The following is a 69,028-nucleotide window of genomic DNA, read 5'->3' as shown; positions in this document are numbered from 1 at the left end:
GCCGCTTTTATATTCCAAACCTGTCTTATATACCTGCGTTTTTGTCTTCAGTCTTAATCCATATAGTGTTCCAATGATTAAAATAATGAGTTCTCCAGCCGCCCTGAAGAGCCGGGCTGACTTGGGCCAGCCAGCAGTCATTCAAGAACGTTATTGAAAGATCCTGAGGAGTTTAAGCCGCCGGGGGATCCCGAGGGCACCGTAGCCGCGCTACCGTAGGTGACGCCCTAGTCAGGAGGGAACTGATGGTCGTTCCGCCGCTTCTTGGTACTCTCTCGACTGCCTTGAGTTGGTAGTGGAGCTCGGAGCTCACTGGTCGAATCACTGGTGAGAGGTCCCTAAGGTAACGCGGGACATTGCCAAGCATGTGCGAGAGAGAACAATAAAGTTCTGTGGAATCTGGACATTGTGAAGTGGTGTCTGAGTTGTAATGGCTGAGTCGGTCCCATGATGGTGTACGATCTCGTTTGTAGCATGCGAAAGGCCCCGCTTGCGCGGGTACGAGCTTTGTTTGTGGTAACGGGTATTGGCTTCTGTCGTTACGATAGGGAGATGTAATTTCGTGGAAGGTAAGTAATGGTCGTTAAACTGTATGTCTGGGCCCAGCTCGTCGGTGGCTGATTGATCGTCGCCGCGCGTGAATTCTCGCTCTGGCTCATGAGCCGTTTCCTTGAGGTTGTTCACACAACCCAATTGATACGGTGAAGCCGAATTCATTTCGGTTCAGCGAGATATGGTTGGCGTAACGCGCACCTAAACCTATGTGCACGAGTGTTCTTCGTTTTCGCACCTATCGAATCTACCAAGGGCCTGAATCGAACCCGTCTCCTAGAGCTCAGTAGCGCGATGATATGCTCCGTTTTGCGGTTACACGCGAGTGTTGTGTCCACTACATGCAACCTCCACAGCCCCAAAGAACCAGTATTAATATTTTTTTTTATTAACTCACCTTTATCAGTCGTAGGAGCATGACATGCTTTAGTGCCACAGCAGTTACACCGTTTTCGTTTTTAAGGAGCCAATTACAAATGCCTATAATATATCACTTACAGGATCACGTTTCCACTATTCCACTTAATAAATCCTGCCCGCATGCATCGACGAAGCGTTTTGGACAAGTGCACATGCGTCTGCATGATGAACGTTATCCTAGCGAAGTTCTGGTGTCTGTTGCAGACGAAATAATGAGGCGAGTTTTCAAACGTAGCCATCAGTGAACTGCGCAAGAAGGCAGTGACTGTGAGAGCAACACAGCAGCAGTGATAACATACGTCCCTGGTTATCGCGCGTGCTATGCAGAATTGTGTGGCGAGGTGACTCGTCTCTGTTTTGTGTTTGTCAGCCTCCAATAAACAAATCATTTTACGCGGAATAGCAAGGCTAGAACAGTTTGTTTTGAGATGCCAAGTGAAGCGCACAATAACTTCGCAGAGCCCCAGACTTCGCTCATTTCTCGCATACCCTTAACGCATGAAAAATGAAATGTTGAGCAGAGTAGCAATAGCAAAGTGCTTGAACACAAAGTTCAGGTCGGCGAAGTTGCATCCGATCGCTTTCTCGCCCTTCATTGTAAACAGCATCAGTGCTGCCCGTAAACGAGGTATCGAGTGAGCATTTTGCTATGCATTGCGGCCGCTTCCTTAACACCCCAAGAGCCCATGCCCGCCACTCACCTCGCCGCAAATTATATGAAAGAAAATCATACACGTTGACCTTTGTTTATGTCACTCCCCAACCTGGTGCCCTTGCAGCGTCTGCCGATAATAGATATGTACCGAACAGCGTAGATAACGGGACATGCGATGGGACCGGCAAGTGCCGATTAATCCGAATTTCTAAGGTACGAACGCAAAATTTATTTTACATTTGGAAATATTTTCATCTCGCAACAGAAACTATAATCAGTGCAGTATAGCTGTAATGAGGGCGGCTGTTGCTTGGATGGTTGCTGAAAATCATTTGTACCATGACCTTAGCTTTATTATCGCGTTACATACGATAAGTAGACACGACACAAAAGAGACAGGTAGGCGCATAACCTTTACAGGAGCTGCGGCGTAAAGCTCCAAAAATATTGGTATTAAACAACGTTCAGTGCCATAGTTGTCTAACTTACATTTAGATCACGCGGTACCTTCTGCACTCACATAAGAATATTTGAAGGCGAAACTAATCGATTGCTTCCTTCTTTTTCATCGTAGTCGATTGTTCTTAATCCGCCCCCCCTTCCCCTTCCCCGGAAAGCTTTCTGCACCTATGTAGTTTTGCATGCCTTCTGCGATCCTCCCTCTTTGACCAATCGACGATGGACTGTGGTGACGACATCATGTTATGCCTTTCATAAAGTCCCTACTTTGGCGCCAGTGACGCCGACACTCAGAGCAGGTCCCGTGGACTTTTGATCGGAGCCTTGTGAGACGTAGCTGTCTAGCAGAGTTTCATATTAGACTCGCAGACACGAAAGTCGACATGGCCACTGAAGGCTTTACCACTAGTTATAATGTAATAATGGTGTCTTACACGTGAGAACCACATGAGCTGCACCATAGTGTTGGACTCCCAATTAGGCTGAGAATAACATAGAGCCCAGCTACTTGGTAAGTATTCATTCTAAAATGTCAGGGCGCGCAAACACGGACACAACAAAGAGTCAGGATACCACAGACGCCGACTAGCTATGAAGAGACGCACAACGCGGAAAAGAAAGAAGGCACGTAAACGTATCTGCGCATGCCCATGCAATAGGATAACCTATCAATCCGGCACGCGTGGGGGGTCTACGTAGCCACTGTCGCTGAACGTTTAAAGAAGTCCATCATGTTAAGTCCGAGCATGGTTGCAGAAGGCGATAGGAAGAAACGTGCGTAGTAACCGTACATTTGTTGCGTATATCACAGGCTAAAAAAATAGGAAGTAGGTACGGCGTTAATGTGTTTTCACGGCTGCCAATGAGCTAGGTAATATTTGTGCCGCTGTGCTGGGAGAAGAATGAGCGAGTAAAAAGACAAAAATCACAGTTTCGTCGCAACGGCGAATTGGAATCTAACGCGAAGAACAAGCAGCTCGAATTGCCAGCGCGTCGCTCGAGCCGAAATGACGCACGAAAAGAATGCACACAGGACGAGCGCGAACTTGAAGCTCACAGCTCGATATCTGCTCGGTACTTGAAGCGCACTGCTAAACATCGCACTGCTAAAACGAACGAACAGCGCACTGCTAAACGAACGAACAGGTACACACAGGACGAGCGCGAACTAAATGTCGCAGTTGTTACTTTCTCTTTGAACAGCGCGCTCCTTTCGCAAACGCGGCCGCTGCAGCGAGCGAAAGACTTCGTTTTGCGCTCATCGCGCCATCTCGGTGGCATTGAAGAACGCTTAGAAGCGCCTGCCGTCTCTGAGTCCGGCCAGTGGTAAAGGGTCTTTATATAAAGCCCGCCGTAGCTTCCAAATGATCGGCGTTTCGTGGCGTAGTGGCTAGCTCCACGCTGCGGAGCGGGAGGTCCCTGGTTCGATTCCGCGCTTCGGAAGCATTTTTCTAGATTATTTTTCTGTGGCACTTTCATAATATATATATATATATATATATAAATACATACTTATACATATACGGTGAATGACGGCGACCGGGGACGGGCAAAACCAGCCGAGACTGTCCATATAATTGCTATCGCAATAAAAAGCGGACCGATATTGTATCGTAAAACACACCAACAAATTTACTGATTGCCGTACAAGTGTGGCGTATAAGTCCCTTTCAGCGCGGGTGCTTCTCTGTAGCACAGACGCGCCGCTGCATTAAACACAGATTATTGGGACTAATAAATCGCTGAGCGGAGTTTCACCTTCTAATCTATCCTTACATTTTCGAGAGTGTAGGTGCACCCCAAAATTCAGTGAGTGAGCAATGTTGTACCGCCACAGTAACGAAGAAACGCGCCTGATGATTGAAGCATGGCACATCGAGAATAGTGGTAGCGCATGCGTGAGCCAACCGTCCGTTTAAACTTCCATAAAGATAAAAGCAAATGTCTTAAACAGTGTCTTCCGCGTAGACCCCCACGCGTGCCGGATTGATAGTTTCGCCTATTGCATGGACATGCGCAGATAGTTTTGTGCCTTCTTTCTTTTCCGCCGTTGTGCGTCTCTTCAGTTGTTAGTCGGCGTTTGTGGTGTCCTGACTTCTTTCTTGTGTCTGTGTTTGGATGCCCTCTCTTTAAAGAATGACTACCAACTAAATTGGACGCCTAAGGGTTACTAAATGTGCACTTGAAGTACATGGGTGTTTTTGCATCCCGCGCCTATTGGAGCGCAGCCGCCGTGGTCTGTAAACGAACCCGTATCACCGAAATGGGCAACCTCGTAGCTTATCTGCTAGCTTACCAAGGCGGCCAGCAAAAAAAAAGGACTATATGTAAGAATTGCAAACACCTTAATCCTTATTGAGGAGCGGATGCACGTCTCTACCTTGCTTGACTGAGTACCGGTTGGCATAAAGGGGTGCTAAGCAGGAGAACACTGCGATTCCTGTTCTTATTGCAACCAAACACATAACCTATGTCTCTGCATTGTTTTTCACGCCTGTTTACTGCAACATGTATTTTCTAACGTGCAACAAAAATGAGTGGTGTGCTTATTCTAGTTTTTAACCATCCGCGTCATTTCTGATGTTGACATAGCTACATTCCAATTTAGTTTACAGTTATGTCAAGGCGATGTTCAGGATAAATTTAAACTCGTCTGGACATCCCTGATGTATACAGTAACAAACATTCCTTGCGGCTTTGTAAAATAGTGAAATTGAGGTTCCATTATAATAATAGAAATTATAAGGAAACGGCCCTAACGATGTTAGGACGGGGCTTCGAGAATCAGTATACTACCAAATACACTGTTTCTCTCACGAACGTCCTAACGAGCCGTTTTTGGTTATTTTTCCTGGGCACTGATTTTTTCACGGTGCTTGACTGGGGACTGGAAGGTCGCGGGATCAAATACGGGCTGCGGCGGCCGAATTTGGATGGACACAAAATGCTAGAGGCGGGTGTGCGTACATTTAGGAGCACGTTAAATAACCTCGGACGGTCGAAAAATTTCGGAGCCCTCCACTACGGCCTCTGTCCAGGCCCGTAGCCGCGGGGGGGGGGGGGGAGGGGGTGGCTCCGAAATTTGTATGATACATGTGTTTTACCGAAATAAATAATGACAACAGGCGTTTTTCTCAAGCAGTCAAGGCTTTCAGCAAGTGACCCCCCCCCCCCGAAAAAATTCCTGGCTTCGGGCCTGCCTCTGTCATAGTCATATCGTGGCTTTGGGACGTAAAACCCCCAACCTAATATGTATGTAGACACTGAACTTTCTATTGTCTTACTATAACATTCAACTTGACGATAGTTCATGCTTATTTGTAATAGCTACTAGGGGTGCTGCCTGTATTGTGCTTGAATCATTCTTATCAAGAATGAATCATAGTTATCACGAGTAACTAAACGAAATGTTGGTGCAACAAAAGAGAATATTGATTACTTCTGTTTTTACGGAATAAAACCAAACCAAAATATCCAAAAAGAATATTTATTAGATTATGTTGATAGAATGGGAAGCGAAACAAAAAAAGCAAAAGTAAGCCACGTAGCACATAGAATGTACCCGCAAATAATAATAGTATTAATCAATCAATCAATCAATCAATCAATCAATCAATCAATCAATCAATTGTTTAACGTGCCCAGGAACAACCGTAAGGTCTTTGTGCAGGCGCACGCAAAAAGAACAATAAAAATAAACAAGAATTGTTATAATAATAATATTATTATAATATTATAATAATAAAATTAAGAAATATAATGATAAGATTAATAATAATATTTATTAATATTATTGTTATTATTATTATTATTATTATTATTATTATTATTATTATTATTATTATTATTATTATTATTATTATTATTATTATTGTTGTTGTTGTTGTTGCTGTTGGAGTTCTACGTCCCAAAATCACGATATGTTTGTGAAACATGTCGTGCTGACTGATCCGGAAATTACGACCACTAGGGGTCTTTAACGTGCACCTAAATGTATGCACATGAGCCCCTAGCATGCTGCCACCATCGAAATTTGGCCTCAGCGGCCACGAGTTCGTCCCGCAACCTTCGGGTCAGCACTGAGAACCATATGCACTAAAAGAACGCATCGATATCCTTCGTGTACCTTTAGGAAAAATCTTTCACTTATCATTTTATACCACTACATACTCCGACCTTCTAAAGTTATTAAAGATTATCCCAATACACAAGGCTGATGATAAAAATATCCCAGAAAACTACAGTCCATCTTCATTTAAGTACCATAAATATTTTGTTCGAAAAAGTAATAGTCAATCGAATCATGTCTTTCCTAGTACACCGAAAGTATTCTTATCAACATGGGTTTAGAAAGGGTAGATCAAGCGAAGCGGCTATTTTGTCACTTCCAGAACTTATAAATTCCTACATAAATAACAACAGAACAGTTGTGGGTATATTTCTTGATATTGGCACGCCCACTTCTTGTTTAATTTGATGTATTCGGGTTTGACCAGCAAGGACGGTTGTCAAAGCTCGACGCTGTCCATGCCGCAGTGTTCGAGAAGCTTCGCGATTGTAGTAGACCGTTTTCTTAAGATTGCGCGCCAAGCCGCGAACAGCCTAGACTATTTCAGAGCTTCTGCAACCACCAGTGCTAAGACAGGAAAGTTCGATGCGTGATGTATAAAAGACGGCGTGTCCTAGCCATGAGCAGTTTATCGACGGGCGACGCCCTGTTCGCCGCTATCAGTGTACAGCGTGTATTGCTGTAGTTTGACTTTTCATTTCCCGGCCACAGTTCCGCCAAATAAACAGTTCCATCTTGAACACGCCGGCTGGTGTCTTCATCGACGTCACGACCACGTGAGAATATAAAGAAACCCTTCGATACTGTGAACCGCAGCACATAATTAAATAAACTAGAATGTTATGGCTTTCGTGGAATGTGCCTTGAGTTCTTTAAAAATTATCTAGAAAATCGAAGACAGGCAGTGCAGCTAGCTGATATCCAATCCGAGTTCCTTGAAATAACAATAGGTATACCTCAAAGTTCAGTGCTTGGAACAATATTTTGTCACTGTACATCAGCGACCTACCTGCGTTGTAAAACATTTCAATATTTATGTACGCTGACGATACAGCTCTCATATGCGCTCACGATTTCTTGGACCATACCTTTGTATGTGCAAACTCAGAGCTTGTCGATATATATAAGTGGTTCTGTTCTAATAAACTAACTTTAAGTACTCAGAAAACCAAGTAAATCATATTTACTTCACCGCGCAAAGAACTCGAGGGACAGCCATGCACACTTACACTAAACAATTCAGCGCTAGAACGAGTACACTCGATAAAATACCTAGGCGTTCTCTTTGATCAAAATTTTAACTGGAAACCTCACATCGACGCAGTTTGCAAAATATTCAGCAAAGCCTGTTTACTTCTGTACAAATGCCGAGACATATTTCACTTACCCACCTTAAAAATAATTTAGCGTATTTCATAGCCACTTAAAATAATATGTGGTTACCTGGGGTCACACATACAGCACACACAGCACATACCTAGAACCTGTGATAAAACTTCAGAAAAGAGCGATCCGCCTTATACCCAATTCAGACTATACGGCACATACGCTGCCACTCTTCCGAAGCCTAAATATCATGCCGTTCAGCACGCTAATTTATTATAAAACATCACTTATGGTCCATTCTAGTATTAACACCAACTATCCAGTTTGCTCAACACATTTTGTATGTTCTAGTTACGAAAGCCGCAGCGAAGTAAAAGGGAACTATCTCACGCAGCAAACAGCAAAACGTGTACGGTAAACTAACAGCTAATGGAGTCGCCGTGTGGAATAGGCTTCCACGAGAACTAAAACAGAATAAAAATTTCTCTTTTGCACAGAAAAAATATTTCTTAAGTAACATACAGACACCAAAAGTAGCCATGCTAGAAACAGCCATTTTGAATTCACTACCATGTATAATCATGTTGCATGCTGTTACATTTACTTATGTATACGCTCCCTTGCAATTAAATATATGTGTATGTATGAATATCAATGTAGTTTCTCTACTTTCCGTTCTTATGTGTTATTGTTATGCTCTCTAGATACATATGTCATAATTAGTTTTCAAAGTGGCCTAATATCAGCAAATTACTTTCGTACGTTCATTTATTGCTTTAATGTTTGATATGCTATTTATATACGCTATCCTACGTACTGTTCATTTCCTCCTTTTTTTTTCTGCCCATACGTATGATCAGTCGCTAACCTCTGTAAATGCATAATGTTATATTTACTTTTAGAAGTGCTATATTCTTAGTATAAATATTTTTGCTTGTACACTTCTTTATTGATATGTGACATGGCTTTTTTCATGGTTATTTTTTTAATGAATCTCAACTAGCCCTAGGCCAGGGATCCAGATGCGTTTCTTCCAATATTGTATTTTTGTAAATTGTTTTATGTCAATGTCTATAAATAAATTCAAAAATAAAATAAATAAACACTACAATACCGCGGCGAGTAATGTGTCTACTGGTAGAAATGATGGAAGGAAAGCCCCATGCTCGGGTCGCGTTCATTGGACTTTATCATACACGCCACAGCACGTCGTCGACACCGGTGACAAAGAGGCTAAATACGGCTCGCCAACGTAGCTGCAACGGATATTGCTCAGAGGGTGACGACTGCTCGTCGAAAACACGAGATAAGACGGCATAGTTCGCGCGAGTGAAACGTCCCCGGTTTGAGCCCATCCGTCAGAGACGACGGCTGCTTCGAATGATGGCGCTTGCGAACCAACAATACACGGTGGTAGGCTTCACGGAAGAATTAGACTGGAATCCTCTTCAGTTTATGAAGCCCCTTCCTAGAAATAAGCTGTGCAGTGTATGCGGACTCGTACGCAAGACAACCGCGAATCTCCCTTGCGGCCATGTAGCATGTTGTGTCTGCCTCGAACAGTGCAAAACGACCGACGGGTACGCCTGTCCGATTGACGGTGAAATCTGCCTGGAAGAGCACGTTGACTGGAGAGACCTCCCTGCTGAAAACCTGCTGAAAAGAGAGGTGAGCCAACGATGCAAGAAGACACAAATTTGGTTCTGCAGCGGGTGAAATATGGATGTTTATGCACACACAGAAATTTACGGTGCCTTACTGAAATCTCCCAACAAGGTACTGTTTCACGAACGTTTATGCAACTCCCTTTAGAGGTCTTCCTTAGCTTATCTATAGCTGGAGGAGAAGTCAAAAGCAGAAATAAATTAGGATACCGGAAGTTGAAACCAGAGTAACACCGATAGTGCACCGGCGGAAATAATTGGTATCATTAATATTCATCCCCCCTGGTAGGAGCAGGTTTTTAATTAATAAATAATAAGAATTGATGCATTATTGTCATTGATGATTTGCCGATCATTTTGCCGGCAGGCGGCTTTGCAGGAAATTCACGATATCGGGACGACAAACGCATTTGAGTAAGGTGAATAGATTAGCATCTGACCCGCGAGTGCCTTAGACTACGGGAGCTAGACCACGATGATGAAAATCGTGCGATACTGACATGGCAGGGATGTTAACCAGTCCAGAAAAACTGGTATGCTACCTTACATTGGGAAAAGGGGTGGTGTGTTTTAAAGCTGGGGAAAAGGAGACGGGGGAGCACACATGCACAAATTCACACACCTTACAGTAATAATATCGACATCCGCCTATGAACGCCGCTGCAAGTCTGATGTTTTCAAGAATTTGACCACTGCCTTCATCGCCTTCAACCCCGATGACCTTGCAGGACGACTTTCCAAAATAGTTTCTGCCGTCATCGGTCTGTGGTCTGTGCGAGCTAGACCGACAGCGAGTGATTTTCTGTGGACGTTGTAGCGAGGGGAGTCGTTGAAGATGTGCTGTAGTGTCTCCTCGCTAACAAAGTTGTCACAAAAAGGGTTGTCAGCCATTCCGATGCGGAAGGAGAATGACTTTGTGAAAGCCACTCATAACAATAAACGGCAAAGAAGAGGCATCTTTTCCGCGGAGTCCAGTAGGTGTCTGACGATGTAAAGCGTTCCGGCATGTGGTGGTGCTGGTTGCTCAGTCTGCTTGTTTTATGCCAAGTGAAGAGAGTGATTTCTTGTGTGGCCACTCGCAGTTGGCTAGCAGGATCAGTCCTTGATAGGGGTATTGTCTTGAGCGTGTCGCCTTGAAGAGCTGATCTAGCAGTAGTGTCGGCGTGTTCGTTGCCAATCACACCGCAGTGACTTGGTATCCCCTGAAATGTCACGTGGGGTCCTTTTTCGAATGAAGTATGGAGGGGACACCTCATCTCAAAGTCCAGTTGCTCGTATGCTCCGTGCCGCTGGGCTGATAGCAAAGATTGTAGGGATGCCTTCGAATCACTGAAGATTGACCGTTGTTGAGGCAGTTCGCGATTGACTACCCAAACTTCAGCGCGAAGAGCGGCAAGTTCCACAGCTGTCGATGTTATTGAGTGGTCTGTCTTGTCTCTGAGGGTAATATCTTTGGCTCAGACAACCACTGATGCGGACGAACACTGGAGAGCAGTTAATCTATCAGTATGAAATGTACGTGATCGGCGCCTCTCGTGCAAAAGAAGCAGAGAAAGCTGTTTCAGCACTCGTACGTGTCACTTCCAGCACTAGCTGCTGCCAGCTGTCTATCTGGAAATGATTCACAAGCTAGAGAATGCATTCATGACGTCATTGACGAGGTCAGAAGGTAGAGTGCAAAGCCCGCAGGAGGAGGGTTACTGTGGAAGCCCTCTTTCGCCACTTCGCTGAAAGGGAAGCGCACTTTTGTAAAGAGTGGAGACGCCCGTAAGGCCTTGCGGCAGAGCCACTGCACTGCTGCAACCGCGTCTGGTCGGACCGTAATGGCTTCCGAGATTTGGGATAATAACAGCCGTAAAGATGTAAATGAAATTAAACAGAAAGAATAATTTTTGCGGTGCTGGGGCTTGAATCCGGGACCTCACCCTCCGTAGGGGAGTCTCCTTACTACTGGGCCACAAACCCACGCTTGACGAATGTGAATGCGTGTATATCTGAACAATGCTGCTACGTGGTTTTGACGGTGAATAAGGCTTCAGCAAGACTGAGAAATACGAAACCCTTTATTTGGGCGAACTTGTGCCCGAAAAATGAGAACTCAAAATACAAGCGATGCACGCTGTGCACTGACAGCGGCGTGAAGAGTCATCGGCCACCGAGTTATCTGATGAGCGCTAAGACTACATTGGCCGTTATACACGTGGCATCGTAGATTCCATGCTTATCGATGGCGGCCACATTAGTTACAGAATAAACTCTACTGTCCCCGTTGCGCGCTCAAGATAATCAGAACAATCCAAGAAAATCGGGAATGTTCGACACTACGGTGCGGTGATCGCAAGACAGTGGCTACACTTGCAACGGGTCTGGTCCCATGAAAAACTGTCACATGCTGGGGTTTCGTTCCCATCCCACGCCTCACCGGGCGTGGCCTTGCCATGAGCGGGAAAAGGGGGTCTGGAGCCGACGCCTGGCGATTCGACCTTTAAGGTGTCCCGGCGGTCTCCCTCTGGCCCAGGGTTCACGTAGACGTCACCCCTGGGCTGCACCACCCAGGGCAAATCGGCAGTCAACTTTTCCTGTCTCTCTCTCTCTCTCTGCATATCTCCACCTTTCTCTCCCACTTTTAATATTTCCTGTCATCTCCCATTTGCGCCCGTTTTTTCGGGCGGTAAGATTTCACCTTCTGTTGCTTTCCAACATAGGGTAAACCATATTGGGTTATAGTAAAGGCCTACTACTGGCGCTGTGAATATTTTTGTACACGGTCTGCCACGTCCCCTTCTTGGGCTCCGTGGTAGGTGGTCGGCGCTGTTGCCGAAGAATTTATATTTTTTTACGTCGGATCCTCGAACGCTTTTGCAACTGATCGTGCCCCGAAAAGGGTACACGCTGAAGCAATCTCACTCATCGGGCCCTAAAACAAGGAAACTTTCCCGAAATTACATGTCCTTCATTGTGAGCAATCATCTTAGAAAGTAAGAGGAATTTACCTATACTTGTGGGGCAAGGGCCTAAAAGAGGCCATTGTAACCGGTTACGAGGCTACAAAGACGACAAGAGGGACTTTGCTTTTTGAACAAAAAGATACGCACGCCTCGTAGCCTTGGAAACATCCCAGTTTCTTTGAGCTCACACCGAAGCATTAACACCGTGAAGGGCGTAGTCTCTGGCGAAGACTTGATGGCATTAAATGAAGAACAAAGCCTTGATGGATAGAGGGACGAAGGTGTATTCCATGTGCAGCGCATCACAATGAGACGTAAAAACCATAAGTCGCAACAAAACACTTAATACTCATCTTCAGTTCAACCACGTTGCCCGAGACTCTTGAAGCCGGCTATGTGAAACTTCATGTTTGACTGCACATCCCGAACCCGAGACTTTGCTTGAAACACCACATGTTTGGTCATGCATCCCAGAGCAGTCGAGGGCAGCTTACTTCCGTGAAGTGTGGCACAACCGGTCACTGTGATGACGACTACAGTGATAATAGCGTTTTTAATCTGTCCGGTATTCCGGTAACGCGAAGGCGTAGCGTAATGCCGGATAGCGTGTGCCGTAGCTGCCGGCACGTCACGTGGTGCCACCTATAGAGAATAAAAACAACTAAAAAAGACGTATACCAATGTCCTCTGAGATTCCGGGATTGTCCCTCGCTAAGCCTACATCATTGATTATTTGAATATGGCTCTCGACAACGGTGCCGAATCGACACGAATATTGTGCTGTCGAAGCTTAAGGACATGAATCTAAAGCAAATAAAGCATAAGTTCAGGAGCTAACAAGCTTAAGAGCGCACGACGGCCACTTGATAAATTTCAGGGGGACGGCGATCGCTTTCGGCGCCGTGGCAATGTTTACCGGGCGCGCGCATGCGCAGTTTACACCGGGTATTCCGGTACTCGCAAAGCGTTTTGCGTATAGACATTTGCATCGGGCGAGGAGGATCGGACTGGCAACCACTGCTTTCCTCCTCTCTGGCTCGTGCGCGACGGCGCGGAGTGTGCGGGCTGGTGCTTGGATGAGTGGCATTGTCGAACACTTTTTGCGTGTTTTAGGTCGACCTGAGGATTTTCTTCTTTGTTATTGCGATGTCAGCCAGAGAAAGGTCAACAGGACACCACTCGGCCATTTTGGTTGTTCTAACAAATACAGGAAATTGGGAAACTGCTGTCTGAAGAAGTATGCGACGTGCATCTCCAAGCGCGAAGAGTTTGCGGTTGCGGACTCTTCAAGGTACACCGTTTGTGTTACGTTACAGGTTCTAAATCGGCATGGTGCCGCAATATATCCGATATACCGAGTGTCCCACAAAGTCAAATGATTATTGGATATGGCCAGATATAGACGAACAAACATAAGCGTTCAGTACGGCCCCGTCCGGTAAAGCGCGAAACATCTAAGCACCACTCGAGTAGCCACCTGGGTGGTTTTCGCTTCGTTTTATTATTACATTTTAATATGATGTGGTAGGTCTAACAATTAGCCTCGTGTCTCAGCTCAACACGGTGATCGCTGGAGTTTATGTAGCGTTATTAGAACGGACGAGAAATCCCTCACTTATCAGTAGGGTAACCGGCATCATACGTTTAGTTTGTGCTCCGCACCGGCCTTGTAAAGCCCGAACATTCACTGAACACTACAGATCCTTGTCGTGAGGTTATCATTTCCGTAAGAAAGCGGTGTGTATAGTATACAACGTGTGATATAAAACCAAACAGTAAAAAAATGAAAAAAAATAAAAATAAACAGAGATAGAAGAATAAGAAAGTTATGTGGCTTCGTGTGTAGAACTACCTCAGGAAGACAATTTTTTACGCGGTCAGGAACCGTGTCCGACAAGCCGCGCAGTGATATGCAACCTAGTTAATTCTCTTGTGAGCGCAAAACAAAAACGACGTTCTTATGCTTGTCTAGTGTTTCGATAACTGCGAATTTTGCTGCTTACATTTGCGAACCAAAGTAAGAATTTCGCAAGAAGAGTACATCTGGTCGACGAAGTTATAAAAAAAATCTAAACACGAATCACCTCGGATACACAGGCTCGAGCCCGGGCGCACTTGGTGCTTCACCAACAGAAGAAACTTTACAACCATCTTCACCTTATCGCTGCCGAAATTGTATCAAATGTCACGACTCTCAAAAGAAAAAAAAAGAAGAGCGCCGGCATGTAAACATCAGCATCTTTTTTAATGTATCAGCACCTCCCTGTAAACAGCTCTTATTTTGTTCGCACCGGTGGACACACGAGCGAGTAATAAACGGTCACTTAAAAGTTAAGAAACAAGATAGCCGACAGTTTGTGAGCAACAAACAGATGGTCTGCGCCATGAAACCGAGACTGTGCGCTTACGCACGACCGCATGTACGAGCGGTAGTCGGTGCGACAGCATAAAAGAACCGAAAATGAAAAAACACACTAAAAGATTAAAGTGCAAGAAAAAAATTTCGTTGTATACCCATAGAGCTCCAGCACTTGCTTGCCCAGCTAGAACGAGTCGAAATATTTGCGCGGTTTACCGACAGACAGTGCCGAAATTTTATATAACGACCACTTGCGACACGCTCGCGTCGCTGTATATTAACATCATTGACCCTCAATGGATGAAACCTTTTCAGGACGTCTCACAGACTCATTTCCTACTTAAACTGCACCACTTGATACGAGATTCCGCGCGCCAGAGCGAAAATAAACGACTGCAACTGCAACCGCATGCATGCCTTCCATACAAGCGCGGAGCTTCCCACGTGCCAGTCGGTTGCCAGACCAAAGACGGCGCCGCCCACTTGGCAATATGGCGGCGCCCACGAAAAAAGGTCAATAGCGGTATGCTGGACAGACTAAAATCCTCTAATGAGATCCAACGGCAAACTCCGACGGCAGTCACTCCACATACTCCAGAGCTCGCGCACCCTGGAAGTAAAAAAAAATAGTTACTGTAAAATTTAAGGAAAATATACGTTCCGTGACGAAAGACAACGGATCTGATTGTCATTTGCACTGAAAACACCTTTCGCTGAAGTGGCGCAACACAGGGCGGCACCACTACGGACTCTGGCGGATGCTGGGACCACGCCCAGTGTGCCGAAGCTAACGCCACCCGCCCCTACTGTGGGAGCAGCCAACCCTACTCATCCCTTTCTGAACATGTTCACATCAGCTGCATCTGAAAAGCCCGCAAGCAGCTATGGCAAAGAGGGGAAGAGGGTCCTGTCCACATCGGGCTCGGTGGGCACAAAGCCTTTGTCGATCGGGGCGATGTCCACCCGATGCACACATCGCATTCTGGGGCTGGGGTCCAGTGGCTCGCAAGAAGCTATAGATACCAATCTCCGTCAAGAGGCGCCGACAGCGCCTAAGGGGCGGCGAGGCTGTCTTAACCGCTCTAAAATGGACAAAATAATAAATACAGGGCCTGACAAAGGCTCCGTAAAGTCAGTCAATCTCCATCCTTTTGAGAAACACAGCACAATGTTTTTTTTCATCATGGTCAAAATTGTACAACACAACCTAAGAGGATTACTGAGAAATCTAGATGACGTCCATGAACTTCTGAGTAAGTTCAACCAAAAAGTGCTATGTATGCATGAAACACACCTAACTCCCGAACACAACAACTTCCTCAGGCAATACATTACTTTGCGAAAATGGAGCGAATATGCTGTCGTATCTTCTGGCGGTGTGGCCAAAATAGCTGATCGAAGCACATGATACCAGCATTTGAAACTCTTGCTGCCTTTGTGGCAGTGGCTGTTGGAGCTGCACTTTTAACTAAAATCATTACCATTTTCTCTCTCTATATAACTCCACATTATCAGCTTCACAGACCCGATTTAAAATCATAATAAATGAGCTCCTAGAGCCCTATTTGATTCTTGGTGGTTTTCAAGCACACATTAGCCTGTGGGGGGATTGTCGTAGTGTTGTGTGAGGTCGAATTATTTAACCGCTTCTCTTTTCTTCTGCGCCATGTCTCTTGAATACGAAGGAGCCCGCTTATTTTAATTTTGCAAATAAATCATGTTTTGCCATAGATCTGGGAATTTTATCGCCGACGCTTTTACCTTATTTTAAATGAAACGTTCTTACAAACCCGTATGGGAGTGACCACTTCTCAATGATCCCCAGTGCACCGAACGAAGATCAACTGCCCCCGCAGGTCCCTCGGTGGAATGTTTACTCAGCCGATTGAGAACGGTGCCGAACCCTTACTCACATGACGTGGGCTGAGATGTCCGCTACAGCTATAGATGATTCTGTTACGTATTTTACAGTTTTTATACTTGATAGCGCTTCTAAATGGACTACTCAAGTGAGCGGCATGGGTTTCGAGCGATGTGTTCCATGGAGGGAAGGGGCATGGAGAAAAGCGCGGAGGAACCAGAACAAAGCTCGAGATTCGCGATTGCCCAATAGCAGAAAACGTGGAAAACTTCAAGGAGGTCAAATCGCAGGCAAGGAGAGCGCGTCGATAAGTTAGGCGAGATAGTTGAGGAAAATTTATATCCAGCATCAACTCCTGCACAGATGAGGGAAAACTCTGGAAGAGAGTGAACAAAAAAGTGCCAACAAACGTATTCCCGGCATTAGGTTAATAACTACGAAGAGAGCTACGAAGGTCAAGGTTTGTTTTTAGACGCACATTTTGGGCACATATCAGCTTATCACACTACTCCCATACCTTCCAAATGTACAAAACGGTAATAGAATAACAAAAGTTACGAAGACAATAAGCTAAAATTGAAGCGTACAACGAATCATTTTGCTTAGCAGAGCTGCAGGCAGCCCTGAATTGCAATCGTACATTTACCCCAGGTTCACACCGCGCAATATACGATATGTTGAAGCAACTACGATCCCAAATACAAAAACGCTCTTTTGCTTTTACACCGTTATATGGCTTTCCGGCGAGACCCCCTTTGCTTAGAAGGAGGCTATTATAATTCCAATTCTGAAGCAAGGAAAGTGTCCATTGTAATAATACACGTTGGGCTAGGCTATGGGGTCAGCCATGTTCTTTATTTAGAACACCCTCATCTTCCTCGTCTTCCCTCAGTCCTTCTCTAACTTCTTCACCACGTCCACGTACACTCCCCCTCTTTGAAGACTCATCCCTCCTGGGATGATACATGAAGACGTTTCCAACAGTCGCAAACTCCAGCACAGTGTCACCGTTTACGTAACCAACCCTCTTGAGAACGCCTTGTTGCACTGCAGTCTGCACCTCTCGATAAGGTCCCAAATACACCTGCTTCGTGCCGGGAAGGCCGTTTCTGACGAGTATCAGATCGTTCAGCTGTATCTTAGGTATCCGCGTGTTGTGGCGGCGGTCGAAGTTTCTCTTCATATCTTCCCGATATCGCTGGTATGCTTCCGAAGTTTTTCGCTTTTCGCACAATTGCAGGCGGTCAGCAATGCGAAGCGGTTGATCAGCAGGAAGCACTGGTGCCTTTCCGAATGCCGCAAAATACGGGCTACAGCCGATGCTCGCAGTGTGCGATCGGTTGTGATGAGCAACAGCTGCCTCCAAGCAGCATTTCCATCCGCCTTGAAAGCTTGGGTACATTGAAATGAACTGCTTCAAATCTCGTATTATTCTTTCAGCCATGCCATTTCCTGCAGGATGGTACGGCGCGCAGCGTCGCAAAGTAACTCCACGTTGCTTTGCCCACTCTTGCAAACGCTGGCTTAGAAACGCTGGTCCATTGTCTGATATCACTACTTTTGTACTCTTAAACATCTCACGGCTCAAGAGAGCAATCACACTATTCGCGTCTTCTCTTCCCGGCCGTGCAGCCACTGTTCTTGTGCACTGGTCTATTGCCACTAGGAAAGACTGTGTTCTTCCTACTCCAGCAGCCTTTTTCTTGAGCTCTGCAAAATCGACATGGACAACTTCAAACGGTATGCCGGAGTGTTGAGGCAAGACCATCTCGTCCGTTCTCTGAAGGTACTTGGCTTTGTGAACTTGACATTGATGACAAGACTGAACATACCGCTGGACGTCATCTTTCATGTGTTTCCACTGGAAACGTTGATGGATCTTGCGATAAGTCCTCCAAAAGCCATCGTGTCCACCTGAGTGCGGGGAGTCGTGATAAAGTTCCAAGATTCGAGGCACCATTGTTTCGGGGACTGCGAACTTTCCGTTGAGGAACTGGAGTTCTTCAGTTCCCTCCCACAACAGGTTTGCGTTGATGTTTTCTTGATCAGGAATGACCGCAAGCCTCGAAAGTGCATCTGCATCCTTTAGGTGCTCCCCAGGCCTGTGATGGACCACGAATGTAAACTGCTGGAGTTCGGCCACCCACCTACCGATCTTTCCTCTAGGCTCTGCGAGGTTAAGGATGTAAGTCAAGGCTTGATGATCCGTGAAGAGCGTGAAGCTCCTGCCATCCAGGTAAGGTCTAAAATAGCGTACGGCCATTAGGACTGCCAAGGCATCTTTCTCTGTAGTCGTGTAGGTAAGTTGCGCTTTTGAGAAGGTGTACGAATAGTATCCGACGACCCTCTGTTGCCGGCTCCGCGGACAGTCGGCATCTCTTTGGTAAAGCACTGCACCTGTGCCATAACAAGAAGCGTCGGTGTTCAGCAAAGAAGGGCAACTTCAAGTCTGGAAGAGTGAGAACTGGATCAGATGAAATGATGCTCACAAGGCTGTGATAAACGGAATCACACTCTGTTGTCCACTGAAATGGAACATTCTTCTTAGTCATTTCTGTGAGGCATTTAGTTTTTGTCACATAATCTCTAATGAACGACCGAAAATGCCCGGCCAAACCCAGAAATACCCGCAAAGAGTGTAAGTCATACGGCTTCTGCATTTTTGCAATTCGTTCTACGGATTCCTGTTTCGTTGTCTTGGTTTGGCCATCAAATACTCTACCCAGAAACACAACTTTTCTTTGGAAAAACTCACTCTTCTTCTCGTTATTCTTGAGCTCGGCATCACAAAGTGCTTGAAGTACTCTAGCAAGATGGTTTGAATGTTCGTCCTCGTTGCGGGAATAAACAATTATATCGTCAATGTAGACGTTACAAAACTTCTCAAGAAACGGTCGCAAAACGTCATTCATAATCTTCTGGAACCAAGCGGGTGAGTTCTTCCATCCAAATGGGAGTCGATTATACTCGTAGATTTCAAAGGGCGTTATGAATGCAGAATATTTCTTGTATTTTTCAGATAGCGGAACTTGCCAAAAACCTTTGCATAAGTCAATGCGCGAAAACACTCTGCATCCACCTGTTTCATCTATGATAGAGTCTATACGTGGCATAGGAAACGGAAAAAGCTCTGTCTGCTTATTAATTTGTCTATCGTCTGTGCAGAGTCGAAGACTTCCATCTTCCTTAGGTGCAATGGTGATGGGCGGCGCGAATGGAGATGTGGATGGACGAATGATCTGTGCATCCAAAATCTTTTGGATCTCGTTCTGAAGCCACATTCTTTTCTCCCTTGACATATTGTAGGGCTTTTTTTCTCACCACCGTCGTATCATCTAGCTTGAAGGGTACCTCAAACTTTGTAGTTGCCGTAGGATATCCTTTCAAGCATATCAATTCCGGGTAAAGCGTCTTCACATCTTCACCTGACGATGGCTTCCTTAGAGTCCTCGAAGGTGAAGTTGAAGTTGAAGCGTTGAGGCTGTGGCGCTTTTCTTCTGTAGTAACTTCTCCAGTCCAGTAGATGTTAATGTGAAGGGCACTGATGGCTGGACGTGAAAGGAGTAATTCATAGGGCACTCCGTCCAATACCAGTGCTTGCGCAGCGACAGTGTTGCCGAGACACGATATGGTAACACAAGTCCATTTATCGTGAACATCTCGCCTTCCATCGTATCCGTGTACTTCTACAGGTCGTCCCTGTTTTACTTTCTCACTCTCAACAATACTGGCATTTATGACTGTGACGCTCGCTCCGCTCTCAACTAACCCGCTCCGTTGCTTTCCATTAACAAAAACAGATATGTACAATAGACTTGTATGCGACAAATAAACAGCTTCTCTTGATGTCATCGGGCGGAAGCCGAGACCCTCTTTATTTTGTTTTTTGTCACGTCATCGAGCTCCTCATTATGGCATGAGTCTTCCTGGTCGGTTAAAAATGACACACGCGTTGCGGTAGATTTCCAGTTTGCAAAGGGGCGTCTTTCGTCAGCTCGTGTGGTACCTGTACACTTTGCAGCAGGTGTTATGGTTTGACGCTGGGTTCCTAGGTCCTGGAGGTAGAGGTTTCGCATTCCCCGCAGAAGGTCTTCAACCGTCTTGGGTCCTCTCACTTGTATTTGCTTCTGGAGGTCCGGACTCAAACCATGGATGATAAGCGGAACCACAGACGTCTCGGGCAAGGATGGGTCAGCCAGCTGGAGCAACCGCCTTTTCTCGTAAAAATAGCTGAGTGCAGATCCAGACGTGTACTTGAATGCGATTGCTTTGTCCCATAGCAACACCTTGTTCTCGCCAAAAGAGCTGAGAAAACTTTCTTTCCACACTGTCCATGGCTTGTTGCTGTGAGCGTTGACACGCAACTCATAAAAACTCTTCGCTATTCCCGAGAGGAATAATCGCATGTTTTTCACTTTATCCTCGTCACTGTGCCAGTAGTTTTCGTTGCATGAATATTCGTAAAATGTTAGCCAGGACTCGGGACTGCTAGACTCTCCGTCAAACATGTCTGGCTTCACGTGTTCGAGACTCGGTCTGCTTATTCGTTCGGTCACGTTTAGAAGGAACCGCATTAAATCATTTTGCTGCCTGTTCTGTTCCTGTTGCATTGCAAGAAACTTGTTGAACAGCTCGACGGAGCTGTCAGACGAAGCAACGGTAGCGGGCTTCGCGTAGTTTCCAACTGGAGTCAGAACAAAATTCTCATAATCTTGAAGTTTCATATTGATCCTCACTGTTCCTTTAGCAATTAAATCACCTGGAGTGAGCTTCGTTCTAGTGCTTATGTAGGAGACAAATTCGTCAGTGCTCACTGCTTCCGGAAGAGCTTGTTCCTCTTCATCTTGAGGCGTTGCAGCCAAGATCCGGATGCCACCGCGTTGATTTGCTCCAATGGTGAAGTCCACCCACATCTTGACTTGAATGTCCACACAGGAACTATACGTGGCTGCGCCAATTTGTAATAATACACGTTGGGCTAGGCTATGGTCAGCCATGTTATTTATTTAGAACACCCTCATCTTCATCGTCTTCCCTCAGTCCTTCTCTAACTTCTTCACCACGTCCACGTACATCCATCCTCTGTATAAAGTTACAGATGTATAGCGCTAACAAGTTGCATCTGCACAGTATTTGAAAAGAAATCGTTAACTTCCGCTTACTATACTACCTAGAATCAAATCAAATTGCTCGACTCATACCAGTGCTGGTTTCGAGAAGGCCAATCCACCACTGATCATCTCATACGTATCGAGGCACTGCATACGTGAAGCTTTTCTTCATAAGCAGTTTTAGGAGCTTGCTCCTTATGCTCGCGCCTTGTCCGTCGGCGGCGTGTACACGCTCCAGTGATTTCAAGAATGCTCACTAGATGGCGCGCCGCCGCTCACGGCGGCGCACACTACGCTTGGCGCATGAGCTAGTTAGATAGGTGACCGCTAGAGAGCCGCGCCTCTCGTTTGGCGTTTGCTTTTGGCGCGCTTCCTTTCTCTTCGCCGGGGGCTCACTCAGTGAACAGAGGGCCGCGCCTCTCGTTTGGCACGCTTTCTTTCTCTTCTCCGGGAGCTCACTCAGTGAACACTCTTCGTTGCCGTTCCGCAGCATGAACACCCCAGCCAAGGCAGCAGCTCGGTGGGCTCGCAACGCAGCAGCAGCTCGGGCTCGCCACCAAGACCCTGCGATGAGAGCCCGGGAGGCCGAAGCGATGAGGGCTAATGTATATATAGCAGCGTTGTCACGTCTATATATGATGGTAGAGGAATGTGTACGGAGGATTCGCAGGTTACCTGATCATCTCCGAGCAAGCTCCTCTAACATCATTCACTTCGTAGATATGGCGGTGATTTTTTTCTTATCTGTATTTCTCAACAAGAAGAGGCATTGGGATATAGTGAGACCTCTGCCACATGGGTATACATCGTAATATATTCTTCAATATCATCGAAACTTATCTGTCTGATCGCGATTTCCCTGTTCGAGTGGGCAATGTTTAGTCCCGAACATTTGTAGTAGAAACCGTAGTGCCACAGGGTGGGTTGCTGAGCTGTGCGCTTTTTATCATTAAAATTAATTATCTCCGCTTGAGCATCCAACGTAACAACGTAACATGTTTTATTCAACGCGTCTTGACGATATGCACATAGGTTTTCAATCGCGTTCTCTCGCGATCTGTGGGTGACAGGTCCAGCTTGGTCTTAAACAAGATCTCCAAATGGGCGGTTGAGAATGAGTTCAGACTGAACCCACAAAAAAGCACGTGTGTCTTTTTGTCTAGGGAAAAAGAAATGTACTCTCACGATGAAATTGCCACGCAGGGTGACAATTTCAGGTTCACAGAACACAAGTTTCTAGGTATAATTCTCAATACCAAGTTAACCTTTGTATCGCACATATAGGCACCGTGCAGACGTAACTCCGCTGCCCGAGCGAAGGTGTCCCTAGCGCCGAGAAGCGCAGATTTGGCGGGATGTTCTCACGCGCTCCCAATGGGGTCAAATCGAGGCACTATGCCCTTTACGACGACTATACTTTTCGTGCTTTTCGCGCTTGGGCAGTGACCAGAGCGACGGTCCGTCCGCGTTATCAACGCGATCAACCAGCCGCAGGTGGTGGACGATAAGAATAATATAAAACATCGCTCCGCGATTGCACCCCTGCTCGCTCCACGCTCCCGCTGTGACGGCGCGAGGTATTTTCGCGGGCAGTTGGTTTTGTCTCGGTTGCGCTGTTCGTAGGAATGCCGAACTCCAGGAATAATTGCTGCGTTGTTGGCTGCAATAACACCTACAGGAATTCTCCGGGCACGCGCTTTTACCGGTTTCAATTTAGAGAACATGAACGGTATCGGCGTGAACGGTGGATCGCACTCGTTCGACGACAAAAGTGAGTTTTGTGAATAGATGAGGTATGTTTTTCTGTGCCAGTGAGAATTTATGGATGCTACATTGCACTACAGCAGCGATGGGTCTAATTGAACACCCAGGCCGTACAGCAGAGTATGCAGCAGGCACTTTGTCGAAAATGCCAAAAGGCGCACCCAGCGTACAATCCATCGATATTTTCTGAGCGCTACAGGTTCACACAGATGGAAAGCGTTTTTTCATCCAGCGGCCGTGACAGCGCAACTGCTGGTGTCGCCAGTTTCAAGCTGCCGCCGAGTTCACTGCCATGTTAGCCCGAGGGTGATAAGCTGTGACTGTTTAGTGAGCGAGGCGGCCCGCGTTACACGTGCGCAGTTTCGCTCAACGGGCTCGTCACCTCCGTTGTCTTCCAACACGTCATGCATTTTATGTTGCCGCGTACGCCTGAGGACACACGAGGTCTGGCGAAAAGAAGCACACGCGCTAACGCTACGTTCTCTGACAGCCGCTCAAAATTTGACGTATTTTGGAAGCAAACAGGAAATAAAACGCCTCAAGCGAAGCACCAAAGCACGGCGCAGTGGCTTGCCGCCGCCTGCGTCGTCTGCTTCCTTATCCCGCCAAATCTGCTGCCGCGGCCGCTTTGGCGCTGAAGGCAGCGCGCGACTGTGGCGGCTCCTAACGTATGTACGGTGCCCATAGTCCCTTAGAGGCAAATGCATGAAGACAATGGGCATACTAAAGCTGTTGTCAAGTTCCCCCTGGGGTAGCAACAGCAGTGATGCAAATGCTGCTCCAATTGCTCCAAAAGAGAAAGGCCGCTCCAAATTGTAATATTTGTTAGCAACTGCTCCGAACTGGCTCCGAAATGGCATTGGGAAACTAAAAAGAGCGCATTTAAACTATGTGACCATCCAGCGAACCTTAACGAAACCAAAAACAAGCTGTACATACTATCATGCTAGTAAGCAGCTTGCTTACTGTAGCTGCGTACTAGCATAATAGTAATGCCACAAGTGGCATTAAATGGTATATTGATAATGCCTTATACGCTCACGCCTTGGTTATGGGGCGATAAATATCGTTCTGCCACACTAAGCAGTCTCAAGACGTTGAGCCCTTCACTTATCTAGGCATCCGCTTGTCAACAGACGCCTTTAGAACAAGCCTAGTAGAAAGACTTCGTGTAGTGTGCGACGAGTGGTCACTCTAGCTGCAGGGAACGTATTCGTCCTTCATGTATTTTCTGCATTGAATACAAACAGTTAACAGCCCGCGTATGCCACCATCAACGACTTGTCCAGTTCTCAAGATTTAAGTGCGGAGCACTTCAGGGGCCCGGGCTGTCGTCCGCTGTTCTATGCTGTCGTATACCGTGACGTCATATTGTCTCCTAGCGTCACGCATACAAAACTGTATAGCATAGCAATGTATAGCAAGGAGGTGAGAAAGAGAAGTGAGGGTGAGGAGCAGTGCTGCGACCGCGAGGAGGAAGGAAATGAGGAGGGTGAGGGTAATCTGTAGCTTATTTATGAGTAGTACAGTATAGCAAATGGTGGGAAAGGGAAAATGAGGGTGAGGAGGATGGCCACATAAGGTGGAGGGTAAAACATAGCATACCCGTGCAGCAAATGGGTGCACAAGGGAAGTGAGAGTTGGGAGAAGACAGGGGCGTAGACAGAAATCTTTTTCGGTAGGGGTTCAACCACACTTTATGTATGTTCGTGCGTGCGTTTGTATGTGTGCGTGTATGCATACACATGCAAAAGTGAAAATTTTCAGGGGGGGGTGTTTGAACCCCACCAACCCCCTCTTTGGTTACGCACCTGGGAGGAGAGATGTGGGGGTGAGGAGGAAAAGTGGAAGGATAAAGGGTGCCGCTGCATCACAAATGACGGTTTCTTTCCCGCCATGGACGCCGAGGAGGCTCCACATTTGGAACGCCAGCGCTTGCTTGGCCGGGACGCGAGCGTCGCTGAAGGGTGCTCTTAGCCTGGTACGCACTTTTTACAGCCTTCACGTTGAGTGCAAGTGCATACATATTTTTCACAACCGGCTCACAGTGGCACACACTTTCTCAATGCATGTTAGAGTGCTGACTGAAGAAACAACTGTCCCGCCACTTTAATATCGCTGTATTCACCCTGTTACGCAGCCCCTGCGGCGGTAGTGGTAGCATGTAGACTGTGCCACATTATTCGCCGCGGTCACAAACCACGCCCCCGTCATACACATTCGGATACACATTCCTCGAGTTGCACCATAAATATGAGTGCCCAGAATATTATACTGTTGCATCGAAGTCCCGTGCTGGCGTGTCCTGCGCAGCGGTTGGCCCATCCTTCTCGGATGCCGGCATTCTGCGCGCTAACACATGCACTCTCACAGCCAAGGCTTGCACGTTGTTCACAGTCGTTAAACACAACAAAAAACTAAACATACCAAGGGCATGCAGTCATACCCTTGAGCGCAGTAAAGCCTTTGAAATCTCTAAAAAAAGTAGTCCTCCATATCGCTCTGATTCATATTATGCGCGGCCTGCGCATCCTAGGCGGGCATGATGTCGTGGTGTGCTGGGTGCCAGGGCACCACGAGATCGTAGGAAATGTGTTGGCTGACCAGCTCGCCCCGTCCATCGACGTAAATTGCTGTCAACTCTTGAGTGGCTGTTCCTGTAATAGACTTAAAACAAATCGTACGGAAAACGTTCAGGGTGTACTGCCAGAGGTCATGACATTTACAAGCGCGTAGTGGGCTACACTTGATCAAAGCACATTCGGCGACTGGCCACCTACAACAAAAGTACGCCGCACAGATGTCACACTCTGTCGGATTAGAATAGGACACACACACACACACACACACACACACACACACACACACACGCACACACACACACACACGCACGCACAAATTGTCAAATTGTCCGGTGGTGATTCACCCAGCTGTGACAGATGCGGCCATCCCCTTACCGTACGTCACAGACTCCTTCAATGCTTTGACCTAGAGGCTCAAAGAAAAAAGCATTTTTATTGGCGTTCAAGCAAGATATACCTCGTCATGCAGCAATGTTTATTATTAGAGAACCTGTTTTTAAATATGATACAACTACAGCAATTTCTAAAGGACGTACGCACTTTTCATGCAATTTACAAAGGTGACCAGTAGCACAGCATGCTAGAGAAAGATACTGCTGCGGATACAGATTGAAACAGAGCACCTGCCTCACGGCCCTTGGCATAAAGGGCCCTGACGAGGCATACGTGCTAATACAATATTTCTATATCTTAGCACCGTGACCACTTGCAATTCAATATCGTCATGCACGTTTCACTTCACTCTCATTATTTTGTAATTTTGTGTTTTTCGCACCTTTGAGAGCAGAATTTTACGCTGTATTACAGCCACTAAACATAATCATTCACCACAGTATATATCGTGACCTGGTGCTTTTTGGCTATCGCTGGACCTTGCGTCTTAAAACACAATGCATCATCATCATTATAGCTTTATTTCCACCTATTCAACGTTTATAGAGGTGTGAGAATAAAAGCAACTATCTGCTTGACTACGTTCATCCCTCTGTATAAATCAGGCAGAGGTGATGGTGGCAGCAGCAGTCAAGATATAGTGAAAGCTAGCAACAGTAACCAAAATAGGAATTACAAAAATTCAAAACACACTGCAGATTGAGGTGGTGCCAAGAAAACGCACCATACAAGAAAGATGTATACAAGCGCAGGTCATGATTCAAAATACATAAATTATAAATACATTAAAGGAACATATTACGCGCAGCGGCGCCTTTTTTGTAATATCGTGTCTATCTGCATCCTTTGATTTGAAACAGAGTTAACTCACATTCTACGTTTGCTATGTGATTCTGCTAAATGATGTATTGTATAGAACGGGCAAAAGACGTCCTTTTGCTTGACTGGCTTGCTGCGTTCTTTATTCCTGGAGCCCCCGAGAGCGCACTATACAGGGTGTTTCGCGTAAAAGTCGAAAGAAATATTAATAAAAGATGGTTAACCTTGACTGAATGAAATCAACAACATATGGTAGGCCACCATGTGGCGCTTGTTAGTCTGTCTTTTTATATTGCTCTTAATTAACGAATTGCCAAAGATCAATTATGGACTAAATAATTTATCGACTTTAGGGCCCAGTGCGTTTAATTGTAGAAGGCCTTCCAAAGCGACAAATGCATTTTTTTTTTTGGCAGCGCACATACTGCGTGGTGATCGCTTGCGGAGTTTAAAGAAAGCCAGCGAAACGTGAAATAAAAAACCAAGCGACTGGACTCACGCGCTACCATGCTGCAACCCTCTAAACCGTGCTTCTTGCGAAAGAACCGGCACGCGGACCTTGAACGTCTCGCTTATCAGGGGACTACGGCGCGTCCTTGCCGTGAGGGGCCGTCGAAATTGCTGACGTACAGCGACGTAGATATGCATATAGCGCCGTGGCGCCTCATTTCACCACGATCCGTGAGCCGCATGTTTCGGTCGAATCTGGTATATATATATATATATATATATATATATATATATATATATATATATATATATATATATATATATATATATATATATATATATATATATGCACTCTTTCCTGAACTTTGCCTTCTGAAGTGCATTTTCTAACCTGTTGTGGTTGATCGATTTTGTCTGCAATGCAGGTTAAATGCTGGAACCAACGACTCGGTTGCCCACTTATGATGGCTGCCTCAGACGTTCACAAGCACTTTCACCGAGAATGCGAATACCACTGTACATTCTGCCCAAGGTGTTCGGCGACGGTTTTATGCCGTGACATGGGCGAGCATCTGAGAGCTTCATGCCACGCCCATGCAGCAACTCAAGCGACGGAGTGCGAGGAGAAGTTGAGCGACGCCGTGGAGAAAGGAATAGCGACCGTTGTCAGGACAGCAGTGCAGGAACAGGCGGGTGAAATGAAGGCGCTTCTGGAGCGAGTAGTCAGAGACAACGGTGCTGTTATTGACAGCCTAATTGAGGTCTGCCAAAGTATGAACTCCCTAAAGGAATCAGTGAGCCAAGATGTTGCGCCTGTCGGACAAATTGAGGGAACGATACATCGTGTGTTGAGTGGAATCAACGCGATACAAAGAGCGCTTAGCAGTGAAATGGCTGACATGAAAAATCAATATTCATACGCAAGAACAAGCACGAAGAGGTTGCTAGAGATGCAGCAGAAAGCACTAGCATACGCTGAAAGAAGCGGAACGCGTTGCGACTTTTTCGTTCCCGGAATAGGGTCACTTGAAGCCAAGGCGGCGAAAGACGGCCAGAGCGAATATGTCCATGGGCAGGTCTACCTTCGCGGTTACAACATGTCACCGGGGGTTATTCTGAAGAAAAATGGCAAATGTATTAAACTTAACATTAGGCTTGAGCTGCACGTAGGTGACCACGACGATAGAATTCCATGGCCGTTCGAGCATAAAATTAGGTTTACTATTCTGCACCCTGTCAAGAACGAAGACAAAGTGATTGCACAAAAGACAAACCGCTCTCTCCCAGCCTATCAGAAAGAAAATCTATCAAGCACCTGTTTTTCTTGCTTTCATAATTGTTTTGATCTAGGAGACCTGAAGAGAGATGGCTATGTGTGCAACGACACTCTGCGTGTGACATTGGAGCTCCTTTAATTGTCGCTGTAAACAATCACAGGTTTTGGTGCTGACATTATGCGCAGCATTCAAATGGTGACCATGTACGCACCGTTAGTGGCTCGATATCCGTGTGACTGTCTGCGGTTAGGAGACTGAAAACCCCAACGCGACATTCGATAGAACTTGTGGAAGTTCCTGGCCTGAGAGTGGTCCTGAGTAACACGCAACTTTTTATGCATTTTCTTGGAATATTAGCTAGGAACTGCCTACACCAAGCATTTTTTACACAAAAGTGGCCGCGCTGAAACTCCTGAATGTGATTGTGGATTCGTAGATGAAGACATATGTCACCTCCTTCTAGAATGCCAACAGCACGACGCACCAAGACGCAGACTTAAATCATCGTTAATAACATTAGACCACAGACCACTAAGTTCAAGGAAACTTTTGAGCCCGTGGCCAACAAGAGGCTTACAGAAGTGTGCTTTAAAAGCATTGAACATTTTTCTTGAAGAGAGTGGCATTCTTGGCCATTACTAGCGCATTTAAGCTTTGTTTTGTATGAACGGCAGAGTGTATATTTATGTGTGTTGACTATTTTTGTCTTGGTTGCTGTTCTTTTTTTTAACATCACCGTGTGTACACATATATGTGATTGTTGACTATGTTGTTTTGACTGTTATGTTATGTCTTGACTGTCACGCTAAGTTGTATATAGTACCTACTAGGGGTTAATTGTGATTAGAAATTTGGACACTATGTACTTTATGTTTATGGACCCTATGTACTCCAAGAGCTAAGGAGTAGCCGGCGCCTTATTTGTACGCCAACATCTCCTTACATCGTGTCAATAAAAAAAAAGATACAGACAGACGACGATGCATTTAAAAGACGTAAAACAAAAATTACGCGCCAAAAATGCTTCAACTTAGCCGTTGTGAATTGATATTTCAGATGTGTTAATCCACTACGCACGTTTAGGACATTAATGATCTTTGTGCTCTCTAAGAAAATTGAGAAGAAAATATTTGCTGTCCAACTGTGTGGTGTTTACGCAATGCAAATTCTTCCGGCCCAAACATATTTCCTTTTCGGTTGGTCGCATTGAACTTACACTTACTCTTGGTATTGTTCTTGCAGTATAATAGGTTTCTTGCTTGGCCAAACATTCGAGCACTTGAATCGTCATTGTATATATTAACAATGCCTTCCCATAGTTTCTATGGATCTGTACCGTCTGAACCATGCCTACACTTCTTATGTTCCTGTTATCCGCTGCGCAATTCTCGGCCCTATCGGATGTTTCGAATCAAATAAATAAATCAGTACAGCATGCAAGCACCAGAAAGATAAACATGGGTGCTAGTAATCATTAAGTAGTCTGAAAATGAACCTTCTGAATGTTCAGTTAAATTGTCACGTCACTGGGAACAAGGAAACAAAACATTTTAGTTGCGGATGTGCTTGTTACAATCCTCCTATGTTCGCAACACTGATCACAGCTTGTGAAATATGTCTATATTTGCTTCTGAAGCATGGAATAAACATTTATGTGTTTTAATTTTTCTTCTACAACGCATTCGTATATGAACTCAGGACTTCAACAAGAGACAAACTTCACAAACACAAAAAACAAAAATCTGTAGACGTGCAACGTAAAGAAACAGACAGAGAAGGTTGCTAAAGCGTTGACGCAGAATCACCACTGCCGTTAATAAATCTTAAATTAATCGAGCAACTAATTACGTCCGACAGAGGCTGTGATAAGACACAGCGCACAAGGGAAGGCTGTCGCTAGACAGAGCCCATTCCTGCTACAGCTGCTGTTGACGCTATAAGAATATTGGACTGCTTGATTGTATTTGTGGAAAACTACATGGCTGCAGAGCTCTATGAATTAAGAAGAGATGCCCAGTAATACCGCACATATTATTTGTTCGCCGTTTTTGCACGCCACGTGGCTCTAGGACGTTAAAGATTCAAAATTCGCGCGATGACGCATGCAGTGAAGCGCACAATGCAAAAACGGCAAAAAAACAATTCACAGCATATCCACGGGGTGAATGATGATGAGTGGGGCGAAGCTCCGGAGGGAATCATCGGTAAAACCGTGAATCTTCCGTGTATCGCCCCATGAATCATCATATAAAGAGTGAGAAACACCGTGTACATCTTCCTCTTGCCGCCGTTGTCGTGTCGCCTCGGCCTCGCGCTCCCGTGTGGCCGGGTCCTCGCGCCGTTGCCGATCGGCGCTCGCCCGTTGCTGATCCACCTCGCCCGTTGCCGTTCGGGCGAGGTGGCTGCATACTGCTACTACTACGACTACTACTACAGGGGAGGGAACGACCCACACCCCAAGGAGCTTCGCCCCTAAAAGTAAGAATGCAATGAGAGTATGAAATTTGGCTTCTTATTGACGCATACCTGTTTGCAATGCGCAAACATATGACACAGGACAAAAGGCTCGATCGGCAGGCTGCTCGACAGTCAGTCAACAGATTTGTTACGAGTTATAAGCAATAAACGTGGCTTGGTTGTGATTAAAAAAGACGGAATAACGAAAGTACGTTTGGCCCTCTTCAATTGCTTTCGTCCGGTTATGTTGTCATTGGCTCCTCGGGGTTTCTGAAAGAAAGCAAGAAACCATTTTTGTCGATGCTTTTTTCGTAGTTTGAAAACGATCATGAAAAAATTCGGCAGATCCCACGTGACGTGGGAGTCGATGTTATGCAAAGCATGCGGCTGGAAGGTGACTGTGGCGTAATTTTTTTTACTGAACGAAACGTTACGAAATGACGCTGAACATTCGTAGCAATTTTATACGCACCGATATATGTTGAAGAGCTGCATATGCGTTAGAGTACCAGTTGTTTACAGTGGGGTAACGCTGAAGACGGCAACGTGGGTATTACCAACACCAGAAACGGTAAGGTGATATGTAGAACTTGTACTTGTCTCTTATGATGGAGAACGCAACCATGTTTCACGGACCCGTCTGCATGTGTGGAAGTGGTTGTTGGCAGTTCTTGAACAAGGTCATCATCACCGAGGTCAGTGAGCACCAGCAGCTGGTCACGACTTGTTATCTTATCCGGTCGTGATCGCGGTGACGAAGGGTCCATGCGTAGTGAAGTATGAGGTATAGTACAGCTGTTGGAAATCGTAAATGCCTGGGTCATTTCGTCGACAAATTGTCTGTCGATAGAGCCGGCGACATATCGGAACCTGAAGTCACCCTTCGCGTTGGTGAGGTATAGGCCGTCGAAACTGTAGGCCTGGATAGTGCTACGTAGACCAACATCAGTGGAGGGCGCTTGTCGTATTCGTAGACTACCTGGGCGTATGTGGCATACGTAACCTAGTCTACAAAGCGGCTGTCATTCTGTTGCAGGGCTGGGCAGTATCGCGATACAAGAGTATCGCGATAGTATTTCAGAGATACTTTTGAGTATCAGTATTTCTGTATCGAGATACATTTGAAAAATGTATTTGTATCTCAGTAGTGAAATACATTTACGATGTATCGCCTGTATCGCGATACTATGCAGGACACGGGTATCTCGTTACATTGTTTCTTTGTGTCGGAAATGAGTTGAGGCATGTTTCCAATGGGGGAATGGCGTTTTTTTTCTTTTTCGTGCCAAGACAAGCAAAGGCGCGCCGCCAGTTGCCGACAGATAGGGCGGCGATGGTTTCCCCTCAAGCACAGAATGGTCCATGTGGTAAAGCGCGCGACGCCGCAGACGGCAGAATCGCGGGGGCAATGTTGTCGGCCTCTGCCGACGAAAGTCGCTGTCTCTCAAGGTCAGTGCAGCACGCCTAATTTTTTTCGGGTGGCAAGCCATTACTTCGCGACCCCCCGCGCGGATACCGCCTTGGAACAGGCTTTGCAATGCTTCGCGTGCGTTCAGTTCTCAAAGCGGCGGCACTTCCAAAAGCAGTTCCCGTAGTCGCGGCGGAAGTGACTAGAATATGGCTATCTTTGACGCGCTTTCAGCCACCTCTCCAATGTCAGGGTGCGTTCTTAATTGATTACATGCGTGAAACGGTCTTTGTGGTAGCAGGCTCCCCCACCGCCGGAGACGACTTCGCCTGTTGCGGCTTTCTGAAATGGGTGCTGGTAGCGTCGGTGGTGGTGACAACTTCATTGAAGCCGACAGGGTCAGACGGCTTAGGATTCCGAAGATGGGGACAGACTTCGGATTCTGAACAGTCAGAACAACCCAAGTGAGGGTGGAAGCGTTTCGGTATCTAGATGACCTGATAAGAGATATCGCCACGCTGCAGGGCAATCCGGCTATGAAGGCGATATTTATTCACTATAACACGAATTTGTGCTCGCCTTCAGCTGTAGGCAGACTTTTTTTTCTTTCCGGAGTCTTGTGCTGAGGCTGAACTGACGCTGTTAGAAGACAGCCTATTTGAGAAGCCTACACAGCAACCTTCTCAGCAAAGCAGATCTTCAAAATAAATGTGTGCTTTTTTTCAATTCACTGGTGTTCATTAGTGATTCGAGTGATTTGCTTAAAGTGTGCTATTTCTAGCATAGCTTAGTTTGTTCGCCAAATATGTCGATTCCGGTGTCCAATCCTTGTTACTGTTGCTGTGAAATAGTGTATTTTTGTTGCAATTCATACTTGTAATTATGTCATTAGTACTAATTATGTACTTTGTCCACCCCCTCCCCTGCAATGTCTTAATGGCGCTGAGGGTACTGCAATAAATAAATAAATGAACTGAACGTTTCGATGCGCTGTAACTTTAATTACAACATTATGCTGCACTAATAAGTGTCTGCGTAGCATGAGCATCCTTCAAATAAAAAAAGTATTCTAGTATCTGTATCGCTGTAACTGTATTCCGGAATACTTTTTTCGTCTTATTGCAAAAGTATCTCCGAAATATCCCGTTACGTTAAAGGCAAATGTATCTCAGTATCTGTATTTTAGGCTTCCAGTTCATGTATTTCGATATCTGTATTCCGGAATACTTTTCTGAGTATCTCTGCCCAGCCCTGTTCTGTTGCACTGTCAAAACGGCTGTCAAAACGCTGCACTGCTACACTCTAAGAAGAAAAAAATAAACAGAGAATGTGCAAATTTTTTCGCTGATTCCTAACATGCCGTGCATGACACTCTTTTTAAAGAGACACGCACTGGGGCCCGACTTGTCGTCCAGCCTCTCTGTCACATGGTCACGCACTTGCCTACACAGTCAATACATTACAGGCCTAAAAAAAGGGTAACAATGCTCAAAACCATTGCAAAACGGACTGAGAAGATCTAAAATATTATCAACTACATAAATAAGCAAGAATTAATCCCAGGAATTTACCTAAAGACGCGAAAAACGCTTCTGAAACACCGCCTGAAAGCCACGGTACGCAAGAGATGGCGCCGCCGTATCTCTAGCGCGAGGAAAACTAAGAGGTACCGCTTCGTCTTCCTAGCGTTTTCTCCGCAATGGTTGACGCAATCGCTGCGGTTGCTTCGTCTCCCGCTGCTGCCAAATAAGCTGCTGGAGTACGGGCTCACTCATACCGAAGCTAGAATGTAGAAATTCGCGACACCAAAGCATTAGTAAGAGGTAACCGGCGTCTCGAGGGGATCCTGCCGTTTGCGCTGACGAATCTATCTATCTATCTATCTATCTATCTATCTATCTATCTATCTATCTATCTATCTATCTATCTATCTATCTATCTATCTATCTATCTATCTATCTATCTATCTATCTATCTATCTATCTATCTATCTATCTATCTATGCTTCACGCATAAAAAGTACCAGTCTATATGAAAAGCATATTCATTTGATGCCCTCCACTACGCCCAGTGTTCTTTTTTTGTTGTTGTTGTTGCTCTTACCATCCAGTTAGGAATGAAATAAGCTTGCATTTAAACAAACAAAAAAATTTCTCCTTCCCTCTTTGGCATCCCTCTTTCCGTTACATCAGTGTCTTGTTTTACAGAAGCACGCGCCGATTTTCAGTAGGCATTCGAGACTTCAAAACTGTGCTGATAATGAAGGTATGTTTTAAAATATTTGTCTATCTAAACGGCCAGTTTCACAGTTGCTTAAACATTCAAGTGCGCTATGCTATGGTACACTTGTACTTGCTACGCCATAAAAGCAATTACAGTCACTATTACGAGGATGACAAAGGTAATTCATTGCGATGACCAATAACGGCTTCAAACACTGTTCAGAAAAATGACTAAAGTAATTCTCAATTACAGACAAGCTGTCCGTTACTTCTACGTTACATTTCTTCCATCTTATGGACTTTGCCCAAGCGCAGTAAATAGGACGAGCTGATATATACTTGGTTAGAAGTCAAGAACTGTGCCGCGGTCGACCACATCCGCCACGCGCTGACGAAAATCAAAGGGCGTGTTCTTCCGCGCTTGCAGACTTTAAAAAAAATGGCCGCCTCCGCTGTTCGCGACTGCCTATGGGCGTCGTGACATCGCGCTATCTCGAGCTCTCTTTAGTGCCGTTCTTTCCTATCCCTAATTGAATTCAGTGAAGAGCATTGTTTGTGTGGTGTGTGCAGTGTTTTTAAAAAGCTAGTCAACGAAGACCCCTGCGATGTTTCGGTTGCTGGTGCAGCGCTGGGCGCTGCCGGGGAACAGCCGCTGCTGCAGGTACTGGGACGTAAATGTACACTGCGTCGTAAAAAGCAGGTGTCGTTCCACTGCGGGTGTTTCGTCGTGAGCGTGAAGGGCTGCTTTTTTTCTACCGTCTCTCTTCCGCGTGTGGTGTACGTTGTTACCAACGCCTGTTTTTGCGCCAGTGACTTCAGCAGGTAGTTACACGCGCTTGCTTATTAAAGACGATAGTCTTTCTTGGGGAACTTAAACGCCGAAAATTTGGTCTGTCCTTCTGTCTGTCTTTTTGTTTGTCGGCACGTCCCTCGATTCAGCCACTCGGCCAAAGTTGAACCACTTGCTCAAGGGCCAGCCATCGTGAACGGCTGACTAGGTTCATACTTGTGTACATTGTTGATCAAAAAGCAAACATTACGCATATCTGAGGCGCAACATCACTAGGTAAGTATTAGACGGTGTGTTCCTTTAACAGAAAATACATAGATACGCAATTTTAAAGACCTTGATGGTATGCGTTTAACGTTGAGACTTAAAAGATTGCCACAGCTGAAGCGATCAGCGGTCCAAGCCGAGCAAGCGCGAGCGCCAACAACAACCGTCTTCGTCTTCTTCTTTCGCAGGCGTTCTTGTCTGCGCCCTACCATGTTACAAATCACTCCCCCGCGGAAAAGGAGCCATCCTGGCGACCTAAGGAACAGGTACAACTGGTGGGTCTCAATGCGGCTTCAGTCGATCGACGTGAACAGTCTCGCGGCCGCGACGACGGCGATTCGTAGATGATTGAACAGGCTCAATCATATAGTTAACTGGGGATGCTTGATGTAGGACACGGTAGGGGCCTTCGTACTTAGGCAGTAGCTTTGTGGAAAGGCCAGGAGCGGAGGAGGGAACGCGAAGCCACACCAACGTTCCAGGCGAATACGACTGAGGAGGCAGGTTTTCGTCGTGACGGTCCTCCTGGCCCTACTCGCCCTACAATGTTACAACCCTAGTTTCTTAAGGTGAGCTGAACATGCGACTGCGCTGAAACTTGTCTTCCTCCGTGCCCTCTGCACAAGCTGATGTTGTGTTTCGGTTTCGGTTCAGTATTGCATTGTACGAATGACAGGGGGCGCCGCTCTGGCATTCCTGTTTTACCGAGGCGACGTGTAAAGTTTGTGGAGAGTACTCGTTGAGTGCGGACGTTTCTTCTCCTTCGGCGCATCGCGCCAAACAGCGTGTTCGGGCTGGCCGGCGTCCCCACCGGTCGCGTTGGTCACCGCCGGTCTTCGCCTGCCGCTGCGCCGGGACCAGCAGCCCGCAACACAGCACTCATGTTTCCCGACGTATTGCCAGATGGCCCATATCTCACGCAGCGCCTCTTCTATCGTCTTTAGACGACATTTGCAGCGAAGCACGCAGATACGCGGCCAATTTTTTCACATCGATTGCGCCAGCAAGCCGTTATATCTTGCGGTTATAGTATATGTTAAGTAAGCCTTAAATATTGCGCACAACGTTAACAGCGCAAATTGTTAAGTGTACGACGGCGGGGCAAAATGTATAGAGTGGCGATTTTGGAGCGGAAGTCGAGCCATGCGTCTAAGTCCAGGCCGGGTGCAGGCGTATTCGACCAAATTTGGATCAAGCCCCTAAACAGAGGACCCCGATGTGACCGTGAAGGGTACGAGCAATCTGCTTAATCAGTCAGTCAGTCGGTCGGTCGGTTGGTCCGTCGGTCCGTCGGTCCGTGCGTCCATCAGTCAGTCAGTCAGTCAGTCAGTCAGTCAGTCAGTCAGTCAGTCAGTCAGTCAGTCGGTCGGTCGGTCGGTCGGTCGGTCGGTCGGTCGGTCGGTCGGTCGGTCGGTCGGTCGGTCGGTCGGTCGGTCGTCAGTCAGTCAGTCAGTCAGTCAGTCAGTCAGTCAGTCAGTCAGTCAGTCAGTCAGTCAGTCAGTCAGTCAGTCAGTCATACCCCTGTCACACGGACAGCCTTAACCGCGGTTAAGTTAACTATGGTTACGGTTAACCGCGGTTAGTGGTAGCTACACGACAGACGTAACCGCAGTTAGTCTCCTAACCGTAGTCATCGCAAACCTAGCTAGGCAAGCACGGTTTACCCTCACAAACCGAGAAGCTGACAAGATGGCGGAGCTGGGAGTGCACCAGCCGTGAACCGGCGCACGTTATTCGGCAGCTTCGCGGAGGATTTTCACGGAACGCGTCTCCAGTTGGCAAACAATAGCCAAGCAAAACTTGTTGAAAACAAGTTTTGCTTGGCAAAACGAGGCTCGCCGTGGAAAGGCCAGCAACAAAGATTATTCCGTCCACGGCGTCTTTGCGAGAGGGTACAGTATTATCGCTAAAGGTTTATTGAGGGGAAGTGCTTTTTGCATTGTTCGTGTGTAGCCGCCTCACAGGGCTGCAAACACTGAATAAGTAGTCGAAAGTGGAACGACTCAATACACTGTCGTGGGGGTTAGCGGAGGTGTATCGTACCACGAAATTTGCCGAGGGTGTACCCAAACCTCTTGCTGACCATACCAGCAGCACGTGGTTTCGTCGGCTTGCTCAACTGAGCTAACTGAGCTCATGTAGCAATGGCAAACAAGCATTAGCGTTAACTTCAGTTAACCCTGCAACCACGGTTAAGCATAACCGCAGTTAAAGCTGCCCGTGTGACAGATGTATCAGTCAGTCAGTCAGTCGGTCGGCCGGTTGGTCGGTCAAGAACTTTATTGATAGGTCCTGAGGAGTTTAAGCAGCCGGGGTATCCACGGGGGACACCCTAACAGCCGCTACCGTAGGCGACGCTCGAGTCGGGGCGGCAACGTGGTGGCGTTCTAGTGCGTGATTTCATCTTCCGCCTTCTTCACTCTGTTTCTGTTACATTGAGATTGAGTTGTTAAATGATCTAACCACATTGTTATCTTTTTTAGTGATTTTTGTCAGTTAAACGCGAATAGGGATGTGCTTTGAGTTCGTATTCAGTTTATGTGTACAAAATAATTCCACATTATTATTAGCACTGTAAATTCACATTCATTTTTTCACTTTTGCTTCGCGAGTAAGCTGTACCCCACGGTAGTGATATGTGAGCAGGCAGATTTTACTGGTATGGACAGACGCAGCTATGCAGGCTAAGGGAGGAGGGGTGGTTTAAACAAATTTCCCCCTCCAATATTTTTAAAATTTGCACGAGTGTATTCGGGTGCACAAACGAACACACACACGATAATGCATAAAGCGTTATTGAATGTCCCGAATGAAATTCGTGGCTACGCCCCTGAATCTGTGTTACACATCAGTATGCATTCTATGCACCAAATCAAATTTTCGTCTTCAGAGATGTGCTCTATTGCAATGATAGAGGCACTTCCCTTCTTATAAATGTGTCTTATATAAGCAACTCTTCAAATGAAGCAGTTCCTTCTGTGATGGGCATCTGCATGCGCTAATGCTAAGAAGCTAAACGGAGCATTTGGCGCATAAATCTTGTAAGCATTTCACCTATTTTCAGTGTTGATCTGAAAGGAGCTGCTGGAGCAGCCACTTGCATAAGAAGATGGCTGCTTCAGCGGTGTTCAGCACTGTGGATGCCCAGTGTAAGAGTTAGGCGCTGTATTCCGCAGCGTTGTTCACAACCCAACACGTACAAAAGTTAATGTTAGAAGACGGCGTGCCAACACGGACACAAGATAGAAAAGAAGACACCAGAAATGCCGACTAAAAACTCAAGAGGCGAACAGTAGCGGAAAAGAAAGAAGGCACAAAAATTTATCTTCCCCGACAAGAGGCGACACCTATCGATCCGCACGCGTGGGTGTCTACGTGGGGGATAAATGTACAGATATTTGATTTCTTTTTCCTGCAAGTTATTCAACGTTTGGCTCACGCACGCGATACCACTGTTATCGATATGTCATGCTTCAATCATTAGACGCGTGTCTTCATCCCTGTGCCCAAACAATACTGCGCATCTATCGAATTTCTGCATGCATTTACACTCAGCGTGTAAATACAGTTACCAATTTAACGAGGCGATCAAATAGATAGAAACGGTCAAAGTGCGTTTGGTTCGCTGAGAAATGCCTCACCTTTTAAATTATCTGTACTGGTTGATGTATGAGATGCAGTTTATGAGTGTATGCATGGAAACGTGCGTATAAATGCAGCTACCTGGAGCGTCTCATTCATGTTACACTTCGCGGTGCTGATACCGATGTTGCGGTGCTGAATGCAAGACCTTGATGAGGATACACTGCATAAACATAACCAACATAACTTCCCTTTCCTAAATGTTCTGTGTATTGTTTTTATTAACATTATACTTTTACATTTTATCCAATATATGAGACGGCAGATAAAGCCTGTTTGCTATAATATCTGTAGAAGAAAGCAGATAATTAGATAGAACCTAAACTGATTCAAATAAGTAAGAAAACACTGAAGCGACTTCTCTTGTCCTCACTGCTACATCATAACTCACATTTGGCTCAGACAGGTAAGCGGACGCCGTGCTGTATTATGCAAAAAAATTTTAATCGAGAGTGAGACACTGAAGCAGATCTCTTTTTTTCCTAATCCTCCATGAGAAGGCAACTTTTACTCAGCCACAGGGTTCAGCTACATGCACTCAAATTTTGAAAATTAGCGTCTTTTTTGTAATTGACGCACAGTGAATCTTTAGGAATGGAGTTCAGAAGGGTTGCTGGTCGGGCGAGTTGGTCATCTTTGAACGTAGCGTGCATTAGCGCGGTGCATAAAAGAAAGGCACTCGGCACAGACGTGGAGATAGGCAGGCGCTAAACTTCAAGCTGTTTATTTCATGCCAATCACACCCATTTTACACATCCGCGACAAAGCACAACTCATCTTGCACGTGTTCTTAAACCAAGGAACGTCATCTCCTTTTCGACAAGGAAATCGATGACGAACTTGCACACAAGTGGCCTAATTCTTTTATAGCTTCGGGTTTTTTTATCTCCCGCGTGAGCCGATCCCTGGAACGACCGATAAAAATGCAACTATACAGATCAGGGGAGCACCCACAGCCTTTGCAGTGCGCCGCCAGGAATCCTCCCGGCGTCAGCTTATTTTTTGCGTTCGCGCAATCTGTCATTCAGACACCGTTTTGTCTGCCCAATATAGTACATCCCGCAGGATAATGCAAACTTGTAGACGACACAGGATACACAATCAACGAATCTAACGTGGTGTGTCTTATCACAAGTTGGGGGAGCAACATTTCTTGGACAAGTGAGCTTGCGAAACTCCCCTAGTTTTGTGGCCGCTGAAAAAACGACGCGTACGTTAGCCCTCTGCGCCACTTTCTTTAAGTTCTGAGAAATTGTGTGCATGTAACGGATCCCACCTACTCTTCAGCCCGAGTACTCCGAAACCTCACGCCTGTTTTCTTTGCGAGTCTCTTGGACGGTGCGTTCGGCTACGGAAATCTGTATCGAAATTGGGTAGCCTGCTTCGGCTAGACGCTTGCTTTGGGTCTCGAAACTGGACGCCATCTTGTGGTGACACGATTTGGTCAGGGCATTTTTAAAACAAGTTCGCGATGCCCCTGTTACTGAGTTTTGAATGCACGGAAGCGAACGAAAGAAGAGGCTTATTTGCTCACGGCACATACCACCAGCACATGTGGTTTTCTCAGAAAAATAACTTGATGTCCAAAAGCTGAATAGAAGCCCCTTGCGGAAGTTCGCAAGAGACAGCCAGGGGCGCAAGACATTCCTTAATCGCGGGCAACACCTGATCAACCCTCGCCTCTACGTCAACAAAAGTGCAGTCAATTAAAAACAGGAAGCCGTCGACAAACCGAAAAACTTTGTACACTTTGGTGTTTTGTAGCGTTTTAGAAAATGCAATGCTAACACTAGATAAAAACAAATCACTAAGAACGGATGCTATACACGAACCGATACACACGCCCTTTTTTTGCAAATACAGTACGTTGTTCCAACAAATAAAAATGGACCATAAGTAAAACGATAAAAGTTCTAAAAATGACTCTCGACAATGAAGCTTCGTTTTCAAGGCGCGTGGCGCCATATTCATCGATGGCATGCTTAATGGAAGACAACAGAGCACTGTGAGGGAACAGGAACAGCACCTTGTGACATGTTCCTGTATTGCTCCTTTGTTCTTGTGTCCGTGTTTGCACGCGCTGTCTTTTTAGAATGAATACTTACCAACTATCTCAGCTCTCTGTTATTCTAAGCTTCAGTTCAAGTACTCTGAGCCCTTTTCCGTGTTCTCCTATTTATCTCAACAATACTCCCTCTTTGGCTTCTTAAATTGCTATTTGCTTGGACCGTGCTAAGACGTTTTCATGGTTTTCTAAGCATAGAATTTGCCCAGCTGAAGTTCAACGTTTGTGCGACTTTCTGCAACCATCTACCGGACATGCAAGGAGGATAGGTGCCATATTGACCGCGGAATCTTGGCGTCAAGTCAGATTTTATCAGGAATGCCTCAAGGTCCGTTGCTGTACCCCGCGTGACGATCGCCGCCAGATACAGCTATAGCTGAATGAGGGTAGCTAACCAGCATGCGGAATTCATTTGGAGAGTAAAGCTTCGAGAACTTCAACCATGTAAGAGGAACATGTTTTCTACTGTTTCACCGCAAAATAGCTTGCTAGTCCTTGGAGGAGCTGCCTTAGAAGATAGTCACTGCAAAACCCTAGCCTTAGGTCCCAAATATTGTTTTAAGCCGAACCTGAAACCAACAGACGTTTTAAGTTTGCCGCGTACAATCACTAGACTAGTTCCAAGAAAAGCGCTCCCACTGCATTTCAGACTGCGTTGCTAGTATCAAGGGTTCTAGTATGCATCTCAAGTGTCCTTATCCTATCCGGCCTTTGGTTAATTACTGTGTCGAGAAGAAACCCAGGCCAGCAATTTCACATAAGGAAGGGTATTGTATAATTATGCCGGACAGTTTGTTCTCGGAAAACGCATTAACAGCCATAACAAAGAATTTTAGGACGGTAAAATGTTGAACCATCCGTAGTTAGGCAACGTGCTGTCGACCTTTTGTTAAGACATAATCTTGAGAGAATAGCTTGTAATGTCAAGAAGTCTCAATCACTTACTTTATCTGAAGAAAAAACTGCGCAGCAGGACGAGACACCAAAAAGAACTGACGAAAACCATGTTTGTGACAAATCAACTTTGCTGTAGCTTTTTAAGGTTGACACGGTTTTCAATAAACTAGTTGTGAGTCTGCGCTCGTTTTCGTCAGTTCTTTCTTGGTGTCTCGTCCTGCTGCGCAGTTTTTCTTAAGACGTTTCCGTACCACCTTGTCACTTACTTTATAATTGTTTGTTTTCAGCGAGAACACATAGGAATGAGATTCCTTTTCGACCAATTGTTTCAGAGAAAGGCACCTGGCAAGTCGCTGTATCCGGTTATTTGCAGAACTGGTTAACTTAGTTGAGTTTTCCAGACCCTTTTCGTATGCGTAATTCTCAGGCACTAGTTCAGTTCCTCTCAGAGGAGAACCCCGGCTGTTGTAAAGCCTTTAGTATAGATATTGTAAACCTTTATTACTCCTTGCCGCATGAGGACTTGTTAAAATGTGTTAAGAATGTATTAACGAACAAGGGCACGAGACTGTTTTCGCCGATAAATGTGGTGTTTCTACCGAGGCTTTTCTAGAAATTCTATCCATGTATTTCAAGTCGACGCTGGCAGGTGGCAAGGAAGGTGTTTATGTGCAGAAATCAGGGATATGTATTGGTTCTAAGGTTGCTCCGGTTCTTAGTGATTTATACCTTAGCAGGATTGACAAACTTTTGGAAGGTGCCTTAGGTAATTCTGTCGCTAAGGTTCTTCGTTATGTGGACGATTACTTAATTTTTTGCACCGGTGAGGGCTTTGAAAACGTGGTAACCTCAGTGAGCGAAAAATTCGAATTAAATAGAGGAGGGCTGAAGATTACTAAAGAATTGCCTCAGAAAAATGGAATACAATTTCTAGACATTTCCTTAACGTAGAAGAACCATGTGTGCTGGCTGTATGCTCCTAGATCTTTAAAAACCGTTAAATAATTCGCCGAAGCACTCCAGGTTGTAAAAAACGGTATCGCCATGTCTTGCCTTAACTCTGCCCTCACCAAGTCGTGTGAGCACAAAATGAATGATAGCTTTAACGCACAGCTTATGCGTCTTTTAGATGTAGGTTATCCTCGTGATGCATTGGCCACTGTATCTGAACGTTTAAAAAAGTCCATTATGTTAAGTCCGAGCATGGTTGCAGAAAGCAATAGGAAGAAACGTGTCGTAGCGACGATACCGTACATTCATTGCGTATATCACTGGCTAAAGAAAGTAGGAAGTAGATAGGGCGTTAGTGTTGTTTTCACGGCTGCCAATAAGCTAGGTAAGATATGTGCCGCTGTGCAGAGGAAGAATGAGCGAGTAGAAGACAAGAAGCGAGCCGATATTTGTTTCGTAAAACACACGAAAAAATTCACTGGTTGCTGTACAAGTCTGGTGATAGGGTTCCTTTAAGGTGCGGCCGCTTCTACGTTCTCAGTTTCGTAAACAAGTATTGCACGTGACATCGCATAGTAGATTAGCGCAAGTACAGGCAATGGAAAAAATTACACCATCTCCCGCTAAAGGGGACCATGAGGCAATGCGAAGCCAGAGCACTTGCACGATCGCGTTCCGCAGGCGCTCGTTGGGCATACTACCGACCTCGCGTCGTGGAACGCAAAGAGGGACGCTACACGCGTCGTATCTTCCATCTAGCCTGGCCGTTAATTCTCACAGGGCGAGTGGGGAACGCGGTCGACAGGCGGGCGAGAGGGAGGCAGCGTAGGAGAGGAGAGAAGGGGAGGGGACGCGCATGCGCTCAAGCTCATCGCGGCGTTGCGCAGGAGAGAATTTCGGCATGTCTAGCCCGCGTTTCAGAGGAAGAGTGGAAAGGGGAGGGGGAGGGGAGAGGGTGTGAAGGGGAAGGGGAGAGAGGTAGAGGACATGTGGAATGGTGAGGGGGAGTGGAGAGGAGGTGTGTGGAGAGGGTATGCGCATGCGCAGTAAGGGTGGTCACGCCGCACACCACCACCACCGGATAGAGCTCCGCCTTAAGATACTTCGCATCTAAAAGAGGTAAACCAAAAGACAAGCACAGTTTTCGTATGCCGTTCGTTTACGCTCTTAAGTAGATCAGTGTTACCACGTTGTCCAGCTTTCCAAATTATAGGGAAGGGATTATTGTGCACAAGCTCATTTATGCCCAAACATTCCTTGGCAAAGTCGCCAGAGAAAAACTCGCACGCGCGGGTACGTTCAACTAATATTCTAACAGCGCCGCAAAGCACAGATGGAGGGACCTGAAGTTCCTGCTATACGTAACTGGAGACAATATCACAGGGAATGGAGATCCCGCAAATAGCTTCTTCAACGAAATCAGAGATGCCACAATTAACGATAGCATACATCTTGGTGCGATATCAGTGCACGTTAAAGAACACGAGATGGTCGACATTTCCGGAGGCCACCACTACGACGTCTCTCATAATCATATCGTCGTTTTAGCTCGTAAAACTACAGATATTGTTATACATTGTTTAAGAAGAAAGCAACACATTAGTTATCCCAAATAACTAAAGGAACTGTTGGTACAGCAAAAAGGTATACAGGCCAATTCTATTTTAGCAGACGCAATGAAAACACAAAAACATCAGAAAGTAAAGCAATCTAAATTTAAAAAATGTGGCAGGAATGACAAGGAAGAATAACTTCATGCAATGACTTGATTGGCACAAATGATTGAAAGGAAGACCCACACTCGGGGCGCGTGTAATACGCTTATCTCTTTATCATACGCGCCAATACACGTTGCCGAGACGGCCGATAAGGGAATTTCAATACCGCTTGCCAACGTAGCTGCAACAGAAACTGCCCGCCAGAGCGGCGACGGCTCGTTCAAATAACAAGGTGGCGTAACTCGCTCGAGCGAAACGCCCCCAGTTCTAACTTATCCTTCAGTGTAGAAAGCCGCTTCTAATGATGGCGCCTGCAGCCCAGCAATACACACTGGTCGGCTTCACGGAAGAATTAGACTGGAATCCTTTGCAATTTGTGAAGCCCCTTCCTAAAAATAGGATGTGCAGTGTGTGTGGACTCGTACGCAAGACAACCGCGAACCTGCCATGCGGCCACGTAGCGTGCCATTGCTGTTACGAACAGTGCAGAACAGCTGCAGGATACGCTTGTCCGATTGCCTGGAAGACGACGCTGGCTGGATAGACTTCCCTGCTGAAAATCTGCTGAAAAGAGAGGTAAGCCAGCGATGCAAAAAGACGCACAGCTCGTTCCGCCGCGGGTGTAATAAGTGCGTTTATACACACACCGAAAGTAACGATGCCTTTGTGAAATCTCGTTACAAGATATAGGTTCACAAGTGTTTACCGAGCTTGTTTTAGAGGTCTTCCTTAGTCTATATGCAGCCGGAAAAGAATTAAACACCAGAAGTGAATTGGGATACCAGAACCTGTAACCAGTGTAGACCGACCATGCGCATGTGGAAATAACTCTTATTATAGTCTTTATCGCCATCAGCAGCAGGCTTTTATTTAATAATTTATCCGAATCGATGCGCTTTTACAATTGATTATTTCAGGAACATTTTGCCGGTTGCTGGCTCCGCGCATTATTGAAGGACTACGCAAAGCGATATCGGGCCGACAAACGCGTTTCGGTAAGCCTAGTAGATAAGTATCTCGCGCGACAACTGTGTGCAAATATGGGAGCTAGAGAACGGTGATAACTCTCGCGTGATACTGACACGTCAATTCTAATGCGGCCGTTCGACGTGCTCTGTGCCGCACAACCGGCGTCGTAAGACAACAGTAAATTTTCAAAGTTACTCAACGAGCGTAGGCAAAATACCGCTGTGAAGTCTTTAGGGATTACATGTTACACAGTCGAACGCTTACATGGTAATCCCCTTACAGAGTAAACACGCAAGCCGCTAGTAGTGGGAGTGCCACTTCCACCACTACCTGCTGCCAGCTGTCCAAGTGGAAATAATTCATAAGCAAAACAATGCATTCATGACGTCATTGATCAGGTCAGACGATAGAAGGAAAGAGCCTAATGCCGGGGTGTGGAGGGGGTTCTGTAGAAGCCCTCTTTTTCCATTTCACAGAAAGGGAAACATACCTTCGTAAAGCGTGGACACTTCCGTAGGGCCGAGCGGCCGAGCTGCTAAAACTGCTGTCGGCGGCTCTTGTCGGACCAGTAATGTGTTCCTAGGTTTGGGGCGATAATAGCCATAATCAAATAGGTGAAATAAGAATGAAAATACATTTTTTCCGGTGCTGGGGTTTGAACACGGGACCTCACTCACCGTAAGCGAGTGTCTGCCACCAGACTACACACTCACGCCTGATGGATGTGAATACGTGTATATCTGAACTATACCAATAGGTTCCTATGCAGGCCTGCCTTTGGAATGACAAACTTTCAATTCTCCTTTGTTATTAGATGTCATGGCTGCCATGGTAGTCTAGTATTTACGGTACTGGACAGCTCACCTGAAGGTCGCGGGATATAATCCTAGTCACAGCGGCCGCATTTCACAGCAAGAGAACTGCTTGGGGTCCATGTATTTAGATTGTTTTTCACTGTTTTCGAATGTAAAAGCCCAAGAAATAATGATTAGAAATCATAATTCTCCATTTACGTGCATTCTAATTTAGGCCCAGATACGTGGCTTCGTTGACATACTTGTCATTTATTCTAAATCCCTCACAATGTCTACTGGGGAAGCTATCTGACTGTGTATTTATTTATGTATTCTGTGAATCAGTCTAGGCATCATATGCCTATACGTCCATAATGTATGTACGAATGCATGTCAAACTCTGAGTCACCTTTCAGCAGTCGTTGTACTGCAGCCGTAACAAAACGCGCGAAAAATATCATTCTCGTTTGAGTACATCGTGAATTATTTGCAAATCTTTTGCAAATGCCTTGGAAAAACCTTCTGGGTGCACCGTTGCCTTAGGCACTTCAGTATTGGACACCACACTCTAGCGAAACCCCTACGTTACGTAGTTATTGTATAAGCGAGTTTTAGTATAGCGGATAACAGCAAACGCAAGAATTTAGCGTTAGCGTTAGCGTTGCGTGCTCCTAACTGCGCATGAGCAGAACGTAAACGTAGCCCGAGCTCTTACGTACGAACGCTATTAGCGAGTTTTAGTATAGCGGGAAACGCTTACGTTAGCGTTAGCGTGCGTCTCAACGCTAACGCTAAAACGGAACGCGCTGCGTGCCAACTGGTTGTCTTTTAGTAGAGCGGAAGGCATTCCCGCTAACGCTAACGCAAGCACATACGGCGCCATCTAGACATAAAAACACTAAATGCACTGTCGAATCCACAAAAGCGCCACCAAGTCGAGCTGATCCAAAGTCACCACTGTTGCGTCTCCATGTCGCGTTTGCAGAAGTGTTGAGTTCTGACACATTGGTTTCTGTCGACATGCCGCGTTCGAGAATTCTTCAAGGCCTCTTTAAGCTGGGACGCATCACGCGTCACATTCATGCACTGCCGCGAAAGGCATGAAGGGAAGCGACGCCTGACCAAGGAGGTTAAAGTAAACCTCCTTGCGCCTGACATGTATCTGCTTGACTTGTGGCCGTATCTTGGAAAGAGGCGACTAAAGACAGCGTCGCCATCTCTGCGCTGCTACAGAAAACGTGAGCGAACCTTGCAAACAAATCTTGCTAAGCCTTCTGCAGCGCAAATCCACTTTGTATCTCAAAAACGGAGCCATTTTATCGGCGGTACACGGTTGGCGAAGCCTCATTACTCAAATCTAAATGAAATACGAACATTATTAGGGAATGAATAAGTTTAATAATGCAGGACGACGGCTACAAAGATTCGAAGTGGACGGCTCTCGCTTCAACAGGCACCGCCATCTTGCCCTACGTACGGGATCTCTTGCGTGCGTTAGCGTTGAACGCTATATTCCAGAAATAGCGTTCGTACGTGAGAGCTCGGGCTACGTTTACGTTCTGCTCATGCGCAGTTAGGAGCACGCAACGCTAACGCTAACGCTAAATCCTTGCGTTTGCTGCTATCCGCTATACTAAAACTCGCTATTTCTGGAATATAGCGTTCAACGCTAACGCACGCAAGAGATCCCGTACGTAGGGCAAGATGGCGGTGCCTGTTGAAGCGAGAGCCGTCCACTTCGAATCTTGGTAGTCGTCGTCCTGCATTATTAAACTCATTCATTCCCAAATAATGTTCGTATTTGATTTAGATTTGAGTAATGAGGCTTCGCCAACCGTGTACCGCCGATAAAATAGCTCCGTTTTTGAGATACAAAGTGGATTTGCGCTGCAGAAGGCTTAGAAAGATTTGTTTGCCAGGTTCGCTCATGTTTTCTGTAGCAGCGCAGAGATGGCGACGCTGTCTTTAGTCGCCTCTTTCCAAGATACGGCCACAAGTCAAGCAGATACATGTCAGGCGTCGTTTCCCTTGATGCCTTTCTCGGCAGTGCATGATCTGACGCGTGATGCGTCCCAGCTTAAAAAGGCCAGGCAATAATGGTCTTGAAGAATTCTCGAACGCGGCATGTCGACAGAAACCAATGTGTCACAACTCAACACTTCTCCAAACTATATCCAAACGCGACATGGAGACGCAACAGTGGTGACTTTGGATCAGCTCGACTTGGTGGCGCTTTTGTGGATTCTACAGTGCATTTAGTGTTTTTATGTCTAGATGACGCCATATGTGGTTGCGTTAGCGTTAGCGGGAATGCCTTCCGTTGTACTAAAGGACCACCAGTTGGCACGCAGCGCGTTCCGTTTTAGCGTTTGCGTTGAGACGCACGCTAACGCTAACGTAAGCGTTTCCCGCTATACTAAAACTCGCTATATACATGTACCTTATTTGTCTTCCCATCATCACCATTCATTACTCCTTGTTTCCCTTTCCCTTTTCCTCTGTACAAAGTAGCAGGCCAGAGCCCGCTAGCTCAGGCCGACCCCTCTGCCTTTTAATAAATAATCTATCTAACAAATTGATGTACTTGCTTCATCCAAGCACTGCCTTTCCTCTCTGTATGGCCAGCTTCACAGCTTCACTATAATTTTTAAATAATTTACTACGCTTGCTTGCGCCGCTCTATAGCTTCCACTATTTCCTTTGTCGAATATTTATGTCGTATTTACTCGTAGACTGTTCGCGCAATGGCGCCATATGATGGTAGGTGAGACCAAAGCGAAAGTTCGTTCCTCGTCTGTTGCGTGATAAACTTTCCCCGCAAGGCGGTTAGTTTCTGGTGACTGTGCTGCGAATGTCTTCCCGCTCCCTGGTATGCGTTTTCACCACTTGACCCTCGAACGAAGTAGGTGCAGGTTCCTGTAGGTTCCGAAGTAGGTGCAGGTTTCGATTTTTATCGGCCAAGAATGTGGCGAAAATGGCCGAGGAACCGATAACGTCTACCACAGCGACCGAAAAGCGATTTTGACAGCGATTACTCTAAAGTAGGGGTTGGCAACATTTTGAAGAAGAGGGCCGAGGTGCATGAAGCATGGGGCGGCTTCATGTGGCTTCAACATCAGGGTTTATCGGCTGCGATTATTGTAAAAATCACAGCATATCCACGGAGGGAATGATGATGAGTGGGCGAAGCTGCGGAGGTTCATCGGTAAACCGTGAATCTTCCGTGAATTCTGCCAAGTACATCATCACCGACGTGAGATCGGGCGCGTTTACACTAAAGTTTCGATGAGTTATGACGGCTTGCAGCTCACTTTAATTTTACATGTACGCTGTGAATTTTCATTGTTTAGAAAACCATTGCTTTAGAAAACATCTGGCGTCTTTCGTTAAGCAGCTGGCGTCTTTTCGTTTTGCTTTAGAAACATCTGGCGTTCTTTCGTTTTGCTTTTACAAAACATCTGGCGTCTTTCGTTGGTTTATTTCATCAATCAACGGCGTTTTGAACAAAATTTTTATTGTTTAATCACGCACAGCAGAAATCTCACCAGGCACTACCTTGGAGGTAAACAATGGCTGCTAATAGGAATGAGAGACAGAAGAAGTCGGCTTTTAGCTAACACTTACACTTCTACTTCTACTAACGTTTCCTACTGGAACATGCCAATGGCTGCTAATGGGGAATGAGAGACAGAAGAATTCGGCTTTTAGTTAACGCGCACGCTGCCAATTTTTTATTGTTCAACAACGCACAGGAAAAATCTCCCACCGGCACCACCTTGGAGGTCAAAGCGTAAGACTGGTTACGCACTACGACTACTACGACTACGACTACGAGGTACCAACGGGTGCCGCCTTAAAGAGCTTCGCCCCTAAAATCTCCCACCGGCACCACCTTGGAGGTCAAGATCTGGTACTAGCGTTACGACTGGTTACGCACAACTACGACTACGATGGACGAACGGGTGCCGCCTTAAGGAGCTTCGCCCCTAAAAATCGGTTTGGCTACAACCTCCGCTTTAAACAGTGATGGCACAGGTCTGACGAAGTAAACATACAAAGGACATTTGGCGCCATGCTTAAAAGATTGGGAAGGGGGGACAGCAGCTCCCCCCCCCTCACATGCCCCCACCCCCACTTGCCCGAACGCCAATGAGAGTGAGTACCCAATTGAGTGACAAGGGTGAGGGGGACAAGCGTGACCAACACACGAACTCGACGATATCCCGCGGAACACAAGATAAAACCGAAGGAAAACACAGACGACTTACTGCTTCGCCGTTCGTACATGTTTCATTTGGGGTGGGACGGGCCTTTGTTTTAGATGCCTTAAAGGGCCCCTCACCAGGTTTGACACTTTTGAGCTGACGAGCGCAATGCATACATTGGGCGTTCACTATCACGTCCGCCAAAATTTGCAACACTACGCGCCGTGGAAATGGGTCAAATTTCAAGCTGAACGCTGCTTGCCCTTCCTCTCGCGGGCTCGCGCCCAGAAAATGAGGGGATGACGTACATGAGGGAATGGCCCTACGTAGATAGTAGTGCTGTGACGCCGCTCCTCTACGTAGACGACTGTGCTCTGACGTCGCCAACAGTAGCACGTGACACTGCGGTAATTATTGGACACGAGGTGTAGTCTGTGTAATTTGTTGTTTGAATAGATTAATAAAACTTGAGGGCAATAATAAAACACACATACGGAATGTGTGCGTTTTCTTTTTTAAATTTTTACTGCAAATCGTAGCGAGATCCGAGACTAATCTAACTCCGTTTCGCATGCGTTCGTGTTCTCGCGCTTTGCGCATCGTGCAGACGCCACCCCTTACAAGGAAACTAATTTTCTACCGCGTTCCAGCGCTCATTAGGCTCAGTTATCCTCCCGCGTCTAACTAGATGTTCATGCGGCACACCGCTAGTCTCGCGTCCTTACAAATGTCGCAGCGTTCATGCTCAGTCAGGTTTCAGGAAACACAAATGATCGGCGATGGCGCATTCGGCATAACTTCAGAGATGAAGCGCAAAGAACGCCGCCGCAACACCGCTCGCGTCTCGGGGGCTCGGGCTCGTTCGGACACGTCATGCGCTAGCGCCATCGTGCGCGCATGACGCGTTCATGCATATGCGTCATGTGATCCTCCAGCTCGCATGCCGAAGAGGGTAGGGAAGGGATTTGGCTTGCGAAGGCTACACGGGGCAAGCGGCAAGGGTTTCAAGCTAGCCTCCTCGCATCATGCGCCGCCTGAAAACATTGTTCTCACCTTCTAACCGACCGCTTAGAAAAATTCTTGTGGCATAATGCTGTTTACCGGGCGCGCAACAACTTAAAGTGTCTAACTAAAATTCGTTACGTCACCTTGTGAGGGGCCCTTTAACTTTTAGACGAAACTTGAATGAAGCGTCGTGGCCGTATCTTTCAGTGAAAAGCAGCAATTCATCTCAATTACACCAGCGAATCGAATTACCTTTGAGTGTGATGCATCTCTCTGCATCTTTTGAGCTGTGCTCAAGAAAGCCGCAATATTAATGTTTTTTTATCTCTGAAGTATAAAACTCGGGCGCAGCTACTTCAGCGCTCTTTCTTGCAGACAGGCGCAATAGTTTTTCGCTCCTGCTCCCAGCTTAAAAAAGAAACAGATGAGCACCACGTACAGCACGTAGCCGTACACTTGTGTTTCTCAGAATGCTTGCCGATTTTCCTGACCATACCCTGCTTCGGAGCGCCTTGATTCCAATTTGTTCACTTCCTTGTCACATGTGCTTCCGGTCTTGTGTAATAGAGCGGCCGCGCTTTCTGAGCATCGGGAGCGGTCAGTTTCGATTTTGCCCTTAAAATTCGATGATGAATATCTCGAACTATATGCAGCTTCCTCGATTTTTAAAAAAGTGCGTATGCCACAAATTTCACGCACTACAACATTCTAATAAAAACAAGTACCCTCATGTGAATAAAACAATTTCATTAATGAGTGTTGGTTAATTAGCATTGTCAATATCATTTTAACTGCAGCAAAATACTTCCACCTCGAAATACAGTACCTGTGCGAAATAACTGCAGCGTGACTGCCATACATTTTCGTTAAACATATTTATGGTAGAAAAAAAAACTGTACGCAAGTCTCTCGCGTAAGGAGATTAGTAATAATTATATTGCTATAACGTGTTGTGATGGATGGATTTTTTTTGCCGATGCAGGTTAAATGCTGGAACCAAAGACATGGTTGCCCAATAGTGATGGCTGCCTCGGAAGTCCACAAGCACTTCCACCGAGAATGCGAATACCACTGCACATCCTGCCCAAGATGCTCGGCGATGGTTTTATGCCGTGACATGGGCAAGCATCTGAGAGCTTCATGCAACGCCCATGCAGCACCTCAAGCAACGGAGCGCGAGGAAAAGCCAGGCGACGCTATGGTGACAGAAATACTAGAAGGTGTCAGGAAAGTAGTGCTAGAGCAGGCAGGTGAAATGAAGGAACTTCTAGAGCGAGCATTCAGAGAAAACGGCACACTTAATGACTGTCTCACAGAGGTTTGTCACAGTGTTAACACCTTCAAGCAATCAGTGAAACAAGAAATTGCAAGTGAAGTCTCCAAAGAAACAAGCGAGGTCTGCCAAAGTGTGAACGCTCTAAAGGAAACAGTGAGCCAAGGTATGGCGCCTGTAGGACAAATTAGTGAAATGACAAATTGCCTGTTGGATGGCATCAACACACTTCGTGGGGCGCATAAACGTGAAATGGCTGACATAAAGAAGCAAAACGCCGAAGAGTTTGCCCAAGTTCGAGCTGCAATCGAAAGCGCGAAGGAAAATGCAGGAGCAAGCGCGAAGAGAATGCTAGAGCTGCAGAACATATCACTGGCATACGCTGAAAAAAATGAAATGCGTTGCGTTTTTTTTTTATTAGAGATATACAGTCGCTCGAAGCGAAGGCGTTGAAAGAGGGCAAGAGCGAATATGTCCATGGACCGGTTTATCTTCGTGGTTACAACATATCGCCTGGTGCTACACTGAGGAAAGTTGAAGGACATGTGTACCTTAACATGAGAATTTGGCTGAACAAAGGTGACCACGACGATAGTATTCAGTGGCCATTTGACTATAGAATCAGGGTTACCATCTTACACCCTTACATGAGCAAAGAGAAAGTTACAACATTTAAGTCAATCCGCACTCTTGCACTGCATCAGGAAGCAAGTCTATCAAGGATTTTAGTGCCTTCGTTTAACGAACATTTTATTTTAGGTGATCTGAAAACTGAGGGCTACGTCTGCAACGACATGCTGCATGTAACATGGGAGATCCTTTAATTATACCTGGAAACAATCAGAGGATTTCGTGGTAAGATTTTACACAGCGTTCAAACGGTACGGTAGTGAAGTATGCACATTCCTAGCTTGATGTCAGTGTATGTCTTTGGTTAGGCGCCTTAGAACTACGACATGATATTCGACAGAATGTGTCGAACTGAGAGAGATCCTGAGTAGCACCACTCTTTTATTCCTTTTCTTGGAACATTAGATACAAACAGAGGACCCTGCATTTAAAACATGTAAAACGAGAGTTAGGCACCGAAAATGGTTTAATTTTGCCATTGTCACTTGATAATTCAGTTCTGTCAATCCGCTGAGCACATTTAGCATTTAATTATATGAGTACTCTCCAACAACATTAAAAAGAAAATATTTGATGTACAACTGTACGGTGTGTACAGAATGTAGCTGTTTCCGGCCCAATCGTATTTACTCAATCCTCATTATATATATATATATATATATATATATATATATATATATATATATATATATATATATAAAGAATGCCTTCACATGATTTGTATAACTCTGCACTGTGAGACCAGTGGTTCTGAAATGGGGGTCCGCGAAGCAATTTTGGGGAGTCCGTGAAACCCATCCTCGAAAAAATGAAAACCGTTTTTTGGAGGCACACTACGTCCTGTGGCAGCGGCGCCTTGTTAATTTCAGTATGCTTCACTGCATAACATTTTTGCGTTGCACCGGACCAGACTTGTGTTTCCGCTTCTCCATGAGATCCCTGTGAAGCTTTTATTGCATATTTCAACGACATAGGCAAGCGAGCATACTCTTAGACAAGCGAGCATACCCATTCGATATAAGCAAGCGAGCATATATATTTGAAGAGCAAGCATAGGTAGAAAAAGGTGGAATGTGGTTGCAGACCGCACAACTTATTCAAAATATGTTGACATCGAATTGCCGTGGCACTTTTGTTTGACCATTCTTTGCCAGGGAGAAATAAAAGGCACGTATTTCTTGCTGCATATTGTGTTAATTTATTGCCGCTCTCCTTTTCTCTCACTGCAAGGGTTCCCTCATCACTTCCGCCGGTCCCCGAAACCTCCATGGCTGAAGACCACTGGTCTCCACGACGGCTATACTTGTAATACTCCTGTTATGGGCTGCGCAATCTTCGTACCTGTAAAAGGTTTTGAAATAAATAAGTAAAAATACAAAGCATGCAGCCGCCAGGATGATAAAGGTGGACGCTACCAATTATCAATTGGTGTGAAAATGTACCTTCGCAGTTTTGTAATTGAATTCTCACGTCTTTCACTGTGAGCACGATAACAATGCATTTCAATAGGGGTTGTGTTTTTTTACAATTCCCTATGTTCACACTACTGATCAAGACTACTGAAACATCCGTGTATTTTTGTGCAGGAAGAAATAAGCATTAATGTTTCCTTTTTTTTTACAAAACATAATGTCCAAGAAACGAGGACTTCAACGAGAGACAGAAACTTTATCAAAAAAATTGGCAGATCCCACGTACCGTGGAAGTCGATGTTATGCGAAGCATGTGGCGGGTAGGTGGCTGTGGCGTTACTTTTTTTACTGAGCGACACGTTACAAAATGACGCTAAAGATTTGTATATATTTTACACGCACACATATATATGTTGAAGAGCCGCATATGTGTTATATAACCAGTTGTTTACGGTTGGGTAACGCAGCCAATGGCAACGTAGGTATTACCAAAATCAGAAGCGGTAAGCTGATATGTAGTGCTTACACGTGTCCCAAAAACGCACTCACGTTTCACGAACCCGTGTGCATGAGTGCAAGAAGTTCTTGACAGTTCTTGAACAAGGGCGTCATCACCATGATCAGTGAGCACCAGCAGCTGGTCATGACTTGTTATAGGATCCGGTCGTGATCGTGGTGACGAGGGGTCCATGTGTAGTGAAGTATGCGGTAGAGTAGAGCTGTTGGAATTCGTGGATGCCTCGGTCATTTCGTCGACAAATTATCTGTCGACCGAGCCGGCGACATGTCCGAACCTGAAGCCATCCTTCGTGTTGGTGAGGTATAGGCCGTCGAGGCTGGTAGGCCTGGATAGTGCTACGTAGACCAACTTCAGTGGATGGTGTTTGTCGTATTCGTAGACTACCTGGGCGTATGTGGCCTACGTAGCCTAGTCTACAAAGCGGCTGTCAATTAATCTGGCATCATCCTCGGTCAGCATGAGGCCATCGCCCAGCCTCGTAAGAATTGAAGAGGACACTGAGTCGTTCTGGTGGACGAAGTGCACTTTACGGTGCTGTGATGTGAATATCATATGTAACATTCGTTAATGTATTTCTCCGGGGGTCGAGCAATGCTCCAATGTAGCTTCCTGAATCATAGGAATACAAATGTAATGTTTATTAGACTGCTATAAAAGAGGAGCCAACACTGGAACTCCAGACGTTCATCTGATATGACGCCTGTATCGTAGGAGTACACATCGTAGGAGTATCATGTAGTGTTTATTGCTTTCTTGTAAAATTAGATACTCAGCACCACAACCACAATTGACGTTGCACCGATAGTACGCCTGCGTAGGCTGTTTTTCAAAGCCAGTTTATAGACCTGGCGTGGCTCAGTGGTAGAATACCTGATTGCCACGCAAAAATGCTTGGGTTCGATTCCTGCTGCGATCCTAATTTTTCTTATTTCCATTCGCTGAGTCAACTCTGCCGATGTTGCTTTTCCTTAACGCTCTAGCATTTAAGTTACCAACGTCTGTTCTCGCCGTTCCTGGGTAGATATAAACTGTCAATCACCTGTGGCGCATACCCGTACACCGCGGCCCGTGGTAAACGGGTATGTGCCACACGTGTCTAGTGGAAAGGGTTTGACGACGTACGCGACAGGATTTTAACGTTATTCATGTCATGACCCGGCAATCATATTAGTCAAATCCTCTTACCCTCTCATGCAAATTTTGGCCTACACCAACTTAAGGAGGCGATCATGAGAGCACCCAGACGTAGGCGGCTAGATAGATAGATAGATAGATAGATAGATAGATAGATACGTAGATAGAAACGCTCAAAGTGCCAGAGGTTCGCTAAGAAATGCTTCGCATTTAAAATATGTACGCACGCAGCGCAAAGGCGCAGCCAAATGAAGGTGGCATAAATGATGACTCCCTGTCACCACTGTCTTTAATTAACCAAAGATTGATCGAGCGAGTAATTATGTCGGATATAGGCCACGATAAGAGACACGTGCAGAAGCGAAGGCTGGCGCTACAATCGACGGCATAAAAAAGTTAGACAGCTTGATTGTATTTGTGGAAGTCGGCATGGCAGCAGAGCTCTAGAAAAAAAGAAAAAAAAAAAAACAACACGACCAGGAATGCTGGACATCGTTTTAGGTCCGTTTTCACAGGAGGTGGCGTAAGGACCTTCAACATTCAAAATTTTCCCGACGATGGCGTGCAGGGAAGCACACAGAGTGACAAGAATAAAACAAGCAAGGCCACAATGTCGACTATAACCACCGAGAGCGAACCGTAATCGCAGATTGACAACGGCAACGCAAACGAAGAGCGGCCGGCAGGGTACTCGACAGTGAGGCAGCAGTTTTGTTACGATTTTTAAATAATAGAAGTGGCTCGGTTGTTCTTCAAAAAGACAGAATCTCGAAAGCGCGTTCCGCTCTCTTCAATTGATTTCATCCCATTCTATTCTCATCGGCTCCTCCGGGTTCCTCTGAGAAAGCAAGTACGTCCTTTCTTTTTTAGTGCCGCTTTTTGAACCTGAAAGCGGTCATGAAAAAACGTTGAGGCACCTACGCACTAGTGGCGCGATGACTGGAGAAGCAGCGGAGCTGGTGGTGTTCCCCTCCTCTTTTCACTCCTGCTCACCTTCACTCCTTTTCCCCACCCCTTGCAACACTATACTATGCGTGGCTATGACTGCTCTCTTTTTAACACGAAAGTGTTTTATGCCGGGGTCCACCAAGATTTCAGCGAAGTATTTCCGTCACGGAAATGACGTCGAAAAAATATACACAATCAGATGGCAAAGAAAAAAAGGTACCGTCACGGGCATTGAACCCACGACCGCTCGGTCCGCAACAACAGGTGCCGGGCACGCTATCCACTGCGCCACGGTCACAGACTCTAGAGGCTTTACGAACGCGCCTTTTATATCTACCACTCTCCCAGTCGGCTGGGTGGTGTTAACCTCTGGGAGTGGTAAGGTAAAGTAAAGGCCCAACCGCATGCACGCGATTTTCGAGCGACGGTGACCGGCGACAGCGACGAGCGACATGATTTGCTCTCGCGGAGGGCCATCCATCGCCGTCGATCGCTTGTCGCGTCGCAGCTTCCGGGAAAACCAGAAAAAATCGCTTGTCGCCCGGAAGTGAGCGTGAGGATTTCCGGCAACATGGCGGCATCACCGATCCTCGCTTCGGTTGCAATTCGCTCTTGATGCTTCCAATCGGCGCGTACTTCAAGGAATGCGTGTTATAGCCTACCTTCTTTACAACCCCATCTCACGCTGAGAGCGAGGCAACGGCCGTATTTTGTCGTTAATTTTGATCGACGGCTCGTTTTGATGTTTCGGAGGTAGCTTGCTACATTGTTGGCAGCTTGCTGCAATGTCAACATCGTCGTCGTGTGAGGTGGCCCTTCTACTTGCGAGGTAGCGATGCGAGTCGCTGCTGCTTTTATTAAATTTTGCACGACTGCAAGAGGAAACGTTGTAGAGATGCGCCTCGTGGACTAAACCTAACATAACGCAGTTTGCAAAGTGCGACGTAGTAGCCTAGGCAGCGTACGCTTCCGTGTGCCCCATGGAGATGACAGCAGATACCACTGTCGCGGTTAAACATAAAATGGCGAAAAAAGAGTCACGAAACGCTTTTATGCCTTCCTTATCTCACACGAGACAATTATAAATTTGGCATGTTGTCATTCATCCACTTTGTAATTCTTTTTCGCAATTTACCTGTGTGCACGGAATAGTTTTCAATCGAGCAACCGCAACACTTTGTCTCGAACATGTGGGTGCTCCCGTCGCGACGCGACAGTGCGACGGAGCCCGTTTGTCGCTGTCGCTTGTCGCCGTCGCTCGAAAATCGCTTGAATGCGGTTGGGCCTTAATTCGTCATTGCTGTGGCCTCCGCGACTAGCACCTGCAACGCGTTTAAGCGTCCGTCCCATTCCGCGCGTTTTCAATAAAAGTTGAATTTTTGTCAATGCCTTAACACACCGCGAGCTGGCGACCCTTGCCCAAGCGTCTAAAAGCGTCGGCCTCGCTCAGCGTCACGCTAATACAAACCAAAAAATCACATAATATCCACGGAGTGAATGATGATGAGTGGGCGAAGCTGCGGAGGTTCATCGGTAAACCGTGAATCTTCCGTGAATTCTGCCCAGTACATCATCACCGACGTGAGATCGGGCGCATTTATACTAAAAGGTTCGATGAGTTATGAAGACTTGCAGCTCACTTTAATATTACATGTACGCTGTGAATTTTCATTGTTTAGAAAACCATTGCTTTAGAAAACATCTGGCGTCTTTCGTTAAGCAGCTGGCGTCTTTTCGTTTTGCTTTAGAAACATCTCGCGTTCTTTAGTTTTGCTTTTAGAAAACATATGGCGTCTTTCGTTGGTTTATTTCATCAATCAACGGCGTTTTGAACAAAATTTTCATTGTTTAATCACGCACAGGAGAAATCTCACGAGGCACTACCTTGGAGGTAAACAATGGCTGCTAATGGGAATGAGAGACAGAAGAAGTCGGCTTTTAGCTAACACTTACACTTCTACTTCTACTAACGTTTCCTACTGGAACATGCCAATGGCTGCTAATGGGGAATGAGAGACAGAAGCATTCGGCTTTTAGTTAACGCGCACGCTGCGAATTTTTTATTGTTCAACAACGCACAGGAAAAATCTCCCACCGGCACCACCTTGGAGGTCAAGATCTGGTAGTAGCGTTACGACTAGTTACGCACTACGACTACGAGGGACGAACGGGTGCCGGTTTAAGGAGCTTCGCCCCTAAAATAGCTCTTCGACGCACGCCTGCCTCACGTGGCTGTAACAGCGCGTTCCATGCTCATGCGCTCGCCCCGAGAGAAATCGCGGTCAGGCTACCGGGGCGGCACGACGCGCTTTGCGTTTCCCTCTAGTCCGGCCGTGGTGTTCAATCACATTTTAACATGCCGCGGGATGGCGACCAAGTTCTGCGTCCAATATGCGACGCTCTTCTGGCTATCACACCTCGTTCTCCGATTACGCTTTCACCGTTAACTACTACAGCTACCACAAGGGTTTGTTTACTCATTTAACATGGACGTTAGTCGTCGGGATGGAGATGTACCACCCACCATCAAGTGGGTGAATCCACGTTAAACGGTGCCATAGCTGCCAGACATCAATATACATTGTGCAAACTCTCTTATATCAATGTACAGTAGGCATTCAGTTACTTCTGTAAGGGCGCGCTTTACTTTCGTGTTATTCCGATTCCTATGACGAAGGGATCAACCGTGTTTTTTTTTTTCTATCTCCTTTGTCTATCTGTTTACTTCTATGTCTCTCTCTCTCTCTTTATTTCTTTATCGGTTCTTCTATCTTTTTCTCTCCTTCTTCCCTTTCTTTCTATGTATTCCTATCTTTCTCTTTCTTTCTAATTCTTTATCTCTCTCTATATGTCTGTGTACTCGTACACATCAGAGTTATTGCCGATCAGAGTTATTGCATCCCCACTCGAGAAATCGACGCACGTGTTCCTGGAGTGAAGCGGCAGATGAAGAGGACGATGGTGAAGATGACGGAGTGCGTGCCGATTCGTGCTGATGATAGTTTTTAGTTAACACCACGCGGCGTCACGAAAAGCTTAACACATCCGCTATAAAAATCAATTCAAGCTGATGCGGTTATGATAGGGTTGCGGGTTTCAAAATATGCAAACACAAGCATGACGTCCCTATCTCGGCTGGCCACAGAGTACAAGTGAATTATTTAGTGTACTATTGCGTCAAAGTGCCAGGACGTGCTACATGCGTGGTCAGAGAGCTCGCTTTCCTTTAAAACTAAAAAAGCGGCAGAATTGAACGCAGAATATTATTGCAAATCGAGTAGGGTTCAATGACCTCCATTGCTGACCAGTATTCTAGGTAAGATGCCTTCGTTCGAACAGCTCTTCTTGTTTCTGGATCGAATAATAAAATGTATGAGACATCATTTAATTCTTCGCGCAGGTGTCACGTTTCTAAGCCAGGTTTCTTTGTTTCACGCGTTGATGGAAGCCTAATGAAACCGAATTGATTGAAATGCACAACCACGAATCTCCTCTCGTTGCCTCAATGGCTATGCTGGTCTGGGGGTTGCATATGGTCGCGCTTGAAAACCGGTGATTGGGGCCCATTTCGTTCGCAACAAAAGGCATGTTCAGCTCTTTAAATGGTAAAGTTCATGAAGGGCTCCTCGCCTAGAACCATTAAAAAATTTGTTGGCATAGTATATAGTTTTTTTTTTTCTTGTCTGTGTGATCACACGTTCCGCAGGGCACTCGATGTTTTGTTTTTTTCTGAGTGGCGTGTGTTTGTTTGCCGTAAATAAACCATATGCCCTATACTGAACGACGGCTGGTCAAAGCCTGGGCTACACTGAATAGGTTTTCCCCATATGCGAGCATCCGCTGAAGAAGAGCGAGCGTATCAATGCACCCTAAATGCACATTCACACTTAACCTTGCAGGTGGCGAAAGAGGAATGACTCAACAAAAATTAGCTCGCTTGCATCAAATCATGCGACGAGGCCGATCCGAAAATATCGGCCCAAGATTCACCTTTTTCTGCCAGGCCTTTCCGCTTCATAGGCAGCCGCACTTTCGCTGCACTAGAACATAAGTCACCAGGTGTAAACATCTGCCCGCAAGTTCAAAATAGCGACCATGGAGTCGGCTATGATTCTCATCGGCGCAATCGCAAACAGCCCGCCGTGTGCGAGAAAACTCACTGCCTCCGTAAGGACGTGTTCCTCAAGTGCCTGATTTATATCAATATTGTCGAGAAGACTGAAACTGGCAGAAGGTGCAGCATCAGCAGCGAGTCGGCGTGCCCCAACATATCTCGCTTCTGCACCGGCGGTCGAATCCGCCGGAAGCTACGGGGCTGCGTCGGCGGATTCATCCGGTTTTGCAAAAGCGAGATATGTCTGGTGTTCTTTAACGTGCAGTTACATCGCACAGGGCATGCGCCTCTTGCATTTCGCCTCCATCGAGAAGCAACCCACGCGGCCGAGATGCAACGCCGGATTTTCGCGTCAGCAGCCGAGTCACCTACGACATATCGGCAATATATGCACGGGCGTTTGTCTGCATACCGTAAAATCCCGATATATAGCAGACCAAAGATCTAGAGGAAGTCGAGTGACTATATAAGTTGGGCTAACGTGCGTTGCGCAGTAGAAAAAAAAAAAGATTGAAAAGTTTACAGCAGACGAGGAGTTAACGAAATTAAGAGCACTATTCCGTTGTCGTCAGATCTGTCGAAGGAAGAGTCGATCTCGCCCCCCTCCCCATTTCCCCCCAACCCGCAAAAAAATAGCGGACAACCTGCTTACACACGCTTGACGACGTGGTTAGCAAGGCAGCGGAAGGGACGACCACTGAAGCAAGATGTTAATGAAACTTCTCGTCTCTCGATCCATCGAAGACCGTTGATTCGCTGCAGCGGTACACTCTAAGAAAAGAAAAAAAATGTGCCAATTTTAGGTGATTCATGACATGCCGTGCATGACACTGCGCATTTTAGGGGCCCTACGTGTCCATTTAGGGGCCCCTGCACACTTTCGGGGCCCGGCTTGTCGTCCATCCTCTCATTCGCGTGGTCACGCAGTGGTTATTACAGTTAATACAGGCCTAAAGCAAGGGTAACAATGCTCAAGACCTGCACAATATGGAATGACAAGGTCTCATATAGTGTGCACAACAAAATAACCAAGAATTAATAGCATTAATTTGCCTAAAGACGCGAAACACGCTTCTTAAGCACCGGCTGATAGCCGCATCACGCAGCAGAGGGCGCCACCGTGTCTCTTGCGCTAGGAAAACTAAGCGGTACCGCTTCGTCTTCCTAGCGTTATCTACGCAATGGGTGACGCAATCGCTGCGCTTGCTTCGTCTTCCGCTGCTGCCAAACGAGCTGCTGGAGGAGGGCCTGACTCATACCGACCGTAGAATGTAGAAATTCGCGACATCCAAGCAATAATGAGGTAACCAGCGCCTCGAGGGGATCCTGCCGTTCGCGCTGACGAATCTATCTATCTATCTATCTATCTATCTATCTATCTATCTATCTATCTATCTATCTATCTATCTATCTATCTATCTATCTATCTATCTATCTATCTATCTATCTATCTATCTATCTATCTATCTATCTATCTATCTATCTATCTATCTATCTATGTCTAACGCATACAAAAATTACCAGTGTATATAACAAGCATAATTCATATTCATTTGATGACCTCCACTGTGACCAGTGTTTTTGTTGCTGTTGTTACCATCCAGTTGGGAATGAAATAAGTTCTCATTTAAGCAACAATATTTCTCCTTTCCCTCTTGGGCATCCCTCTTTCTGTTTCATCAGTGCCTTGTTTCACAGAAGCACGCGCCGATCTTCAGCAGGCATACAAGACTTCACAACCATACTGATAATTGAAGTATGTTTTAAAATACTCGTCTGAACGGTCGGTTTCACAGTTGCTTAAAAATTCAATTTGCGCTATGCTATGGTACAGTTGTACTTGTCGCGGAATAAAAGCAACTACAGTCACTATTACGAGGATGATAAATGTAATTCATTGGGATGAACAATTACGAGTCCAAAAACTGTTCAGAAAAATGACTAAAATTGTTCTGAATTAGTGGCAAGTTACTCGTTACTATAACGCTATTTTTCTTCCACGTTATTAACTTTGCCCAAGCACAGTAAATAGGGCGAGCTTATATATATATACTACGTTACAATTCAAGAACAGTGCCGCGGTGGACCACATCCGCGCCACGCTTACGAAAATCAAAGAGCATGTTCTTGCGCGCTGCTTGCGAACATTACCAAAATGGCCACCTCCGCAGTTCGCGACTGTGTATCGGCGTCGTGAGATCGCGCCATCTCGAGATGAATTTAGTCCTGTTCATTCGTATCCATACTTGAATTCAATGAAGAGCCTTGTTTGCGTGTTGTGCGTAGTGTTTTGAAAAAGCTAGCCAACGAAGACCCCTACGGTGTTTCGCTGCCGGGGAACAGCTGCTGCTGCAGGTACTGGATTATGAGGTCGAAAATTTAATACGCTGCGTGATCGAAAGTGGTTGTCGTGATCATCTGCGAGTATTTTCTCGTGAGCGCGAAGGGCTGCTTTTTAGATGCGAAGTATCTTAAGGCGGAGCTCAATCCGGTGGTGGTGGTGTGCGGCGTGACCACCCTTACTGCGCATGCACATACCCTCTCCACACACCTCCTCTCCACACACCCTCACCCCTTCCCCTCTCCACTTTCCTTCTTCACTTTCCCTCTCCCTTACCCCTCTCCACTTTCCCTCTCCCATACCCCTCTCCCCTCCCCCTTTCCACTCTTCCTCTGAAACGCGGGCTAGACATGCCGAAATTCTCTCCTGCGCAACGCCGCGATGAGCTCGAGCGCATGCGCGTCCCCTCTCCCTCCTCTCCCACGCTGCCCCCCTCTCGCCCGCCTGTCGACCGCGTTCCCCGCTCACCCTGTGAGAATTAACGGCCAGGCTAAATGGAAGATACGACGCGCGTAGCGTCCCTCTTCGCGTTCCACGACGCGAGGTCGGTAGCATGCCCAACGAACGCCAACGGAACGCGATCGTGCAAGTGGTCCGGCTTCGCATCGCCTTATGGTCCCCTTTAGCGGGAGATGGTGTAATTTTTTTTGCCGGCTATCTTGGACCTGTGGTGTACGTTGCTACCCACGCCTGATTTCTTGCCAGTGACTTTGGCAGGTAGTGACACGCGCTTGCTATTTCACATCGATTGTGCCAGTAAGGTGTTATATATTACGGTTATATGGGTTAAGTAAGCTGCTATATATTGTGCAAGACGTTATTGGTGCAAAATATAAAGAGCATGGCGGCGGGCCCTAAAGTAAACAGAGTGGCGATAGGTGCTGTTGGAGCATTGGAGTGTTGAAGTCCATGCCGGGTGCAAGCGTATTGGACCAAATTGGGATGAAGTCCCCAAATAGAGGAACCAAAATTTTGACCGTGAAGCGTACGAGTTGTCTGCTCAGTCGGTCGGTCGGTCGGTCGGTCGGTCGGTCGGTCGGTCGGTCGGTCGGTCGGTCGGTCGGTCCGTCGGTCCGTCGGTCCGTCGGTCCGTCGGTCAGTCGGTCAGTCGGTCAGTCGGTCAGTCGGTCAGTCAGTCAGTCAGTCAGTCAGTCAGTCAAGAACTTTATTGATAGGTGCTGAGGAGTTTGATCCACGGGGAACACCCTAACAGCTGGTACGGTGGGCGACACCCGAGTCGGAGCGGGAACGTGGTAGCGTTCCGCTGCGTGACTTAACCTGCCACCTTCTTCACTCTGTTTCTCGTTACATTGAGATTGAATTGTTAAATGGGTTACCCGCATTTTTATGTTTCCTTAGTGATTTTTGTCAATTAAACGTGAATTGGGATGTGCTTTGAGTTCGTACTCAGTCTACACTTACAAAAATAATTCCACATTTTTATTACCGCTGTAAATTCACTTTCATCCTCTCACTTTCGCTTCGTCACTAAGCTGTACTTCGTGGTAGTGACATGTGAGCAGGAAACGTTTACTGGTAAGGACAGATGCAGTGATGCAGGCTAAGGAATGAAACGCAGCATTGAAATCAAGTAAGACTTCTTGTTACTTCACCACTGGTGCAGCCAGGGGGTTGGAGGGGGGGGGGGTTCAAACACCTCTACTTTCTTGATATTTTTCAGATTTCCGCGGGTATGTAGACGCACACATACAAACACGTACCACCATGCATAAAGTGTTATTGAATCTCCAGAAAGTAATTTGTGGCTACGCCCCTGAGCTTGTTCTACACATGGGCATGCATTCTATGCACCAAATCAAAATTTCCTACCTGAGAGATGTGCTGTATTGCAATGATAGAGGCACTGCCCGCCTTATAATTGTGTCTTATATAAGCAACTCTTCAAATGAAGCATTTGCTTCTGCAATGGTCATCTGCATGTGTTCATGCCGTGAAGCTAAACAGAGCGTTCAGCGGAGAAAATTTGTGAGCATTTCACGTATTCTCAGTGTTGCGTGCGAAGGAGCTGGTGGAGCAGCCACTTGAATAAGAAGATGGCTGCTTCAGCAGTGTTCTGCATTGTGGATGACCAGTTGACGATTAATAATAATTAAAATGATTGCGGTTTAACTTCCCAAAACCACGACATAATTGTGAGAGACGCCGTAGTGGAGGGCTCCCGAAATTTTGACCACCTGGGATTTTTAACGTGCACCTAAATCTAGGCACACGGGCCTGAAACATCCAGTTGAAGAGTAAGCCGCTTTTTTCCGCAGCGTTGTTCGCAACTGAATACGTACAATGAATTTTAAAGCTCATGTTAAAACACAGGGCGTGCAAACACGAACACAAGGGTGCTATGCAGGATGGCCCGAGCTTCTCGGGCACACGAGTTTGCTCCGAGCTCGCATTACGGTGGTCATGACAGGAAGACAGTGCGGAGCACGCGATAGCAGCGTTGATAAAATCGGCTCCAAGAACGAGCATGGCGTTACATACGCATGTGCGGCATTTGCGGCGGTTTTCAAATTAACGCCGCTTGCGAACGCGTCAGTGCCGCCACTCAGTCAACATTTTGACAGCCTTGTGACGTCAGGGTGATTGCCGCGCTATCTTTTTGCCAACTGATCATAGCGCCTCCCATGGGCGTGTTCGTGGGTGTTTTTCCTTTTTCGGAGAAATCCTTCGTTCCACCTGCAGCATGGAAATTTCCACTCTCGAATGCAACAAGGGCGCACATGCAGCACTCTGGTGCAGCTCGTTTCGCTTCTCTTGAATGTTACAAATAAATAAATGGACAGGTTACTGCTACTTACGTTACACGTCTGAAGATCTTTCTGTTGTAACGAATCGGTAGAAACAATGTCGCCACAAACAAGTAAATAATAACACTTCTCGCCGCAAGTCCCACCAGGGGCGCTTGCTTCGTGGCTGTGCGTGGTAAATCGTGAGCGCGGTGAAGTTGAATGCGAGACATCGTAGCCACGTGATGATATAACCTTTAGTTCTTCGCGCTTGTGCGCATAGTCTGTGCCATTAAGCTGATAGATGAATCGTGCCGCTGGCTGGCATTGCGCCGTGAGCACTGCTTCTCCGCAAGAGCAAACGTGGTGGGCGGACCCGATCTTCGCCGCGGGCGTCTGTCAATCAAATTGATTGACGTGCGAACTCGGGCACAAACTCGTTGATTCTGAAAAGGCCCGAGTTCAACTCGGGAATGTCATAGTGCCGGTGTTTCTGTCAAGTGTTTCATGCAGTTGACGCTGCTCAGCAGCTGCTTTGCATATAAAACACTTTCGTCAGCTTGCACTACTTGTGCAAGGTTGGGGGCATCGGAGGAGCTTGTGGACACCTAGCTTCTTCGAGCTTATTACGTGGCTCGTCTACTCAGTACGCTTGGCCTTCTTCTCAGTAATGACCGTGTCCGTTCGGTTTCACTATTCGTGCTATTCATTAGCTAGGCCTAAATTAACATGGCAGTGAATAGTTATGTCTTAATTGGTCATCTTTTAATTAACATGGCATTAATTACTGTGGTTTCATTACCAAGGTCCTGATTAGCACGACTGTAGTTAACATAATCCTAATTAGAGTGCTCATATTACCACGTACATGGTCAGGAAGTTCCTAATTAGCTTGGTTTGAAGTAGCGTGCTCCTAATTTGCGGCGCGTTAATTAGCATGACCCTAATTAGCTCGGTTCTAACTAACATGATATTGAATAATCATGTCTTGATTGCTAATGTTTTAATTGCCACGACATTAATTACTCAGGTTTAATTCAGAAAGTCATCAATTGTACAGAGGTAATTAGCATAATCCTAATTAGCAATATGATAATTAACACGATCTAGGTGAGTACGGTCTTAATTATCTTGGTTTTAATTATATGCTCCTAATTAGTGCTGCGTTAATTATCGTGGTCTTCGTTTAGCACGGTCTTAGTAAGACGTGGCTTAATTAGCTCGGACTTAGCATGATTTGGCTTAATCAGCTTCGTCATAGCATGTCCTGACTCATCTAGGTATACCGTCCAGCCAATTAGCTAATCAGCCGGCCGCACCTGCTCGGGGAGCAAGCAGCCGATTAATAAGAAAACGAAGGGGGCGCGCGCCGGCCCAGCAACGCGCTAGAATGTAGAGGCCGACCATGGTGGCCTCGGCGATTAGCTCTAGCCGCGGTGTTGTAAGGCGCTCTGTCGGAACTAATCTCAGAGGCCACGGTTCTGATTGTTCTAAAGGATACTTAGTGCAGACGTTAAACGCTTTAAAATGGATTCAAATGGCCCGCGAACACATAAAAATTATAGTTAGTAGAACTTGCTGTCACTTTTCTTGCATGGGTGCACTTGTGCACTCAGTGGAACGACAAACAAATGAAAGAAGGTGCCTCTAGTTTGAAGACACCGCCCAAACTTCTCGACCGCCCTTGACGTAACGCCGCGTTCCATCGTAACCAATGAAACGGAGCGCGCGCTGAGGGATGGATTTCACCTTCTCGCTAGCTCGTTCAAAAGGGGGTGTTGCCAGAGCTCGGAAAGATCCCGAGTTCGCCAAA

General features: G+C 46.2%; 1 protein-coding gene and 1 pseudogene across 1 annotated transcript; both read left to right on the top strand.

The window, feature by feature from the left end:
* Window positions 1-8,845: 8,845 nt before the first annotated feature.
* Window positions 8,846-28,922, top strand: LOC119402310 (TNF receptor-associated factor 6-like). Its single transcript, XM_037669461.2, has 2 exons — window positions 8,846-9,149; window positions 27,858-28,922. Exons 1-2 carry the CDS (start codon window positions 8,862-8,864, stop codon window positions 28,845-28,847), a joined length of 1,278 nt encoding a protein of 425 aa, XP_037525389.1. The 5' UTR covers window positions 8,846-8,861; the 3' UTR covers window positions 28,848-28,922.
* Window positions 28,923-45,409: 16,487 nt separating this feature from the next.
* LOC119402312 (TNF receptor-associated factor 6-like) lies at window positions 45,410-54,196 on the top strand (annotated as a pseudogene).
* The last annotated feature ends 14,832 nt before the right edge of the window (window positions 54,197-69,028 follow it).

Source organism: Rhipicephalus sanguineus, chromosome 8 (assembly GCF_013339695.2).
Source record: "Rhipicephalus sanguineus isolate Rsan-2018 chromosome 8, BIME_Rsan_1.4, whole genome shotgun sequence".
Taxonomy (NCBI): domain Eukaryota; kingdom Metazoa; phylum Arthropoda; class Arachnida; order Ixodida; family Ixodidae; genus Rhipicephalus; species Rhipicephalus sanguineus.
The sequence above is the reverse complement of the archived record's forward strand: the minus strand, read 5'-3'. Positions and strand labels throughout refer to the sequence as shown.

What these genes read in the sequence shown, in the direction of transcription:
- LOC119402310 (XM_037669461.2), top strand. Translation starts at nt 8,862, where the DNA reads ATGATGGCGCTTGCGAACCAACAATACACGGTGGTAGGCTTCACGGAA. An exon ending in AAAACCTGCTGAAAAGAGAG is followed by an intron (nt 9,150 to 27,857) that starts GTGAGCCAACGA and finishes TCTGCAATGCAG; the next exon opens with GTTAAATGCTGGAACCAACG.